Consider the following 72,089-nt stretch of genomic DNA (forward strand, 5'->3'; position numbering starts at 1 on the left):
TCATACAACAGACAAACATATAAGCTACTTACCCAGCCCTCACCGCAGCCACCCTACTCCCACCCTGAACTTAGACACCACTGCCGCAAGACCTTCTGGGTAAAGCCTGTGCCAGGCCCCTAGTGGCGACGCTACATTGCCCCCTCCCTAATGGTCAACCGACCCGGTGACCAACTCACCAGCGTCCACTGGGTGGCTCCTCGGCCAGACCGCACCCCATTACACTGCCGAGCCGCTCTTCCACCCACTGCTGGACCGGGCACCCTGCCCCTACAGCCACCTGGGCTAGCGCACTCAGACAGACCGGACATATTGGCCCACTGTACCACCAGAGCCACCCAAATGCCACAATCCCACTTCTGACACCAATGTGGCGCCGGCGAGCAGAAAGGATAGCGTCGGGGCCGCGAGTGAGCTGCCTTAGGCAGTTCATTCAGTGGTTTAGGGACAGACACCCATTCATACACACATACATTCATACAACAGACAAACATATAAGCTACTTACCCAGCCCTCACCGCAGCCACCCTACTCCCAACACCAGGATACACGGCTACGGTGAACTTAGACACCACTGCCGCAAGACCTTCTGGGTAAAGCCTGTGCCAGGCCCCTAGTGGCGACGCTACAATATATATATATCTGTGTGTGTGTGTGTGTGTGTGTGTGTGTGTGTGTGTGTGTGTGTGTGTGTGTGTGTGTGTGTGTGTGTGTATGGCTATATTGGCCTCATTGTGCAATATTGTCAAATGTCACTTTACTATTTAATAATTTAATTACTATTCAATCTTTACGCTGAAACTATACCTCATGCATAGTCATTACAGTTACCAGTTATCTATTTTATGTACTGACTACTCAGTTTTTCTGTTTGCTTTTATTTTGTACTGTTAATTATTTGTTGTATTATGCTACTGGGGCTTTAATTTCCTTCGGGATCAATAAAGTGTCTGTCTGTCTGTCTGTCTGTCTGTCTGTCTGTCTGTCTGTCTATCTATCTATCTATCTATCTATCTATCTATCTATCTATCTATCTATCTATCTATCTATCTATCATTACAGTGAAAGTTGGGATTTCACATTCCCAACTTTCACTCTGACCTTCGCACACACCTTTAGCCAACGAAAATGAGTTATTTGCACTTTAATGGTGTGTGCGTCAGAAGCAGTCAAATTAGTTTTGTTTTTTTTATGTAGCTTTTTTTTTTTGGTTAATACAGCGTCAAACGTGCCAGTCATTATTCATCTAAGTTCTCATACATTTACGTATAAAACATGAACACACTATTTAGATTTGTTTTCGAGCGCCAAAGCTGCAAATATTAGATGAATTCATACGTGCTTATGGCTCATGTTACAAACTAGGAAGTGACGCTTGAAAGTTTTTTTTGCTCGTGAACGCTGCACGGTTAAAGCTCATGAGCCTCTATCACTCTATCAAGTGCGACCTGCGGTACTGGAACACTGAGGTACTGTAATAAGCATGCTATTCCCATGTGTTTATTTAAAATGCACTGCTGCTAGAAATAGCGACATGTGTTAGCTGTTAGGTGCAAAATGTCGTAAGATGATCCAGGGCTTAACATAATGCACTGGGTGGTTCCTTTGCTGAAATAACAGTGCGTATTCAGTGCATGCTTTTCTTTACGTTGTCCAAATTGCAAGCTGCAACTAAAAGGGTGTTATGTTATACCCTAATATGATTTATGGTTCATATATGATATGAACTTACATTAATTGGTTTGTCAATAAACTAATTTATGCATGTACACAGGTTACTTTGCAATAGGCTTGCACTATATTTATTGATCTGCTACTGTTTTAGAAGTTATGATTTGACCCAAGTCTAATAAGCTCAGTACCTATTAATGAAGTGATCTGTGATTTACAGAAAGCAAAGTTTAGGGTCATAGTGGGTCCATCGCCACCCCAAACTGTTTTGCTCAAGGCAGGAATACACCTTGTACAAGGTGTACCAGCCTAAATGCCACTGTGCTGGACAGATTCTGATAACTCCAACCCACATCTTTCTCATATTTGGGGTTTAGCATTTGGCAGAACACAGACGAAAGTGAATTGATCTAACTGCTTGCTGATTTTCTAAGGGTTTTAGCTTAAAATGAGCTTAATCAAACATGACTGATTTCTCTATAAGAGAAGGGTTGTGTTTGGTACATGTCACTTGAAATGTTTGCTTAACAAATGAAAATTTGGAATGCCATATAAAATAAAGCTCCCTTCAAATATTTAATGGGTTGAATATGCTCACACATAAACATGCACATAAAAAGCATAGCATGCTATCAAGAAGCATTTGAATAAATGTTTGATGGCTTTGCACTTTATTTTAAGCCACGACAGAGACAGTATGCACACACTCTTGACACATGGCTATTAGGGCCCAGTGTCTCCTTTCTCTTGGCAACATGCTTGGTCATGCTTGTAGCTGTTGTGTAGCTGTTGTTCTGTTCTGCTATATAGCCTGAACATGTTCATACCTGTCAAGTTTTGGATTTTAAAAAAAGGGAAATTTTCCGCCGCGCGGTTCGAGCCGTCCCACCAGCCCAACCGAGGTTCAGTATCCCTTACATTTTAAGACAGGTTTACAAGAAATCTAAAATAACCACCTGTGAACCACTTACAAACTGCAATTAGATTATCAGAATCTGATAGGCCTACCTTTGTTGACACTGAAATGCTGTGGACATTCCTACGTAATTCTTATAATACAGCCTAAATGAAAACACAGTTACAAACCTTACAGAATGCATAACTCTGCCCCATCCTGCTCCTCTTTAGAAAAGTAAATTCGATGTCCCATTTCTCTAGATATTTACATGCAGTCTTTACTTTTTTGGCAGGAATGCCCTCTCTCTGCTTGCATCCATCCATCTCTCCCTGTTCCAGGTTTGTTCCCGCTGTCCGCACTAACCTCATGAGAACTGCCACTTGCAGCAGCCTGGGTGGCAGTTCTCACGAGGTTAGTGACATTTCAGTTTGGAGAGGCACAGGAATGTTTTTTTAAATTATAATTAGTGATGGGAATTCCGGCTCTTTTTAGAGAGCCGGTTCTTTTGGCTCGGCTCACTGAAAAGAGCCGGCTCTTTCGGCTCCCAAGTGGCTCCTTAGATTTTTTTGTTCCTTAAATTAATTTATTACCAAATTACATGTAAAATTAATTACTAATGTAAAAACATTGTATCAAATGTTTATTATTTAAATTGTTTTATTTATATACTCAACATGGAAGAGTGCTACAACAATAAATTATAAAATACAAAAACAAAGACCCATCTCAATTAAACAAAAAGGTCTGATTGTGTATATTATTTGTACATTTGCATCTAGAGTAAAAGAACACATCAACAAAGCATCACTCAACAAAGTATAAATGAAAATGTGCAAAAAAAAAAAAAAAAAAAAAAAAAAAAGCAGCATCCAGGTATTTGTAAGTCTTTATCGAAGATCCTGTTTCTCCTTCTGTTTTCATCTGCCCTGTTTTTTTGAAAAGATTCTCTTTGAGGGGACAGATGTTGCTACATTACACAGTCTATGTGCCATCACATGTATAAGATGTGGGTAGACTGAATACACCAGTTCAGTGGGTCTGTAAAAGGGGCTCCTCGTGTCCAAACTTTACTGTTTCCTCTCACTCATGTTCCTCACCTTTCCAGCGTGTAATGTCTGCGTATGTAAAGCGCAATGTCAAACTTCATCAAGTTTTCTCTCTCTCTCTCTCTCTCTCTCTCTCTCTCTCTCTCCTGTTCGTGTGCACACCGCTACGCATCTTGACCAATCATGTGCGGCTTTAACAGAAAAAAAAACCTGGGAAAAAAAAACGAATCGGCTCCCGATCAGGAGCCGTATCCCATCGTTCACTTTAAAGAGCCAACTCTTAGAGCCGGATCGTTCGCGACCGACCCATCACTAATTATAATATAATACGGGAAATTTACGGGAAAATACTAATACGGGAGGACGGCGGGAAAGAGGGGTAAAATACGGTAGTTTCCCGGCCAAAACGGGAGACTTGACAGGTATGCATGTTGCACTGGTAAAGTTGAAACAAGCACATGTTTCAAAGCCTCTTTGTTGTGTTCAGTCAAAACTGTTGAACCCTATTGAAAAACCTTACAAATTCAGTGCCATGCAAGCAGTTAAGTGTATTGTCCTTGTTTTAAGATTGTAAATTATGAGCCATATGTAAAGTCGAGGGAGAACCTATGTTACCAAATGAAAACAATACACCCTGAAACTCTTTTGATGATGGTAATTAACTATGTACTATCTCAAGAGACCAGACTTATTAGCAACTCTTTTATTCATTTTTTTTTTATTAACTGCTTTATCTTGGTCATTTGTCTAGTCAGATGGTACACAAGAATTAATTTAATTTGTTCAATTACTTTTTTCCACACAAGGCCAGTGTTCCAGTGCTGATGCAATATTAGCATTCTTACAGTAACCAAGCCTGGACTTTCTGCAAAGGGTGCTATATTTATTTGTCTTGTCGGTCAACATCATGTGTTTACAGCATGAAGTATGTAAATGGATCATATTAAAACTTAGCATTATAACTTCATAATATTGCTGATGATAAAAGCTAACCTATAACCTTTATGACCTGAAGTTGGGTTACAACATGATTAAATGATTGTGAAGTCAATAACAATCCTTAAATTGCAGTTAAGCTGTGATGTTTTAAATAGACACCATCCCGAGGACCATCCAAGCATTGCAACCATGGTGAAAACTAGGAAGCTATCACAAAAGCTTGAAGAGGAAGTCATTTCATTGCATGAAACGAACAATGGTTATAAGATTTCCAAGACCTTGAACAATTTACAATGTGGCATTTAGCCTAAGACAGCAGAAAAACATTTGTAAGTCTGTTGTGACTGTAAACGTGGTTGTGAAGCCCTATTAGACAAAAAATGTTGAAAACCCAACTGTACTGCATCTTCACATTTTAATTCTCAACAACCTGAATATACGACCAGTTTTAGTTGCAATATTAACCAATTAGCCAGTACAACCAAATAATTGTAATTGTACATGCAGATTATCAATACCACTGGTATGGTGAAGTTTGTTAGTTTATTGAGCATTTGCAGGCAGTTTGCATTAGGGCCGGCTATAGGGTGGGGCCTTTGCCGCTACCGTGGAAATTAGAAAGCGTTTGGTTATTATTTTGGTTACGCAGGTTATATCAGCAATACAAAGTGTTTAAAACAACGCTGTTTAAGTAGTGCAGTGGGCAGAGCGCATCTCGCATATTATTCCACCCTAGGTTCGAATCTGGCTTAGGGCGAAACTAAAGTAAAACACGCAGGGCCGGTGCTATGGGGTCGCTGGGGTGGACATTGCCCCCCCCCCCCAGATTTTTTTACTGCACCCCCTTGTCCACATAAAAACATCAAAACAGATTCATTCATCTTGGAGAAAATAAGATGGCTTTTTAATTAACATTTGTTTGTGTGGGCTAGGCCTGTATAAGTGAATGGGTGACTGTGTGATGTGATGAATTTGACTCCCAGTTTGGAGTGTATTTACATCCTGCGCCCAGCCAGATAGGCTGGTATAAGAGTAAAGCAGTTATTGTAGATGAATGTGAAAGTCGAACATAATAATGACTTTGTTTATTCAGTGATTTTTGCTGTTATGGTCACTGAAGCAAAACTAAACTTGTAGTTTGGTCTGTTGGTTTGGGGATTTATTAATCCGCATTGTTGGCTCACTGACAGTAGCGTGTTTCTGTGTGACGGAATTTCCCGCACAGACCCCAGTTCCCGCACAGTTTCTCCACTCTGAGCGCCACATGGAAGTTACAGCCTTATATGGTAGCGGAAGTGGGCGCGGCTAAATGGACGGGATCACAAGACTGGAGCTGTAACAGAAATGTGTTGTTCGCTGGTGCTTTCTGACTGCGCCTTCAAAATCCGCGCTGAGTTCCTGTTTGTTAAGCTCGAACCGAATCGTATGCACTTTTTAAAAGTCTCAGAGCTCGTCGTTTTGCAGACAGTGCGGGCTGATTTGTAAGTGAAGTCTGGAACGTTTGAGAAAGTGTAGCTCTTGAGTAATACGGGAGTGAGGTCAGCATAGCATGACTCAACCTTGGATCTGTGCATGCAGTCATTTCTGTGCAATGGCTTTAACCACCGGGCGCATGTAAACCCGACCTGTAGCCGATCGGACCGCGATCCGGACCTGATCCACAAGAACACGGTGAGATCTTAGAGTCTTTTAGTTTCTGCAAACTAGATCGTGGGTGTGTTAGGCAAAATGGTGGACACTTTAGGCAATCGGGTGCGTAGTGGGTCGATTTGTAAACAACTTGCCTCTGTTACAGTATGCTCGAGTATGCTGGAGCTAACTTGCTACGTAGTGTAACACTAACTCTACTCGTGCAGCCAGTATTGCATAGTTTAGGAATTGCACAGTCATGTTGTGCGATTTAGCATCGACCCATACAGCCTGGTCATATCGAAACTTATTATTGATCGCACTAGTTTAGTTGCATTTCCAGCTTCTGAGTTGACAACTCGGCATGACTATGGCTTCACAGCAGGCTGAGTTTACTAACACGGTCACTTTTATTAGCCTACTCGCCTTTTCAGCAGCGCATTGTTGTGCCACTTTGTTGCACCGTGCCATGGAATTAGTGAGTGGATAATCCCGTTTCTGTCACAAAGGACTTCTCGTAAATCGCTTTGAGCTGGCAGCACTAGCACCCGGTGGAGGGGGGTCCGGGAAGGGCTCATAAATAGTATTAGGGTGCAACACTGTTCCAGAATGTATCCATAGTTTGCATTAGGCTTGTTGTTTCCAATCAGATTTAAAGGGCATCAAGTAGTTTAAAGTTACAAGCTCTTCAGAAGGGGTACAGTCACAGTTGCCTATTTGGTAATACAAGAAAAGAGTCAAAAAGATGTGTAAAGTGCCAAAGATTGAATTATTCCCCCTCAAACCCATTTATGGAAATAAGGCTTATGACATCACTGTCTTTGATGACCTATGACATCACTGTGTATTATGCAAGGAAAGTGTAGGTTTTAAATGGCCAGAAGTCACTATAAGGCTGTTTTCAAACCTCGTACACAGCAAACATTTGGGCACCTTTGGTCAGTTGGTTTTTATTTTTAAAATAAAAACAGCACCACTCATATGGCACTTTCTGCAAATGTTAGTCCTACATTTCTGATTATTTGCTGAATTTACCATATTTGCAAAATGCACATGGGATATATTTTTTTTTTAACATGGTAAATTCAATAAACAAACCTTAATTATGCATTACAAAGTGCACATTAGACACTGTTACCTTATTTCAAACACATGTAATTAAACCAGTGGCATCTGAGACTTGTGTAAGACCATGCAGGTGCCTGCATAATTTGTCCAAAATATAGATCAGAAATATACCTGTTAAAATAAATACCCACTTTCTATTCAGTTATTATATATGCAATGTCTTTATTAGTTTTTAAAAGTCTAAGTTTTTGCACACATTTTAAGTTGATGTTTTTTTTGCTAGTATTTGTCATTTATATTAAGCTACTACTCATACTGTATTTACATGATCTGCTTTCTGAGTTTACATATTCCCTTTTTAACATTTATTACTTACTTATCACAACATATTCCTGTTTATTTTAATGATCACCAATAGAGTCAAATTTATCAAAACAATAACCTTAGCGCAAAATATTAACAGTGAGATAAATGCTATATGCTAGGATCTGGTTTAGTGCCCCAACAAAATGATCACAATGGAACTTATATCTAAATGAAAGCATTAAAGAAACATTTTGCATAAAATAGATTTTTAAACACCCTTGTCTCGGTGGGTAGCACTGTCGCCTCGCCAGGTGGGGCGGTCCAGGTTTTTTCTGTGTGCATGTTCTCCCCGTGTCTGCGTGGGTTTCCTCCGGGTGCTCCGTTTTCCTTCCACAGTTCAAAGACATGCAAGTGAGGTGAATTGGAGATACAAAATTGTCCATGACTGTGTTCGGTATAACCTTGTGAACTAATGAATCTTGTGTAATGAGTAACTGCTTTTTCTGTCATGAATATAACAAAAGAGTGTAAAACATGAAGTTAAAATGCTAATAAACAAACAATAAACACCCCTGTAGTTACAGAGTGACTGCAAGACAAGGAAAAAAGATTAATTTCTTAAGGGTTGTAATACTTTGTTATTTTTTAGTCTATTTTTCCTTCTAACAGGCTTCCAATGAAAAAGCCGGTTAAAAGATAAGAAGATTGTACAAATAAAATGTGATGTGGCAGGTTTGGTCATTGAGCTTCTAAAGAACTTCCTTGATATTATTTATATTTGTTACCATTGCTGTGATGCGGTAATAACACATTGTTATCCCCTGACAGGACTTGTAAGAAACCAGTAAAAAAAAAAAAAAACATATCTTGTATTGATTCAGTCATGTAAACACAAGTTTTCTTAAGGCACAATGCATTAAAAGCAGTATAGAGAATCTAGGCCATTAAAAAAAGGTTGGGATGTACATGAGGTAGGTGTGGTCTGTATATGCCCCTTGTAGTGATTGAGCCTAAAGCAGCTGCCTAGTTTGCTCATGTCTGTATATTACAATACATCCAAGAGTAAACGTTGCCTTATGAAATTTAAGGTGTGTGATTTAGTGAAAAGCCAGTGATAGAAATATTGTTGAGTTTTTCCTTTCCTTAATTCAGACCCAGTGACATCACTTCTGAAGGTTTTTTTTTTTTGCAATGAATTTTTTCTGACATTACACAGCCAGCTCTGACTATTAAACAGCAGTGAAACTTGACCTACCTTAGTTTTGACAAGGTACAGAGCATGGCATTGTGTGCACTCTCTACCTTACTGTTTTTTTTTTTTTGTTTTTTTTTTAATGTAAGACCAAATGTCTATAAAAAAAAGTAATGCATGATTAGTACTTGACTTTTTGTGTTCAGCCACCAGTACAGACGCACTACATACATTTACATTTACAAGAACCCTCAAAAATATCAGCAAGCCCCCCGGAGATTTCCTAGTTTAACCTTCTGAGACAACAAAACAAGGGACTGTTTTAAACTTAGTAGGGTCTGGTGGCAGAAAGACATTTAAGGACAAATATCATGTTTGGTAACCAGAATCATTTTACTTAACATGTTAACCACCAATTCCATCAAGTAGCATCCAGAGTTTGACAACAAAATATTTGAGTGTGGTCATAACTGAGTATTCTGTCCTAGATATATACATGCATTTCATTAAGATAAGCAGACTAATGTATTCAGAATGCATTTAGGCTGGGCACAGGGTTAATGCTAATATATAAATGAAAATGGCAGGGGGAGGCAATGTGTCACATGGTCCAGTTGCATAGTATATTGTTACCTTGGAAGTCAGAAAGGTCAGCAATAGGAATTCAAACTTTGCTGGATTAAAACTGACCATCTTTAGTCAATGGTTATTCATTAACCAACATAATAACAAAAAGAAACAAAAACAACCCCACAAAGTAGCTCAGCATTTGGATTATTGATTGTTCAGACGAAAAAAAAACATTAATTACCAGAACATAGAATAGAAGTGCAACTGAGATCTTAAAGCTGTTCCTGACAACATAAACACATCGAATGTAACATAATCAGCCAAGAAAATTTCAGCCAGGCAGTTTTATTACCTGATTTATCTGAATGTAGAGCAAAATATGACCGTACTGGCGAACTAGGTCAGCATGATTTTCATTAAACCGCTTTGCCATGATGGACCTAAAAACCCCCCTCACTCATACTTTGAGCATAAAAGAAGACACAGCTGCTGCACTAAGAGTTATGCTTGCTACTATGAATTGCCCCCTAATGTGAGTTTTTGACTTTTTATTGTCAAAAACCTGTTTACATTTACACTTATTTAATGGGACTGCTTCATATCTGCTGTAAATAAATATGTTACTTTAAAATATGGGTCTGGATTTTGCTAGACAATGTATAGTGTACATGGCCACACTGTGAAACACTTTTGTGTGAACTTGCTTTGTACTTTACTACAGCAGTATGTAGTTAGAAACGTAGACCCACACGTTTTTATTTGTGGGTGTTTTTTTTCCAACCATGTGTGCAGTGTAATGCATATATTAAGCTTTGGCAGCTAAACACCAGACCCTTGATTCTGCTGATGGTTTCCCTTTCTTAACTTAATAACTGTAAATGTCAAGACCATTTGCCCTACAGTGTATCCAAGACAGTACAGTCCTCTGAATGTCCAAACCTGACATAGATCTCCAGTTATGCTTTTACTGCTGTAAGCCTGATTGATCAGTCGTATATGCATTCATTTTGTGCTCTTTTAAAGTTACGCTTGTACAGGCTGTTTAATCATTTGGCGGGTCTGTACTTTCAGTTGTGGCAGCTTTAGAGTGAAAATGCAAATCTTGATGGGCTACATGTAAGAGCTCACTGGGATTCCCCCATTTGCCTTTTCAGTTCACTTGTTCTAGGCAAAGACAGGATTCCTGTGCTCCAACACTTACAGTAGACCAATTTTATATTAAAATATTAAGCTTTTTAAACTCACTGCTTTCATATACAGTGCCATCAGAAAGTATTCACACCCCTTCACTTTTTCCACATTTTGTTACGTTACAGATATATTTGAAAACCGATTTGAGTATAGTTTTCTTTTAAAAAATCTACATGAAATAGCCCATAATGACAAAGTGAAAACATGTTTTCAGACATTTCTGTAAATTTATTAAAAATGTAAACATTTAAACATAATAGGTATGTAAGTATTCACACCCATGGCTTAATATTTTGTTGAAGCACCTTTGGCAGCAATCACAGCCTCAAGTCTTCTTGGGTATGTCTGTACAAGCTTGGCACACCTGTTTTGGGGCATTTTCTCTCATTCTTCTTCAGATCCTCTCAAGCTCAGTCAGGTTGGATGGGCAGCGTCTGTAGACAGCCATTTTTAGGTCTTTCCAGAGATGTTCAATTGGATTCAAGTCCGGGCTCTGGCTGGGCCACTCAAGGACATTCACAGACTGCTCCTGAAGCCACTCCTTTGTTATCTTGGCTGTGTGCTTTGGGTCATTGTCGTGTTGGAAGATGAATCGTCGCCCTAGTCTGAGTTCCAGAGCACTCTGGAGCAGGTTTTCTTGAAGAATCTCTCTATATTTGGCTGCTGTCATCTTACCCTCTATGTGGATTAGTCGCCCAGTTCCTGCCACAGAAAAACATCCCCACAGCATGATGCTGCCACCACCATGCTTGACAGTAGGGATGGTGTTAGCCAGGCGATGAGCAGTGCTCGTTTTTCTCCAGACATGACGCTTGTAGTTCAGACCAGAGAATCCTTAAGGTGCTTTTTGGCAAACTCCAAGCGGGTTGCCATGTGCCTTTTAGTGAGGAGTGGCTTCCATCTGGCCACTCTACCATAAAGGCCTGATTGGTGGAGTGTGTTAGCAATGGTTGACCTACTGGATGGTTGTCTTATCTCCACAAGGGAACACTGGAGCTCTGCCTTAGTGACCATTGGGTTCTTGGTCACCTCTCTGACCAAGGCCCTTCTTCCCCTATTACTCAGTTTGGTCGGGCGGCCAGATCTAGGGAGGGTTCTAGTGGTTCCAAACTTCTTCCATTTCCGAATAATGGAAACCACAGTGCTTTTCGGGACCTTCAATGCTGCCGAAATTTTTTTGTATCCTTCCCCAGATTAGTGCCTTGACACAATCCGGTCTCGGAGGTCTAAAGACAATTTCTTTGACTTAATGGCTTGGTTTCTGCTCTGATATGCACTGTCAACTGTGAGACCTTTTATAGACAAGTGTGTGCCATTCCAAATGATGTTCAATCAACTGAATTTACCACAGGTGGTCTCCAATCAAGTTGTAGAAGCATCTCAAGGATGATCAGTGTAAACTGGATGCGCCTGAGCTCAATTTTGAGTGTCATAGCAAAGGGTGTGAATACTTATGTAGCTATTATGTTTAAATGTTTACATTTTTAAAAGATTTACAAAAATGTCTGAAAACATGTTTTCACTTTGTCATTATGGGCTATTTCGTGTAGATTTTTTTAAAAAGAAAACAATACTCAAATCGAATTTCGAATATGTCTGTAACGTAACAGAATGTGGAAAAAGTGAAGGGGTGTGAATACTTTCTGATGGCACTGTATTTTTGGATACTTTGAATATGACCAGTGGTTGATAGAAAGATCAGGTTAATTGAAAGAAATGCACATTCAATTTACTCCTTTAACTCTTTCTATTTTCTAAACAAATATAAGGTTTTTTTTATTCCTGATTGAAAACAATCTGTCCATATAAAACTCTTTTGGACCTGACCATAAAAAGCACATCCTGGCTTAAATCAGACAAAGCAAAGGTAAAAAAAATACCCATACCCACCCACCATCCATCCATCCATTAGTTTTTAAACCATCTACAATTTATTTCAAGTTACTGTAGTGAATAATGCACAGTAAGAGCACATGAACCTGAAAGTCAGAGAGAATCCTACAGGATTGCTCAAAACAGATGCAATGAGCTGTATGATAAACAGCACAGCTGTGCGTGCCTGCTTGTGTCCGTCTGTCCGTCCATCTGTTCCCAAATGCACAAAACCTAAATCTGACAATATTTTTTCAAACACCTTTGCTTTACAATGGATCTGTGCTAGACTGACCCACTTTGCTCTGGGTTAGGCTTTGTATAAGGCTGTTCCCGTTTGGGGTCACCTCAGTGGATCATTCATCTCTATCTTGCCCTGTCCTGAGCATGCTTCTTTGTCACTTTAACCACCTGCATGTCACCTCAGTCACCGCATCCATAAACCCCCTCTTTGGCCCTCCTCTCCTATTCTTGCCTGGCTCCATCCTCAGCACCCTTCTTCCTCCTCTGGACATACCCAAACCACCTCAATCTCTCCTCCCTTAATCTCTCCTCCGAAAACATCCTACCTGCACTATCGCAGTAATAAACTTGTTCCTAAACTTGTTAATCTTTGTCACTCCAGCATCTACATCTCTTACATGCTGTTAACCCAAGACAGTGCTTCTTGTGAGCATGTGGGTAATAAACCAATGTAAACAGGGTGTCTTTAGCAGAGTAGTTTATTATTGCAATACCCTCACACCTCACAACCCTAAACCCCCCATCAACTCTCAACTCCCCAGTGAGCTGAAATAGAAATTGACGATTAGAAATTTACACCTTTAAAAAACAGTCGAAAGTTGATCTTTACTGGCCACTGTTTATCTACTAAATATCAGATTTTAGGATGTCTCAATGGCCTTTATAAACCAAGCAGCAATTATTGCGGTACCATTAGATACTTGTTGTCCTCATTCTGAGACTGTAGCTGCAATGCTTGCATGATTTATGTGTTTGACATTCAAGATCAGTTGCCCTATAAATCTGTACCTCACAAATTACACTCATGACTATTTTCCAGTGCTTTGCAGAGAGGCAAATGTAGGGCTGATAAAACCACAGTATAGTTTCCATGGAGAAGTGTTTTACTGCTGACATTGTTAAGCTATGAAAGTGTAAATTGTTTTGGGACCTCAAGGCTCTCAGGCACATAAAAGATTAAAATTAATGTTGGAAGTGTTGTGTAGTTACAATATTACAATTGTAAGCATTTAAAAAGACAGTGCATAGAAGATTATTACCAACATGTTGGGTCATTAATAATAAAATAGTGTAATGTTAAGTTCTGTGTTTTATACATTAGCTTTGGGACTGCATGTTGTGTTTGAAGGTTTTCTTTTCACCTCTATCTCACTTTTTGCTCCCTCACTGATTAACTTTCTCCAAACTCCCCCATCATAAATAATATGCTGTTAGTGCACCCTTTTCCAAACGTACTGTTGATTGCATTCTCACATTTCCTGCTGTGACTCAGTGTGGTATCATTGGTGGTTTGCTGAAATGAGTGTGAATGTGAAAGTGCTACTTTTGACTTCAGTGCAGTAAAAATTTTAAGCAGCAGAACCTAAATGCAGTACTCATTAGTGCAACCTTTTAGCCTTTTATGCAATCACATTCAAGACTGCTAATCGGTAATCATTCTGTCTTTTCAGGTTGTCACGTATGATCAAGCAACACAAGGCAAGCTGCAGGAGTCTTAGTTCTGCCTCGACATCTTAGCAGCAAACAACGGTTTGGTTCAACAGAAATCAATAGACATGTTCGAGGGTCTGTCAGCTGATACTGTGTTTTCTGCTAATGGAATGCTGCAGTTTTGCATTTTAAAGCTGACCTCCATTCCAACCATGCTTAGCAGATTTGGATGACCTCAGACAAAACGTTGCAGATTTATTAGCGAACAGTAAAAAAAAAAAAAAAGGAACTCTGGGGAACTATATCACACCGGAGAGAGCTTGTGGTGTTTGGGGATTTTGATCTTGTCTTACCCCTTGACGACCCACCCCAGCCCTCTCTGTGTACTTATTCATGACAGTCATGAGTTTGCCAGCTCAACAGAAAGCCAACACAAAGAGGACAGGCAAACGCATCACTTTTTTTAACGAGCAAGGCGTTGCAATGAAAGAGGCTTCTCAACATACAGAGGGCTCCTACTATACCATGGGGGCCCCTCCCTCAGAGCAAGGCCACAATGACGCTGGAGGTGAGGAACGGTCTGCCACAGAAGCATCACATATGTATCTCAACTCTGTCATTTTCAGCCCAGAGAAAGGCACTCAGAACCGTGGCCATTACCAACAGACTATGCCCATGAAGTGGTCTCACCAGGACCAACAGCCTCAGCAGAGACCCGTGAACTGGACTCAGGGTGTCACAATGACAACTTGGGCTCAGAATTTTACTCCATACCTTGGAGCGCAGGCTGGGTTTACCAAGCAGCTTAATGAGGGCATGACGATACCACAACAGCCACCGTCCTCCATTAGGGCAGCTGAAAAGCCCCAACAGGTATCTACTACAGGTAGTGAAGCCTTTAGGGATGCCTCTAAGACCAACCGGAGTCTGGACTGGGAACAGCAGCAACAAGCTTTTCAGCAAGGTCACAAACCTGGAGTCTTTAGTTTGCAACAGAACGTGGCCACTACGACTGGGAACAGTTCTGTGCTTCAACCCTTTCAGGTAGCCTTTGGGCAGCCTAAGAATCTAAACCAAAATCTGGCCACAGGCTACTATTCGGTATACCAGGGCAACAGAACCTTGCAAAATGTGAATTACAATACTCAGTCAAATTCCCAACATCAAATCCAGCAGTTGCCACAACAGGGGCAGCAACTTCAACAGCAGCATCAGCAGCTCCAGAGACTCCAAATGCTCCAGAAGCAGCAGCAGATTCAGCAACAGCAAATTCTTAAGCAGCAGACGCAACAGCTAGCACAACAACAACATCATCAACTACTGCAGCAGTCGCAGCAGCAAGCAAAACATTTAAACCAGGTGCAAATTCAGCAGCAATTGCAGAAATCTTTACATCAGCAACAAATGCAACAGTCACAGAGTCAACAAAAATCTGAACAACAAAAGCAACAGAATCAGCAAGCTGTCGGATTTGCTTCTGGCGCTCAACAGCTACAGGCACCATCACAGACTGAACAGTCGAACTCTCAGTCGACAGGGCAATCCCAGGATCTTTCCGAACCACCATCCACGCAATCGCAGAACCTTGTCCCCCAGCGACCTGCTAGCCTTCCTCAGCCATCCATGCAGCAGCCTGGACCACGAAGGTCTCGGCGCCTTTCCAAAGAGGGTGGCGGACCACTGTCGGAGAACCCCATCCTCATGCCTGCTGAGCAACAGACTCGAGGCTCTCACAATGGAGCCTCTGAAGCAGGTGAAGCCGGTGCCAAGCAGGCCATCCGTGCTGCCCCTACAGGAGTAATTCAAAGCACACGGCGAAAGAGGAGGGTATCCCAGGAGGCCAATCTAGAGACTCTTGCTCAGAAGGCTTCGGAAATGGAGTCCTTACCCTCCCAGGTCAAGGTAAGCCTAGCAAAAACTTTGCTTTTCTTTAAATAAGCAGCTGTAAAAATTAAAGAATTGCCAAATCATTGTACCCATCAGGAATTGGTTGTATATTTTATCCCTGGGCACTGGGAATATTTTTATTAACACATTAATTACTTTGTAAAAAACATGTGATTACTAGCATGAGGAAGATGTTTAGTTGCTGATTCACAGAAACAGTTCTGAAATGCTTACTGGTTCTGCAGGTTTTACTCCTACATTGTAGCAGAATGTATAAAGAACAGGTACTGACGGCATAGCTCTCATAAACTCCTGATCCAGATCACAGCCTCTGTAAAGCCTTGTGTCCAAATACCAGTTACTGGGCTCTGCCTTCGGCCCAACAGTACTGCACTTAGTCTTTTACACTTACTTGTTGACTTACAAGCATCTGCAATTAGTTTGACTATGGTTGGAAATGTAGCGAGTGTCATTCAGATGTACAGTTCAGCATTGTGGCACTTGGTTCCTTTTTTTGAAAAATTTCCTCTTTTTTTATTCTTTTAAATCATTTGTAAAATAATTGGGTGGTGTGACTATAAACATTTCTACAGCACAGATTTCGGCTGTACCACCACACTTCATTCAGGCTGTGCTGTAAACTTACAGAACACTGCTGCTTATCTCAAATAAACTGAGATGGTTAAGTTTGTTTGTTTGTTTATTAGGATTTGAACGTCATGTTTGGTTACATTCATGACAGGAAACGGTAGTTTATCTTCACACAAAGTTCTTCAGTTCACAAGGTCATATCGAACACAGTCATGGACAATTAAGTCATATCAGTCATATCTCTAATTAACCTCACTTGCATGTTTTTGGACTGTGGGAGGAAACCGGAGCTCCCGTAGGAAACCCACGCAGACACGGGGAGAACATGCAAACTCCACACAGAAATGACCCAGACCGCCCCACCTGGGGATCGAACCCAGGACCTTCTTGCTGTGAGGCGACAGTGCTACCCACTTAGCCACCGTGCCGCCCGAGATGGTAAGATAAGAGTGATAAACTGAATAGGGTTCAGTTAGAAAAGCCAACACTGAACAATATATGCTTATATGTAGGGCTGGGTATCGCCACTAATTTCCTGGATCGATTCGATTCCGATTCACAAGGTCCCGATTCAATTCAATCTTCGATTTTCGATTCGATTTTCGATTCGATTTTCGATTCGATTTTCGATTCGATTTTCGATTCGATTTCGATTCAACACATTTAGGCATATTTGAGTTACATTAACAGGTTTTGTTTAAATATGTACAGATGTACAGAGAACGAATGTGATAATTGTACAAAGAACATTCATTATTAAAAATATTTGTTTTTACATAAATAAGTAATCCACAACAAAAAACAGTAACAAAATTTTTTTTTTTTTTTATTATTTTATATGTCTGACATGCTACAACAGTGTATTCGTAATGTAAACATACACCTGGCTGTTGCACAGCTTATGCCAAGTTCACGCTACACAACTTTCTGATTTGCCGGGTTGCTGTACAGTTCACACTGCACGACTGATGGGTGATGGGGGGGGTTTCACATCTACACCATCTATCACCAGGAGGAATCTCAGATGAGTCTGTCTGGTCACAAAAACACACGTGAGAAGTGACAAGGGGTTTAATGAAACCACGTCCTAAAATACACTCCAACAAGTAGCGAGAGATCAAAGTTTGTGCGCTGATAAGCAGCGTAATATCAAAGAGAAAAAAATAAAGGAATCTGAGTGGATTTGGCAACACGACCAACAGGGATTGTTCTGAAGTTGGAGGTTAATAAATATTTTGTTTTGTAGAGAACGATAACTATATTACGCCCCTGCTCCACTTGTTTACAACCTCTCCCGTGTGTTTCCCCTCGCTGTTTCACATTGATTAAGAGCCGGGTTGCTCCCGAGCCGGCAAATCTAGCGCAGACCAGTCGCCGAAAATCAGGGCAGAAATCGTGTAGTGTGAACCAGGCATTACTGGAGCTTCTGCCATGCTGAACTGATGTGCAGGTCAGATCTCGTTGCACGAAAAAACAGCGGCTGGTCACGCGAGATTAAAGAAGGTAACAGATTTCCGTGTACACCGTAAAAAGGGGCGTATTTAAAAGATCGATCTCGCGTTTATATGAATCGATATCGGATCATTCAAATAAAGATTGATTCGAATCGAAAAATCGATTTTATAAACCCACCCCTACTTATATGTGCTCCTCAGTGGAGTAGTCCAGTGGGTGTAGGAGAGGTCAGTATAGCCAAATTCCACTATCATGATATACCTGTACATACACTGATAAGCCATAACATTAAAACCACCTCCTTGTTTCTACACTCACTGTCGATTTTATCAGCTCCACTTACCACATAGAAGCACTTTGTAGTTCTACAATTACTGACTGTAGTCCATCTGTTTCTCTGCATGCTTTTTTAGCCTGCTTTCCCCCTGTTCTTCAATGATCAGGACCACCACAGAGCAGGTATTATTTAGGTGGTGGATCATTCTCAGCACTGCAGTGACACTGACATGGTGGTGGTGTGTTAGTGTGTGTTGTGCTGGTATGAGTGGATCAGACACAGCAGCACTGCTGCAGTTTTTAAATACCGTGTCCACTCACTGTCCACTCAATTAGACACTCCTACCTAGTTGGTCCATCTTGTAGATGTAAAGTCAGAGACGATCACTAATCTATTGCTGCTGTTTGAGTTGATCATCTTCTAGACCTTCATCAGTGGTCACAGGACGCTGCCCACGGGGTGCTGTTGGTTGGATGTTTTTAGTTGGTGGACTATTCTCAGTCCAGCAGGGACAGTGAGGTGTGTGTCTGATCAGCGCTGCTGTGTCTGATCCACTCATACCAGCACAACACACACTAACACACCACCACCATGTCAATGTCACTGCAGTGCTGAGAATGATCCACCACCCAAATAATACCTGCTCTGTGGTGGTCCTTGGAGAGTCCTGACCATTGAAGAACAGCATAAAAGGGGGCTAACAAAGCATGCAGAGAAACAGGTGGACTACAGTCAGTAATTGTAGAACTACAAAGTGCTTCTATATGGTAAGTGGAACTGATAAAATGAACAGTGAGTGTAGAAACAAGGAGGTGGTTTTAATGTTATGACTGATCATTGTATATTATAGTAACAGTAAATATCATGGTACGTTTGATTAAAAAGTCAGCTTCTTGTCTAGTGTCTTGGCATTTTAAGCTCAAACTAGTGCTCTGGCAGGTCCTTCCATCTCCACCAATATATCTCACTCTTATCAAAATGCAACTAATAGTCTGGTTTTCAATACTTCCACATCCACTGATGTGTTCCCTCTACAGGCTTTCTGTAATTGTTAGGTGTTATCCAGTTGATTCTGACCTTTTTTATGGATTTTCCTGTCTTAAATGTATATAATTGACCCTAACTGACCAGGCTGTCCTGTCAGGACATATGGAAGACATGCATCTGTGCTTATACCCAGGTGGTGAAATGAACCTCCTCTGGCTCTTGCTGTTTTTGACTAAAGACATTGAAATGTTTAATAAGTACTTAAGAATCTTGCTCAAAAATGTATCTCAATGTAATGTCATTGTTTGTCCATACCTACACTACCTCCAAAATGTGTTTCAGCTGAGTGCTGTCCTTAGACAGTTGTTTTTCTGTGTCTGCTGAAGAGAATTATGTAAGTCATTCTGGTTAAAAGCATCAGCCAAATGCTGTAAAAGAAAAGTACAGTAGTGGAAAAGGTCGTCTTGTCAGATTTTTTGAAAACTGAACCACATATTAATGCTGGAGCTGCTCTGCTTTTTATTGACACATTTTTTTGTGTTTAGTTGGAGTCTTATGTAAATAATGTTACTTACTCTGTCTGACAGTTTACATAATGGTGCGAATGATTTAACTATACCAGCATAAAAACAATAGTGTCTTAACTTTACAAAAACAGTTTTCTTGGTCCTAAGTGGTTATTGCATGTTAATTTCTTTTTAAATGTCAGTATACATGAACAGGCTGGTAAAACTGTGAGTATACTGTGAATTGTCCCAACACCATTGCTTATACTTTGTAGTTAAAAAAAAAAAAGACTAATCTCATGCTGGTGTTCAGTGGGTGCTCAAATGCAAAGTGAAATATTTAGCTTAAATTCTTAAGAGTTTTGCCAAAGCCTAAGGTACAAGTCCAAAGTATATTATCCAGAGCTGCAGGCATGTTAGCGAGTCATGTATTTATAAAAATTGTTGGCCACTCAGGTGGCGCAGCAGTAAAAACACACGCTGGAACCAGATCTGGGATCTTGAATACATCGTATCGAGTCTCAGCTCTGCCTGCCGGCTGGGCTGAGCAACCACATGAACAATGATTGGCCTGTTGTTCAGATAGGGGTGGGATATTAAAAAGCCGGATAGGGACTCTCATAACTAATGCAATTACGACCTCTGCTGGCTGATTGATGGTGCCTGCACAGAGACGGGAAAAGAGTGCTGTCAGGGTGTGTCTCTTCGTACACAGTGCTGATCCGCATTGCACTCCTCAAAGTGTATGTGACAAAATGCATATGGCTGCTGCCCATGTGTCGGAGGGGACGTACGTGGGTTAGCTTCGTTCTCCTCAGTCAGAGTGGGGATCGGCATTGGTAAAGCGGAAGCATGACGCAATCAGGCAATTGGACACGCTAAAAGGGAGAAAAAGGGGAGAAAATGCATAAACAAAAATATATTTAAAAAAATGTTGGAATATCTTGGTCAGTTTAAGTAAAATAATAACTATGTAAAAATAATATGACATTTTATTACTTTTTGTTTTATTTTAGTTTGTTTTATTTATTTATTTTTTTAACTCTGAAGTTGATCTTTTTGCTGAGGCTGTGTAGTTTGGCCTAATAATGGAACTGTTTTTTGCTGGTAACAGTCTGGATGGTCTTTGGCACATAGAATCTGACATCCGATGTTCCCAAAAACAAGCTGAAATATGGGCTCTTCTGACCACAGAACATTTTTACAGCGTTTCTGTCTGTTCCACCAGCGTTTTGCACAAAATTAATATATAGCTTGCTCTTTGCATAATACAGTTTTAGGTTGCATTTCTTGATGCAGCGACATAATGTGTACTTCCAAGCCCATATGGCTATGTCTATCACAGTAGCATTCTGGTTTCTTGCTTGCATAAAGGCAATTGTGGAACAGGATTACTTGTTACTTGTATTTTGTCTCTGTCCCAACTTTTTTTTAAATGTGTGTTGCAGGTGTGACATTCTGTTGTACTTTTATCAGTTAAACAAAAGTTTAAGCAAAGTTTAACAAATTACAGTTCTTAGTTTTCATTGCATTTTTAGAAAGTGTCCCATCTTTTCTGGAAATGGGGTTTGTACACTATGTGGCCAAAAATATGTAGACACCCATCCTAATTACAGAGTTCAGTTGTTTCATCCACACCCAATACTAACGGGTAAATACAATGAATTACATATAGTAAATGATTTGCTTTTAACTTAGTGGCAACAGTTTGATGAACACTCTTTTCTGCACCAGTTAAAACACTTGGTTTGAGTTTAATGTGAAAAAACTTGAGTCCTAACCTTAATCTAATTAATCACCTTTTGGACAAGTTGGAGCTTTGATTGTAAGCCAGTTCTTTTTGGCTAAATGGTAAAACAATCTGTAAAATGTCACTTCTTATGCCCATGATTTTGGAATGAGATGTCTGACAAGCTTAGTCTGCATGCTTTTGGTTATCAGGTATACCTGCTTGCTTTGCTTCTACAAGGAAGTGGCTGCAAATGCATAGGTACATGTAAGGACAGGCCTTCCAGTGTTTGGGAATTGGGCAATAAGTTTAGGGTAAAGGTGGCACTGTTATTACTTGCATTTGCATATGAAGGTCTAACTAAAGTATATACAGTTAAAATGGTTATGAATTCAAGTTCAAAGCAAAATAGGTACTTATTACTCAGTAGCTGAAGAGTTTGTCCCTGGTTCTGAGGAGTTACAGTAGCTTCATCTTGCATAAACCATAAAGATGGCTAGGAGCAAAATAAAAATAAATGTACAAGTTGATGCATTGCTTTGCTTTATTATATTGATGCGCTTTATTTAGAAAGATGACTTTCTCATCTTACTGACTGGAAGGTGTATGCATCAGTCTAGACATGTTTAAGTAGAAAATAATATCCATTGTCTCTGTTAATGCTGTGACTTGGTTGGCTTTGCTGGAGCATGCCAGTTGTAATCCGTTACTTCTGTATTACATAAGCCTCTTTTTAAAGAGGTCAGCAACTCAATTAACTAATAGGTCAGATGTGTGGGTACATATGCTACTGACCTGACGTGCTCCCTGTGTGGAAGTAAAATTAAAGTAAAGAACACAGGTACAGTATGCCATGATGTTCTTTTCTTTGCATATGCCATGTCAGGGCCACCATGAGACTGCCACAGTGTGCACAAACATGCTTTCACATCTATAAGTAGATCTCCTGAGCTCTACTTATAGATGTGATTTCCTTAAATGGTGTTTTGATGATGGATGTAATGTACATGATTTTCATACTAATTACATCATTTAGTAAACATATGTGTTCTGGATGGGGCTTTGTCATTCTGGAAGAGATCACTTCCATTAGAATAAAAATTTTATATCATATTGATTTGGTTGATTATTTAAAATAACTTTGATGAGTCTTTTTGTTTTGCCTTGCATATTGCACCAAGATGCCTTATAGTCATAAAAATTAGGTGCTTCCCAGAGCCATAAGCTGATGTCAGTCACTCTTATTACTGAAACCATTTAAGCATTCTTAATGACTAAAGCTTACATCATCTGTGTCCCAGTGATGAGCTGTTTCATCTTTCCAATTCAATCCAAAGTAGAGGTCAAATAGATCTAATCAAGTAGTATCATGATGTACACTTGGTTGTAAGCACAGGCACTTATTTATTTATTTACTTATTTATCAAGTCTTATGCTTTCAGTCGCTGTCTGTATGTAGAATGTTTTACAGCCAGTGCTGTAAGTGGATCAGTATAGTGCCTCAGTTAACTGGAGTTGCAATGCAAGCAATCCTTGTTGCTCCAGATATTATTAACTGTGGGATGTAATAACTACATCTCTCCATAATAATTTGTAAAATTTTCTTATCCTTTTGTAAATGTAATTTTTCTTTACAGAAAACAAGGCCTTAAGTTTCTTTTTTCCCCTCAATGCTTCTAGTTGTTGATTGTAATGCTATTTAAACTAGGATCATTTCAAAATCGGTGGTCATTCAAACTATTTTAGAGCTGCTGCATGTTCGTCTTAGGTGAACAAAAATCCTGTGAGCATGTTAAGTGAATGTAGAGAGAAATATTTAGGTCATCCTGCACAACCACAAACTCTTAGTGCTGTACTGTACCCAGACACTGTCAGCGGAAAGTTGTGTTTCTTAATCATCAATCATAATATAATAGAATGCCTTTATTTGTCATATATACAGTGTATCACAAAAGTGAGTACACCCCTCACATTTCTGCAAATATTTCATTATATCTTTTCATGGGACAACACTATAGACATGAAACTTGGATATAACTTAGAGTAGTCAGTGTACAGCTTGTATAGCAGTGTAGATTTACTGTCTTCTGAAAATAACTCAACACACAGCCATTAATGTCTAAATGGCTGGCAACATAAGTGAGTACACCCCACAGTGAACATGTCCAAATTGTGCCCAAAGTGTCAATATTTTGTGTGACCACCATTATTATCCAGCACTGCCTTAACCCTCCTGGGCATGGAATTCACCAGAGCTGCACAGGTTGCTACTGGAATCCTCTTCCACTCCTCCATGATGACATCACGGAGCTGGTGGATGTTAGACACCTTGAACTCCTCCACCTTCCACTTGAGGATGCGCCACAGGTGCTCAATTGGGTTTAGTCCATCACCTTTACCTTCAGCTTCCTCAGCAAGGCAGTTGTCATCTTGGAGGTTGTGTTTGGGGTCATTATCCTGTTGGAAAACTGCCATGAGGCCCAGTTTTCGAAGGGAGGGGATCATGCTCTGTTTCAGAATGTCACAGTACATGTTGGAATTCATGTTTCCCTCAATGAACCGCAGCTCCCCAGTGCCAGCAACACTCATGCAGCCCAAGACCATGATGCTACCACCACCATGCTTGACTGTAGGCAAGATACAGTTGTCTTGGTACTTCTCACCAGGGCGCCGCCACACATGCTGGACACCATCTGAGCCAAACAAGTTTATCTTGGTCTCGTCAGACCACAGGGCATTCCAGTAATCCATGTTCTTGGACTGCTTGTCTTCAGCAAACTGTTTGCGGGCTTTCTTGTGCGTCAGCTTCCTTCTGGGATGACGACCATGCAGACCGAGTTGATGCAGTGTGCGGTGTATGGTCTGAGCACTGACGGGCTGACCTCCCACGTCTTCAACCTCTGCAGCAATGCTGGCAGCACTCATGTGTCTATTTTTTAAAGCCAACCTCTGGATATGACGCCGAACACGTGGACTCAACTTCTTTGGTCGACCCTGGCGAAGCCTGTTCCGAGTGGAACCTGTCCTGGAAAACCGCTGTATGACCTTGGCCACCATGCTGTAGCTCAGTTTCAGGGTGTTAGCAATCTTCTTATAGCCCAGGCCATCTTTGTGGAGAGCAACAATTCTATTTCTCACATCCTCAGAGAGTTCTTTGCCATGAGGTGCCATGTTGAATATCCAGTGGCCAGTATGAGAGAATTGTACCCAAAACACCAAATTTAACAGCCCTGCTCCCCATTTACACCTGAAACCTTGACACATGACACCAGGGAGGGACAACGACACATTTGGGCACAATTTGGACATGTTCACTGTGGGGTGTACTCACTTATGTTGCCAGCTATTTAGACATTAATGGCTGTGTGTTGAGTTATTTTCAGAAGACAGTAAATCTACACTGCTATACAAGCTGTACACTGACTACTCTAAGTTATATCCAAGTTTCATGTCTATAGTGTTGTCCCATGAAAAGATATAATGAAATATTTGCAGAAATGTGAGGGGTGTACTCACTTTTGTGATACACTGTACATATACAGATTTACACTACAACGGAATATTGCATATCCCAGCTTGTTTTGAAGCTGGGGTCAGAGCTCTGGGTCAGCCATTGTACACCGCTCCTTGAGCAGAGAGGGTTAAGGGCCCAACAGTGGCTGCATGGCAGAGCTGGGATTCGAATTCTTAACCTTTCAGTTGATAGACCAGCCCAAAGCCCTATCCACTAGGCTACCACTGTCCATAAATGTTTTTGGAAAAAAAATACAATCCTATAGTTATTTCTACTACGTTTTAGTCTTTGGGCATTAAAACGAATCATCTTTTATGAATTTGTTCTCAGGACCCCCACAGGCCCTGGAGTCCTCCAGCATCTGGCCCTAAACAAGGGGATGGACAGATCGAGGGTGTCGGTGCTAAAAGGCCCAGAGATGAAAGCCTGATGCCTCTCGTAATCCCAGTGTCAGTTCCTGTGCGACCGGCAGACTCTTCTTTTTTAGACCAGGAGCAGACCTCTCTCTCGGACAGCCTGCCTCTCCGGACGAACGACCCCAGTCGCCCCGATCACAAACCCTCGGTCATCGTCACCCGTCGTCGCTCCCTACGCAACTCGGTATCTGAGAGCTCCAGCCAGGTGAGTTTGTTACTGATCAGTTGGGGGGGGGATACACCATGAAGTACTTCATGCTCGCATTTAGAATAACCCTGTTGTGTCATGTTTGCTTTTTTAATCTCTTTATTGTCATCTTAATCTTAATTTACTAACTCAACCCTCTTGTGTCAAGATTAGCAATTTGTGATGGATATTATGCAGTTTTTCTCAATATTCAGTTTTTGGACTGGGTGGTATATTTGTTTGATATTGCTAAATTAAGCTGAAATAGCACTGATGCTGCATTTTTTTTTAACTTTTAAACCTGGGCCAAGTTCCATGCGCAGTGGATGGTTACAGCAATAGTCTTTGCATACCTTGTATTTATTGAGTGAACATAAATACAGCCATAACTCACATGTGTGACTACAATATACTCAAACTTGTGTTACACTTGTAGTGTAGAACCCCAGCTATTAGCAATTCTCTATTACACCCGTGTCCCTACAGCAGGCGGAACTTGTCATAAATGTAGTAATTAAAAAAACCCACCCATTTAGAGGGTAGATTTGATTGGTCAATATTACTGTCATTTGAAATTGGTCTCTCAGTGAATTACTATTCCTTGGCCCTCTGTAAATTTATAGCTAGACCACCAATCACCAACAATAGCAGAGGTGGCAGAATTCTGATAGGGAGACAATAGAGCTTTTTTAATTTAACCCTTCACATTCCAACACAAATTGAATAGGAACGTATGAAGGATTAATTTGCTTTGGTCTGTATTTGTTGAAATTGAAATGTTGATTGTTGAATCATGAGTTGTTAAAATTAGAACTTGCTCTAATAATATTTTTAGAATATCTTAGGCCCTTTCTAAGGGCATAGAGGGTCCTGACGGTTCCCTTCTTGTTTTATGCAATCATCATGTACAGTAGATAAAGGTGAAAAACATTATTGGTTTAATGATGCACAAGTTTAAAGTTCTTCTAACCTAATCATGCCTGGACAAGATTTTACAATGTGCTGTTGAAGCAATGATAAGGAAGTAAAAAAAAAAGAGCATAGCAGTCATTTTAAAAGAGTACACTACAATTATCTTACCCTCTGCAAAACGCAAATAAACATATAAAGGTTAAACAGGAGCATTTAAACAAGTCACAACTTTAGACAGGCAAAATGATATTGGGCATCATGATATTGGGCTGCTTTATTTCAAATTGTACTGGTGCATTACAATTCACAGATTAAACATCAATGGAGTGATGTAATTAAAAAATGTAATTTCATCAACCAGAAAACAAAATCCAGATGTTTTGACCAGATAAAATTAAGTCAAAATAACTAATAAATAATGTTAAGCTACTTACATGGCCCACTTAATCTTCTGACTGTAGTCACATAAAATACAAATTAGTGATTGTAAAATTGCAAGATTTTATCAAAGACTATATACCTCACACCAGTGGTGAATTAGAAGTACAGCTATGAAGAACAACAGCTAATGTATTTTTGTGTCTATATATACATTAAATAACTATATTGCTTTCTTTTTTTAAAGAATGGTGGACCAGAGAGTGGTGGCGATGCTGATAACAAGTCGGCTAAAGGAAAACGACGGCCTCGGCCGGAGCCGCTGTTCATCCCACCGCCCAAAGTGAGCACGCTGATCGCACCACCAGTTTACTCCAGTATCACGCCCTATCAGAGCCACCTGCGATCACCTGTACGGCTCATGGATAACCCACTCACCCTACCCCCGTATACCCCTCCGCCCATCCTCAGCCCCGTGAGAGAAGGTTCAGGTCTCTACTTCTCTACCATCGTTTCTGCTGCTGCCAGCACTCAGTGCTTTCCACCGCCCGCTACGCCCAAATCAGCCACACGCAGCCTGCTCCGCTCAAGTAAGTTCTGAAAACCATCTGCATGAAGGTGTAGGTAAAAATCCCAGCAGTATTTTTTTTTTTTTTCATGCAAAGATTTTACATCAAATTTATGCAATGTGACACATTTCTCAATAACTCAACTTTCCTAAATTGTTGTGGTTAAAACTGTAGATTTAAGGTAATGTGTTAGCAAACCTGTCCATGTCATTGTTCATCCAATAATGGTTTGAATACTCATCTAAGTAAACACATTAAACACCATAACAATGAACAGTGTTAAGGTAAACATTGCAAAATAACAACAAATATATATTTTTACAAAAATTCATTAGCATTTGTAACAAAAAGAAAAACAAAGAATGGCTTGTGGAGTACAGATAGTCTACTGTGTTAGTTGTAAACAGCCAGTGTACAACAATTTCTCAAACAGCACCAGAGCAGCCATTGTGCAGGATTGTGCAAGGCTGTCACACACACACTTACCAAGTGTTTATAAGTTGAGGGAATATACATATACGTGTGCGTGTTGTACTTTTAATGAAACAGATAATTAAACATAAAGACATATTAGAAACAAGTTATAATTAATAATGCATCATAGATTTTCACTAGCTGACAGTTATTGTTTTCTTAAATATGCAACAACATTTCTGTTCATAAATGTCCATCATATCTTTACATAAATTATTGTATTTTTATGCACAATTTTTATCCATTGGCCCTGATTTCTATCAGACTGTTGTTACAACAGCATTTAATTGTAATTGCTGTGGTTGTATGGTAATGAATATAGTGATGAGCAGTGAATACAACTGATGGAGTGTTTTTGTTGTTGTGTTTAGACAGCATTGAGATTACACCTCCAGTGCTCTCTGCCATGAGTGAGGCTACACCAGTCAGCGTCGAGCCGTAAGTACTCATCACACGTACACACACGCGCACAACCTGACCCACTTTGACATCCAGAATACCAGCTGTAGTAGGCATTTGGAACAGCTTAATATCCATCCATTCCAAACTTTAACCTAGTGGTGTGGCTTTTTCATATGTCATGTGATGTCATATTACATTTTTGTAGAAAGGTTGCTTAAGTTATATATTTTTACTTTTTTAAATACTTTTTAAGTATAACCACATTCAAACCTCAGAACATAATAAATTAAAAACTCCAATCATGTAATTTAGGAATCCTGTATAAAATCCCAGCATTCTTCACCAGACTTTTCCCATTAAAATAATAAAACAGCTGTGCTAAATAGATTTTCTGCAGTGTTTTGTGTAAACGCTAGCCCTAGCACTAAATTCTTATGGGTTTTCTCAATATATTACACATTCTGTGTTACTGGTAAGCTTATATCACTCTCATCACTGCCGCAACCTCACCCTTGATTGAGGAGGGCTAAAGCTGTCACACACACCCTCCGACACACGTGTAGCTGCCAATCACTTCTTTTCACCTGCTAGCGGCAGGGTCTCTTAGAGCTCTGTATCTCAAGCTGCTCGACTGGGCAGCAGAAGTTGTGATTGCGCAAGCAACAAGGAACCGTTTTTGAGCCACTGTCCCTCCCCCTACAGACCCACAACCAATTATGTGTCTGTGTAGGCACCCGGTTGGCTAATAGCAGAGTTAAGATTTGAACTTGAGAGCTCAAGATCTCAGCACTGGTGGACTAGTGTGTTTTATCACTGCACCACCTGAGCCTCATCTGTTTTATTGTTTACGATCTATGATTTTGTATAGACGACATGACCATTGCATGAGCCTAATGATGTGGTCATCAGCTTCATGTGTCACAAAAGTTACACATTCCGGTTGGCTAGCAATTTCAAGACAGTGCTTTGGTAGCAAAACCTTAGCATAGTGAAACTAAATATACTGACACTAATATATTAAAACACCTTTAAGACAAAGTTTTAATATCAGTTTTGCCATATTGACCACTCATGTTGGCAGTGAAAGTATAATTCTGACTTGTTAGCTTGAGTGAAGTACTGGCAGTTTTGAGGGATTAATTCAGCATGCTGTTCTTGGCTGTAGTAGTGCTGTTTTGTGTTTGTGTGTAGGCAGTGGGTGGTGGGTTCTCAGCAGAAAGCTGTGATGGGATATCGTCTCTGACTGGTACCAGCTTTGTCTGTGTATCATGAGGGTGGTACACAGTGCACTTAAGACACACATTACACACATTGACATTTCTTACTGCAAATGTAAACTATAGCAAAACAGTATATGTGCACCATGTAAAACTGGAGTAAATGCACAGGTATGCACTAGGGTTGGGTGGTATGTAAATGTGTCACAGCATGCAATGCATCGAACCCTTCTGTATATGAGGGTGTGTAGTTGCAAGCCAGTCAGAGTGCCCATGGTAATTCCTGTCCACTGGCAAAAGCACCTACAATGGCCAAGTAGACTCAACTGGACATCTAAGCAATGAAGGATTGACTGGTCTGACAAATCCTGTTTTCTTTACTACACTTTACCTGTAAAAGAGATGGTAACAGGATAAGGGCCTGCTGGTAATGTCCTGGTACCACATACCTACCTATCTATCTATCTATCTATCTATCTATCTATCTATCTATCTATCTATCTATCTATCTACCTACCTACCTACCTACCTACCTACCTACCCATCTACCTACCTACCTACCTACCTACCTACCTACCTACCTCCCTCTAACATGGTATATTCTGTCATATTGCACACCTCCAGTACTTTGCAATTGTCACTATATGTGCTAACCATGGTGTGTATAATTATTAAAATAATCCAGTATAAATATAGTAATTAAACCATGAATAGACCATCAGTCACACTAAAGATTCATTTTATTTTTCATGCTCCTGGTTATTTACCCAAGGTTTTCCTAATCTCCTTATGAGTTCATTGTGACCTTTCAGTTTTTAACATTTATGTCAGTGTTTTAGAGACTCTTTTGTTAATGATCATTTGCATGTTTATAATGAGTAATTAACTGATAACCGACCAATATGTAATTGTTTAGTCAATGTGAAAAGGACATTCAAATTCTTGCCAGAGAGCCAGTGGTTCAGATATGAATAAGAAACAGAGCCCTGGATATCAAAGGGAGATAAAAATGGAATGATGGGAAATAAGATGGTGATGTAGTATAATCTGACTCAGCAAAATGATCACCTCTAGTGCACATGCACATGATCACCACAACACGTGTATGCTCAGCCACTGGTCTGATAAAAAGCTGACTGGTAACCATGTACATGTTATTTTTACATTAGTGCCTTGGGTACTTGTCCCATGCCTTTATACTAATGTAAGGCACCTGTTCTTATATTGGGAATACAGTTAATATGCTTCATTTGTATTGCATTATAATGATCAGCATAACACTTAAACCTTTCAACATAGCGCTGATATGAACAGGTTCGGTCAGGTGTTATAAAAGTGTTCCAAGTACCGGTAATTGTCTCAACAGGCCTTTTATAAAAGGTTATGTCATTACAACTCTTGCAAGAAAATTACAGTTCCATGTTCTTTGTAATAGCTGCAGTCAAACTGCCCCTATTTTGCATGGAAAAGAGAAGTGTAAGGCCATGCTACAAGTTAAATGGTATAGAACTTTCAAGCCACCAATACCACCAAAACCAAAAAGTCAAATTGTCTGTATGTAAAATTTTTGACAGATTTTGCCATGTTAAAATAGAACTCAAAAAGTTTTCTTGCAGTGCTGCAACCTTTTATTTCTTTCAACTGATAACCTACCACCATTAGTTGGCAGATAACCAACTATATAGCATCTACGTATATATCATCACTGAGGTTTATAGCAAAGTCTTTTTATTTTATTGATTTAAAAAAGTGGAAAGACCATAAATATTATGAAATATTCTTATATGACACTTTAGTTGTTCTTGTATCCAAAGCTATTGTGTGCAAACTGAGGATGGGTGCAGTACAAATCAGTGTTGTTACTCTTTAGTCATCATTGTTTAGAACTAGGAGCGAATGTAAACATCAGCTGTTGCAAATAAACTTAAATGACCTCTTTAATAATCAATCAACAGTCAGTCAACTGGTCGGTCAAATATGATAATCATTTGATTGAGATAATATTCTGAATAACATCTGTAGACACATCCTAAATTGTGTCCACATGACTCATCAAAATTTTAATACATATTTGTGGAACATGTTGTCAATCAAACAATTTAACAGCGATTTTCTGGCTCTGTCCCAAATGTATTTATTCAAAAAACTAGGATGCAGTTTGGACCAATGATGTTCCTAATGATTCTTAGTTTACTTGTTGCTAAAAGATTAATCACTGTTGGTCAGCTTTTACTTGGTCTAGTTGGCAGCTACCGTGACCTCACATGAAACATTTCTGCTTACTCTTTCTCACAGGCGCATAAATATTGGACTGCGGTACCAGGCGGAGGTGCCTGAGCTGAGGGATCGTTCGGCTGCGCAGCTCGACCCACACAAAGCTGAGCTGGTGTGGGCGCCACTGCCTGAGCTGGAATCCAAAAGACAGCAGCAAGAGAGAGGTAGCGCCGCTCACACAGCACACTTCAGGCACTTCAGCACTCTCTAGGGTCAAAGGTCTAGAGAAACTTCTGCCATGTTTTTACAGTTGCATAATTTACTATTTGTAGACTCAAAATAGACGTTAAGGATGTTTGTTGTATTAAACCTAATAACATGCGCCCTTAAAACCCAAAAATCGTCACTTGCTGTCACGTTCAGCAAGTGATGCAAGTTTCCACACTCAAAGCGCAGAGAATCAGAGCTCACCTTACACAGCTAACTAACTACCTAATGGATTAAAATGAATCTAAATAAAATCTAAATAAATCTAAAGCAGAGATTGATACCAAACCTCGTACTGATTGTATTGAAGTGCCCAATAAATTTTAATTATGATATAATAATAACATATTCTTTGCACCATATATAAAATATCAATATCAGTTATTTGCAATACATCCTTAAACTAAAAGATATGAGCAGAGGTGGAAAGAGTACTAAAATATTGTACTTAAGTAAAAGTACTATTACTTTGATGATTTTTTACTTAAGTACGAGTAAAATTACTAGTCTAAAAATCTACTCAAGTAAAAAGTAACTCATTTAAAATGTGCTCAGAGTAAACGTTACTTCGTTACTTTTTTAACAGAAGGAGGAACGTCATTTTCCAACAGAAGTTGATAGATGAATGATACAGCAGACTACACACAGCTCACCAGCCATGCAGCATATTAGCAGTTCATGTGTGGATTTAACCACTCTACACACCTAACAGACTGCAACTGCTGTTATCAATTCAAAACAGCATTATTTCTGTTTATCCTCAATAAAAGGGTTAGGCGGTTAGGGTTGCACCTATAAAAAATATAACGGGTCTTACACCGTCATAGGAACATGATCAAAATCAAAAACAAACCAGCAGAATCTCACAATCACATTTATGCTGTCCGTTTTACTTAAATAAATACTCAAAAATAATGAACATAAAAAAAACACAATATTTCATAATGCTTTGCTATTGTTGCAAAATGAAAGCCAATCGTAAACAGCAGAACCGCGACCCAGATCAGTCACACAGCAACAGAAACTCATAACCACTTATCTGCTTACCTGATCTATATCCATGTGTTGTTCCATTAGGGATATAATCCACTTTATATAAGACCATCTTGTATCCAGAATATATAAAATCATACCCAACTGTTTTATCCACCTAACTAATGAAAACTATATTTATTCTCTCGGCTTTCCCGGTAAAAAGCTTAAATTGGTGATTCGTTTACTAAACTGTCATTTATAGAACAACCAGTGAAGAAAAAGATTGAAATTCCGCCCAGAATGTTAATTCTGAAGCTCTGATTGCTTTATACATCTGAATCTCTTCACTAAATGAACCGATTCATGGAGTTGTTTATGCACAACATCATAATGAAACAGAGTGAGTCGTTTCTGACTCGTTAACTCAGTGATTCAGTTCGCAAGCCCTACTCTAAAGCACACAAATGCGTAAATGCTCAGCGGGCCGGATCAAACAGCCTAACGGGCCGGTTTAATGTCGAGTTTTTCATTGTTTTCTTTTTTTTTTTTTACTCAGTAACGGATGTTATTTAAAATGTAGCGAATTACAATTCTTAATACAAAACATACTTAACTAAAAGTAAAATTACAGGTTGTAAAATCTACTTTAAAACGTACAAGTACACAAAAAAATTACAGTAACGTGAGTAAATGTAATTCCTTACTTTCCACCTCTGGATATGAGCTTTGTCCTCAATCACATTTCAATCACATAATGCCGTTGCGTGATGTGAAATTCGGTCCGCATATATGTTAAATGCATATATGTTTTTTTAAGTTTCACATCCTTAAAGAACATATATTTCTTTTATAATTAATATTATTTGTTAGAATTTCCATCAGTCTCCATCAATTTCCATTTGTTGTTCCATTTGTCCACATGTTACCTGCACTTTATTTGTTACTGGAGTACATGTGGTTACTCCCTGAATTGTTAATATTGATTTTGTATTTGTGTGTGTCTGTGTGTGTGTCTGTGTGTGTGTCTGTGTGTGTGTCTGTGTGTGTGTCTGTGTGTGTGTCTGTGTGTGTGTGTGTGTGTGTGTGTGTGTGTGTGTGTGTACTGCAGTGGATGACCTCATGCACCTGGCCTGCTCCAGTGCACTGTCTGGCGGAGGGACCAACCAGGAGCTGGCCATGCACTGCCTCCATGAGTGCAAGGGTGACATCATGGTGAGTAACAGATGATGTAATGTTACACCAGATAGGTGTAAGTAAACTGTCCTACTTTATCAGCATTGCAGATGAATTACAGTTGATAGGATACCAACATTTTAGTAGCCAAAACCATTACTGACAGACGACTATGAAGGAGGTTGGACTGTGTAGATCAGCAGTGAGAGTTGGGAGAGCTCTCAAGCCAAAAAAAAAAACCTAATGAAAAGCCATGAGCGAACATCAAAAAAGTCTGAAAGGGCCAGATTCATGATTTGGATTATTTGAGTAAATCTGTTGCAGCTCCTGCTCATATCCAGGGTGTGTAGTGTTCACTCCCCTTAATTCTACTCACTGCTGGTGCTGAAGTTTTTTACGATGTTAAAAGGCTTATGGTAGTGATCAGCTGGCATGAAAAGAGAGCTCCTCTCCTGAACAGTCATGGACTGAAGGCTCATGCACAGAGAGGCAAACTACAACTCCGTATTCCAAAAAAAACCCAGAAGAATATTTTATTTGTTGATGGACAGTTTTCATTGGATGAACCAGCAGTTTTTTTTTTTCACAAATTTGTTGGGCTCATCTGTCACTGTCTGATTGCCTGCAGGTTGCTATGACACCAAAGACCACCATCCCACATACTGTTGGGGTTAAAGCTGAGAACTGTTCTGTTTTGCGTTCCTTCTTTGATTGTGTATTAGTTGAAATGACTTACAATGTTTGCGAGTTGTGCTGTGGTGGCAGGGTGAGTTAGTGTTTATTACTTGTTGTGTTTTGGCGCAGTGCTGCTGTTACTGCAGACCATCATCAGATTTTACATGTTTATATAGGGAGAAGTGCCTAAATGTCTACTGGTGGTAGTTTGGATCAACCTGGGTTTAAAGATAACAGACCATTGCAAACTGAGGGGTAGTAATTTTGCCCCACCAACAAATTAGTAATGCATCAGTGTTTTATTATTGTTTGATAATGGTTTTGATTATTGTTGATTCATGCACTTAATGAAGAGATGGTTTTTTGGGGTTTTAAAACAAGGCACTTGGTATGGGACATCTCTGTAAACATCCATGGTGAAACTGGGCGCCGGTCCAAAAAACCTTCTTGACACTTGTCCTTTTCTTTTGAAAGATGGTGGTGCTGAACTGTACTAGCATAAGGTGCTTTTAATATTGGCTTTGACTATCAGGTAGGCTCGGCTTAGTCCGTCTCTATCTTGAATCTGCTGTGGGTCAGTGAGGGGAACATAGGAGTAAAGGGACATGAGAGAACTTGGCAACTAATTGGGCAGCTGCAAGCATCAAGTGCCATGTGCAGTAAAGCATGCAGATGGCATTGAGCGCCAGTCACCAACTACCTCTAAGAGCAACAGTGCAGGTTAATTCCAAAAAACAACCATAAATGCTTACAACTGCTGACATGTAATTCCTCGTGTTGAGTCAGAGATTGAATTCCATTGTTTAAAATTCATGCTGGAAAATACTGGAATCAGAAGCACTAACAAATACCCAGTGCTTTATTTTTGAAAAGAACTGCTCATTTGTGCAGTATTTGCTCATCCTCTTATGCTAGCTATATATTTTTTAATTAAAATGTCAAGCATTTAAATGTCAAGTATTTATGTAATGAACAGATGGTTTTGATTTCATCAGTATACCAATAGTTCTCAGATTTTTTCAAGGAAATGCCAAACTGGTATAAATGACAGATATCTGGTATAAATACACAGATACTTGAGTGCTATAACTATACAATCACAAAAATTAAATGCTACATTTGTATTTTTTGATGCAGTAATGTAGTCATATTTGGGTCATGTTTGGTTTTTGACTCATTTTAAGTCGTTCCATTTCAGGCTCGTAATGTTTTACTGACTAAGGAACATCCTGAGGGTGGGTTGGACTTCTAACATTGTCCTTAAGGTGGATTAAAAGAACAATATTATAATCAATTTCTTAATGTTTAATTATTGATGTGTCTTACATTTTCATGACCTGATTTAATAATGTACTAAAGCGATTACATTACATTCCTCATTTCTCAAGATAGGTCTATGAGGTTGCAGTGGCTCCCACTGTGGCCCTGTGACATGCAGTGGTGTATAAAGTATAAAAGTACAAGTATCTTACCAGAAATTACTGATAAAAGTACTTGAGTAAAAGTCTTGAAGTATCTGATGTTTAAGGTACTCAACAGTAATTCTCTGATATTACTTTACTCAAGTAATACTCTAAGAGGTGACTTACTTCTATCAAAGTAAATTTCAGGTAAGATACTAGTACTTTTATACTTTATACAGCACTGGTGACATGTTGGTTGACTTGTATCCACGCAGACATTGTTTACCAGTGAATTCCAGGCTGTATATCAAATGTCATCCAATTTCCTACTTAGTGTGTAATAATGCATTACAAAGTGTCATTATTAGACAAACTTTTTGGTACAGTAGTGTGTGATTTAAGATACAGACGCTTTGAATGCTGTTGTAACTCAAGGGGTCAGCTTTCAGGAGGCAAAGATTGACCTATAGAACTCAAGCATAGAACTCAAGTTCCTACTCACCTTTAAGCCAAAACCACTTTACAGAATCTCCAGACTGTAATCTCTTCAGAGTAAAAGTCTGGTCAACGCAAACTACCCCTAAGTTTTAGGTCAACATACAGTTCCACTACAGGTCCTGATACTGCTACATGCAAAACTAGTAGGGCATACTTTTTAATCCAAATGTCCTGATTTGAGAAAAGATATGTTCTCAGTGAACACGACCATCTGTGCTCAAGAGCAGACAGAAATGATTCTTTTTATTGAAGCCATGCTGAATTTGCATCTTGAGAAATAAAGCGTCAGATCGCTGTGGAGAAGCAGGGTGCAAGAGAGATAAAAAAGAGAAAAATATTAGCCAATGACTGCTGCTGTTTGGTTAAACGCCTCCTGCACAATGCTCTTGTCCATGTTTCCAAGGAGATGGAGGGTATCTGGCAGCGCTTTACTGTTTTTTACTTAGTTTCTCTTTCTGTGTATCACTTTCTGTTCGTTTTCCCTCTCTTTCTGTTTTCCTTTTCCTCTCTATCCTTTTCTCTATCTCTCTATAGAGCTGGCTGAAATCTCACCCACCGTTATTCTTGTAGTGCTGGCTCTGGTTTTTACTGCAAACTTGGCATTTTTTGGGTGGTCGAGGGGAAAGGGGGTATGGGAGTTTGAAGCTTAATAAAAACATTAAACACGCTAGAACATTTTTAGTGTTTTTATTACTAGTAATACAAATACTGCTTGTTGTTTGTTAATGGGCTAGATTAATTTCAAATGTATTGTTAGGCCTGTTACAATTAAAGTTTTATTAATAAATGTCATATAAATAATTCTAGCAAGTCTGGGCAAAATCTGTTCAGCTCATTAAAGTGTGTATTTAGTTGAGCCAATAATGACCTTTAACATGTGTTTTACATTCTGCAATGACAAGGTAATTTGATGTCGGTTATTTAATTCATGTACAGGCGGCATAGTTGCTTGGTGGGCAGCGCTGTTGCCTCACAGCAAGAAGGTCCTGGGTTTGATTCCCAGGTGAAGCGGTCTGGGTCCTTTCTGTGTGGAGTTTGCATGTTCTCTTCGTGCCTGTGTGGGTTTACTTTGGGTGCCCTGGTGTCCTCCCGCAGTTTAAAGACATGTGGTCAGGTTAATTGGAAATACAAAATTGCTTTAGTTGTGTGTGTGTGTGTGTGTGTGTGTGTGTGTGTGTGTGTGTGTGTGTGTGTGTGTGTGTGTGTGTGTGTGTGTGTGTGTGCCCTGTGATGGACTGCTGTCCTGTCCAGGATGTTTCCTACCTTTCGCCCAGTAAATGGACCCTAAATTGGATAAAGAGGTGGTATAACAGTCAATGAATAAATAAACGAATTTCATGAATGAACGGATTTATGGACAGATTTGTGTTGGGGTCTAGAAAATGAGGATTCTTTTATTTGAATTAATCTCTTACTATAAATAAAGACTACAGGCACCAATTTAACATCCATTACATTTTCTGCCTTTCTGAAGCCAGTGAATGAATTACTCTTCTTATTCCTCTCTTTTAGGCAGCCTTGGCCCTTCTGCTGTTGAAAAACCCAATCTTTCCCAAATCACATCCCCTGGCAGACTACCACTACTCTGGTAAGTACCTACACCGCCCTGTTGTCATCATTTAGTCATCATTCACTTTCTTTTGTTTTTTGCTGCTTTTGTTTCTCCTCCCTCCTCCTTTAGACTGCTAGTTTTTTTTTTCTGGACTGTATTTATATCCACCCAAGTTGTGAGCTTTGCAGTGCTGGTAATGTTCATAATGCTTTCTATATGTTAGTTCTAAACCAGACCAGCTGAGATCTGTGGGAGGCCAACAGGAGCTGGGATTACTGGTTAAAGAATGGGGGTGGGTCGCGTAGCCACTTACACACTCGAGAAGTGGGTAAGGGGGTGGGATAGAGAAGGGCGAAAAAGAGAGCAGGCAGCATGCTTGTGGCGTGTGGTTAATCCCTGATGAAAACAGGGGCACCATTGTTTATCTGCCAGTGTGTCCTGGCTGTATGCTGGGTGTGTGTCTGTGTAAATTTGGGAGTCTGTAAGATGCTTGTTAAGCACATAGACTCTACAGTAAATGTCTGACTCGTGACCTGGTTTATCTCCCTCTTAGGCTCAGACAGCTGGACACCCGAGGAGAGGCGTGTTTTCAACAAAGGCATCGCTACTCACAAGAAGGATTTCTTCATGGTGCAGAAAATGGTATAACCTTATGACATGCCTGATTTTATTAAACCTGTTGATTTTTTTTATGTTAATTAATAAACTGCTTTATATTGTGCAAAATAAATGCACAGAAGAATGCATCCACATGTTAAGCCTGATTGTCCAGTGTGTGATGCATTTTGGGGAGCTTAAATTAGCGACCAAAACTGGAATGTACAGTCATCGATTAGTATCAAAGACTTTTACGTTTTACAGTGTGTTTAAAATCGTCCATTGTTTCTCAAGGACTATGTCAAAGCCCAACAAACGACATAGCCAATGAAAGCACTAGGGAAGTATTCTTTGTATAAAGAAAATACTTAACTCTACACGCAACTATTTTTTGCTCCTGCCATTTTTTACACTATGACGCAAATGCAGATGCGCACAACTATAGAAACATTCTGATTGGATGTAATCAGACATGTGTTTACATGGCTGTTATTCCTCTATTTAATGTTTTTAAGTAATAACACATCTTGTTCAATCAGACTGAAATTGCATTTGTTACGGCGTGAATTGGACACGTTTATTCTTTGAGATTGAGGTGTATACATGGACGTATTCTACTCCGATTAAATTATTAGTCTGATTATTAAAGGATTATCAGACTGCATGTAAATGTGGCTAGTTACCACTATGCATCACTTACCCTGACAAGCACTGATTACTCACTGATGGGGGAAGGAAAATTGACTCATCATCAAACAGATGCTTTTTAGCACCTGTCTGTGGTGGGTTCTCACACAGAGCAGTATAGTTGACAAAGAGAAACACTTTGACTTAACCCCTACTCATCCCACTTGTGTTGGCACCAAGGCCAATCCAGGAGATTACCTATTGCAAAGGCAGCGATGAGAAACCCTGTCTGACCTTTTCTACTTCCGACATGGCCAATTGTGTCTGCTGGACATCCAACCTGGTACCGTGCCTGCCATCAAGGCTGCACACATCTAAATTTTAAAGTATCCAAGCTCAAAATACCCAGTATCTGCTAATACCCAATACTGGTCCGCTTCAGGCTTTGTTCATTTACATATCACAGACCTGGGTTCAATCCTCAGAATTCCATATGTCTGCGAGTGAGTTCTGTCCAGGTATTTCCTCCAACCTTGCAATAACCTGCAGGAGATCATTGCTAAAATTCAAACTTGGGAGCTTGAATACTCTGCAGTGGTGTGCTAGGGTGTTAGACCACCACACCACCAAGTACCCCAATGCTGGAGAGTTCTTAACCAATTCCAGCAATAGACTTTGGTGTGTCCTCACCAAATCTGGTTTATAATACTGGAATCTAAACCATCTGTTTACCAACTAAAATTAGATTCAGTTTTTGTAGCCTAGCGGTTAAGGTACTGGACTAGTAATCAGAAGGTTGCTGGTTCAATCCCCACCACTGCCAGGTTGCCACTGTTGGGCCCTTCAGCAAGGCCCTTAACCCTCAATTGCTCAGACTGTATACTGTCACAACTGTAAGTCGCTTTGGATAAAAGCATCTGCTAAATGACAAAAATTTAAATGTATTTTCCCTGGTTAGGAGAGTTTTACCTCATCAAAAGCTAAAAGTATGAAACAAGAGTATGCAAATCGGAAATACCCCCGGTCCTACAACTACAACCCACCTTTTCTGCTAAACAGGCTTTCACATGCTTTCCTTTGTATGCAGGTGCATTTGCATATTAAAATAGTATCTTGTTATAAAATATAAGCTTAGCACTTCAAATGTTCAAGATTCATTCACTAAGCTTTAGCTGAAAAGAATGATTCAGAATGAGACATTACAGTACCCCATTTGCACTTCAGACAAGTCATTCCAGTCAGTTCATTTTTTTCCTGAAAGGTTGAATCATAAATATGATTTGCATGTTGTAAACACATCTAAGGTCTTGTCTCCAGAGTTCAGTGTACATAGTGTTTGTGGTTGAATTATAGGTGAACTCCAAGACTGTAGCTCAGTGTGTGGAGTTCTACTACACCTACAAGAAGCAGGTGAAGATCGGCAGGAATGGCACTCTCATGTACGGTGAAATGGAGCTTCCTGAAACCCAGCCCACAGAGGAGGAGGTGGACTGTAAAGTAAGCAAGCGTGTGTGTGTGTGTGTGTGTATCTACACAAGTGTGTGTGTGTGTAGAATCTCATACAGACAAGTGTGAAGAAGTGGTGTTTGTAATTCTGTCTCTCCTGGTCCGCAGAGTTCACAGAGATTTGAATTGCGAAAAGAAGAGAACAAGGACAGGAAGTGGGAAGAGTCAGTTGACAGGAAGCGAGAGAGCAGCCCTGAGAGAGTGTCACAATCTTTACATGCCAGTGAAAATGTGAGTAGGAATCCTTACGTGACAGGATGTGTGCAGATATTAAAGCAAGTGGAGGTGTAACCCAGTATTTAGGGAGGACTTAATACATACAATATTGTATACCAAATATGCATTGTCATTTAGAACACAGCCCAAGTCTGGAGCCTTACTGTTTAAACATAATCACCCAGCTCTAGATTCATTTACTATTGCTTATACAGTTTATGTAAGTTTTTATCCATTGAAATGACGCTGTAACTGTATCTTACACATGATGCCCTCTTGTGGCCTCCAGCAGAACAGCAGCATGCCAATAGGTTGAAGTATGACCCTAATCCTACTGTAGATTGAATACACTTGTTCAGTGATTTTTTCTTCTTCTGTGGCTGACTGTAATCTCCCCTCCTTTAGGTCAGTTCTGTCGTTCATGTGAGGAATCAGGTGGATGAAAGGCAGAATCACCCCGTGTTGACGACCAGCCATACTGTCAGCCAAAACTTCAGCCATACAGCCAGCCATGCCCCCACGACCCTTCCCCACAAACCCCGTCCCGAAAGCACGACACGGAAGAGCGGGGCTGGGACGAAAGGGTCCGCAGGACAGGAAGGGGAATTTCCATGCAAAAAGTGTGGAAGGTAAGAGATAAACCAGAAGATCTGGACAGTGCAAATCATGGTTTTTAAAAGCAGCATTGCTGCATGCAGAAAAAAAAGTTGGGACATGAACAATGTAAATTAAGACTGGGAATTAAGTTTGTAGAATGATTTAAATTACCTGTATTAGAAAATTGGTAACAGGCAATGCCGTCAAGTTGCAACTAATGAAAGACTAATGAGAATCATTAACGAGCAAGGATGGGTTGAGGCTAGACATCCTCTTATGCGCACCTTTACACACCTTGACAACACACATCCAGGGTTTTTCAGATTTATTGTCATTCACATCTGTATGTTATGTTTTTTGCTGACTTAGAAGTGGCATAAAGACTAGTCTGATAATGCACCAAATTTTTTAATAGTTTCTAAACACTTAAGTTCACTGACAAAATAGTTACAAGCCGTTAATAGATCCAAGCCTTCAAATGAAGACAATGGTTAAAACTAAATGTTGCCATTTAGTAACATATGTAGAGTAAATGTTCTTGACCAGCTTTTTTTTTATTTTATTAGTTATTAGATTTTAGTATTTAATGTAAACTAATAATATAATATTTCTAATATAAATATTTGTAAATTTTAAATGAGATTAGTTAATTATGATAAGATGTAAATAATAAATGTTACTGTAAATAAAAAATAAATGCCATCCAGTTTTACAGGCATTTGCTGACTATCGTTTACCATATTTCCTTGTTCCCATTTCATGTTTGTCAACATAACATTTTTTGTTGGGGTGGCACTGTGGCTCGGTGGCTTGGTGGGTAGCACTGTCACCTCACAGTAAGAAGGTCCTGGGTTCGATCCCTAGGTGTTTGGCAACATATTGTAATATTCCAAATTATACTTGCTAAATCATCCTTATGAAATGCCAGATATGTATATAAGCTTTATTTTATAAATTCAGGGTCTGGCTATAATCCCAGTAACCATCTAGTCTAGTCTTGTCCCTCCTATTATTCCTGTTTAAGGTATTTTCTCAGGCTAACAGCATGCTTAGCTTTTCATGACATCATATGTTTGTGTGTGTGGCTGATGTTTTAATATACTGATAGTCCTGGGTTTGGAAAAGCATGATAGAATACACTGAGCATAAAGAGTGTTAGTATCTCATTGATGTCTTGGATTGACCTGGGCATAAAGTAGGATTACATCCTGCACAGGTCTCCAGTTTATTGCAGGGCAGCACGCACTCACACATTCACTGGCCCACACCTAGGTCCTGCAGGTTATTGTGAGGTGGGACGGAACTAAAATACCTGGATGAAACTTACACTCACAGGCACATGAAATTCTGAGGATTGAACCCAGGTCTGCAGGATTATAAACAGCTTCTGCTGATATTTAAATGAACAAAGTCTGAAGCGGATCAGTATTGGGTATTAGCAGATATTACCAGAGTGGATGCTTTAAAATGTAGCTGTGTGCAGCCTTGATGGTGGGCACAGTACACGTGTTTTATCCAAAAATCACGTTTACATTCTGCTAGTAATCGGCTTCAATAGAAAGCAACAAATGCAACATCAGATTTTAAAAAGAATCTCATCTGGCTCACTGCAATGAGGGGCACTGTTATTATCAACAATCTCCTAGCAACTAAAAATCTCGTGTTAAACACCACGGCCTTCACCGAATCTGCCTAGTGACTGGATCTTTTGGGTCTTTCTGCACGTGCAGAGATGGAATACTCCCACTCACCATTGATCACTGTTGCTCATTTGTGTGTTGCTGGTGCATCTGCTCTCACTCTCAAAAGATCAAACTGTTGCACAGACTTTCCGCTCTTCACACTTTGTGGTCATAATCTGTGAACTTGTTCTGTTTATGACACTTCTGGTTGCATGAAAACTTTTCCTCAGAATGTAGTTTTGTTTGGAGATGCACAAGATGGAACTCAGTTTCCTTCTGTAGATTTGTATTGGTAGTGTGTGTGGGATTGCTGCTGAGAATATTTTTTATACATTGTGCCATACTGGTTAATTACAAAAATCTATAACCATAACTGTTAAACCGTCTTGAGAAAAAATAAACTGGGTGTTAAATGTACACACAAACATCAAGAACACACAGAAAAACAGTGAACCCGCCAATGCAGGTAAAAAGAAGCGGTTGGCAACTTCACACGTGTTGGAAGATGCGTGTGTTTAGTGAGTTCCTTTTCGGTCTGCATCAGTAGAGCAGAGATACAACTGGGTAATTGGATATGACTAGATTGTATGAATCCATTTTCCCTGTTTTCTCCCAATCTCAGTGATGGTGGGTTTGTGCATTAAACCAGGGTTTTTTAAGGCCCAAAAAATTGGTCGCAGACAAAAATAATACTAATTAAATAAACAAGGCACTACGAGATTACTATTATGAACCGGCGGCACACGAGACTGGCGGAGGACGCACCAGTCATCTGTGATCGAGCCGTGGCTCACTAAGGGGAGGGGGGCGTGGCGGAAGCAGTGCTTAGCATACTTGTTCGCACCGCGCTTCATCAAGGGGAGGGGGCGTGGCAGAAGCAGCGCAAGGTATGCGCGACTGAGTGCCGTTCCACCGTGGGGGGGGACGTCGCGCTTGGCTTATGCCTAAAAAGGTTGAAAACCCCTGCGCTAGCACACCAGCGCCGAGATTCTAAACACCCCAGTTCTAATCTCGGCTCTGCTACCGGTCGGCTGGACGCCATCTAAGTAAATGTTGTTCTTTCATAATCTTAAATAATATAGCTGTGCTGGTTGGAAGCTTTAACTTTAGACATCCACCATGAATGACATCTTAATATGTATCCATTACTGGCACAGTCAAGCTGCTACATAGTTGAGTCTACATCTTGTCTGTCTCCTCTAACTCAGATGTGTTCTGTGTGTTCTGTAGAGTGTTTTTCAAGGTAAAGAGCCGGAGTGCCCACATGAAAAGCCATGCTGAGCAGGAGAAGAAAGCGGCGGCTCTCAGGCAGCGGGAGGCCGAGGAGCGAGCAGCGGCGGCTGCAGCGGCGTTAATGGCTGCCCAGCAGAACGGAGCACGGGGGGAGCAATTGCGGCGGGCCAGCAGTGAGGACTCCTCAGATGAGGAGGACTCTTCAGGTGACGATGACTGGAACTAGCAAAGGCTCTTCAGGGTGGTGCGGTGGGTGATTCAGACCTGGTCTGATACAATGTTGTGATGAGGGCATTGCAGAGCTGGAGGATTTGGACTTATTCTGCATATAGAGAAATATCTTCAGGGACTAATGTATGTGGGTGTGAGTGTTTGTATTTTAAAGGTTTACCTCAGCATCCTCAGTTTAATTTTTATACATAACATCTGTAATGTATAGGTAATTGCCATGCACAAAAAGTCAATGTTTCCATACACTAGAAAAAGCCTAGTAACATAGAAGCTTACTTATAATGGAAGTCTGTGGGCAGATTTTTTTTGTGCATTTTCCCCGATTTTCCTCCCAATCTAGTCATATCCATTACCCGATTGCATTATGCCTCCTCTCTACTGATGTTGATCTCCACCCTGATTGAAGAGATCAAGACTGACACACGCTCCCTCCGACACGTGTGCAGTAGCCGACTGCATCTTTTCACCTGCATGATGCGAGTTCATATGTGGACAGCTTTGTGTACGAAGAGCCACACCCTGATCAACGTATTATCCCTCGTCTCTGTGCAGGCGCCATCAATCAGTCAGCAGAGGTCATAATTGCACTAGTTATGAGGTCCTGTCCAGGAGCCCCCAGAACAACAGCCAATCGTTGTTTATGTAGGCGCCCAGCCTGCCGAATGGCAGAGCTGAGTTTCGAACTGACGAGTTAACTGCTGTGGTACAGGAGATTTTGAAGAACATTTGTACATATGGGCTATTAATCTGACCAAAGCATTATTTAGACAGCATGTTTTCTGGACATGCATCTCATTTACATTTTTGGCATTCAGCAGATGATTTTATCCAAAGCCACTTACAGTCTACAGTCTAAGCAATTGAGGGTTAAGGTCCTTGCTCAAGGGCCCAACAGTGGCAACCTGGCAGTGGTGGGGTTTGAACCAGCAACCTTCTGTTTACTAGTCCAGTACTTTAACCACTAGGCTACAACTGCCCCTAAATATTCCCACAGTAGGAGATCTGAAAGTATTTGGAGATTTACCTTGAATGATACCTCTCAGGTGGCTCAATGGTGGTCTTTTACACTAGACACCCATCGCTAGGCTTTCAGGACATGAGCCATCGATATCAGCAGTACTATTGGCTGGCCGAGCATCCACCCGATTGACATGATTGTCTATGTCTGGGGTAGTGGTGGTGGTCAAAGCCAAACTCTAAACAGCGAGCAGAATGCTTTTTGTTGTAGGGCTTGAGGTGCAGGTTTAATGATGTACTGATTTGTCCTTAGGGAAATGTACTACATTTTCTGTAGGAAGATATCACAAAATTAATGTGGTTATGGAAAATTAAAAGCTTAAGTAAGTAAAGTTTCCAAACATATTTCTGCATTATTGTGCATTATAAATTCACATCAGCAGCTTTATAACCTGTGCATAACCTTGACTTGAGTTGACCGCTAGATGTCTGGATTCATGTTTTTTTCACTTAGGGTTGCCAGACCAGAGACTGTATATACCAGAGGTATTCAAAGTCAATAAGGTCTTCGTCCACAAAACTTTGTCAGTCCTTTAGCTAACAGTACCTGTGGTAAGCAGGTTGTTCACCCTATAGTAGCCCATTGTGTTTTCTGTTTATTTGCTAAATTCATCATCTGCCCTTAGACTGCCATTATACAGTGAGAGAAACAAGTATTCAAATACTTGCTGTTTTTTAATACTTGCTTTTATTTAATATAATCCCAGTGCATAGATCCACTTCAGATTAACAATATTACTTGGCTTCATACTTTTAAATATGAACATAAACATGTTCCTTAAGCATAAAAAATATTTGAGGGCGATATTGAAACACCACAAATGATTAATATTTGTACTGTGTTGCAAAGTTGTCGTTGAAAGTTACACAAATGTCAAAATGCTTATAATTTTTAAAAGGATTCAAGTCACAACATTGACTAGCCATGCAAGCTTCTTTATCCTGTTAATTTGAATATAATATACAACAATGTCCCAGTACTGTTTGCAGAGCAGCAGGATGTCCCCACACCAATTGATTACTGTTCAGTGTTACTGTTGTTCTTGCTGCTTTCAGGTCATTAAGCGACTGCTGGCTTTTCTCTTACTGTTGTCATCAGTCTTACACCTGTTTGGGGACATGCTTCTGTAAACTTTCCACTTGTGGATTATTCAACCATCTGTATTGACAGGAATGTTTGAGGTGTTTGTTATGGTTCCTTAACTTTTTAAGTATTCAAGTCTTCTTTAAACATTGAATCACTTAGAACTTCAGGCTTCTGTACCTGAACCTTGATTGCTACTTGTTGCATGAAACCATGTGCATAACTTTTACATATGCATTTTTATGTAGTGACTGAATAATTCTCCCATCCTCAAATCTATTGTTATGTAGGCCTATGAATGCATATCATTAATCATATCATTAAACATGGCCAGTGATAGCTCAGTGGTTAAGGTACTGGACTAGTAAACAGAAGGTTGCCAGTTCAAGCCCCGCCACCATTAAGTTGCCACTGTTGGGTCCCTGAGCAAGGCCTTTAACCCTCAATTGCTCATTGTGTTCCGCTCACTGTGTAAGTCGCTTTGGATAAAAGCGTCTGCTAAATGCTGAAAATGTAAATATCAGTATACATTAGTTTCCGTGATTACATTATTATTATAGTTAACAGACGAGTGTAAATCTAAACTGGATATATGCACTGGGGGTATGTAAAATAAAACTCTTAGTGTGCTTTTTTTCTAAATTCCGAATTCTTATTTTTTGTAAACGTTGTTTTATAGTCAGCCATACTCAGCAGTTGCAGTGAATTGAGGTGAGGTTAAAAATGCTGTTGTATTACTTGAAAGTGAGTGTGAATCCTAGACCTGTTCAGGTTTTCTTAATCAGAAATAGGGCTATACAGAGTACTGTGTGTTTGTGTGTGCGAGTGTGCGGAGTAAGGGATGGTACCACACTGTCCTTCAGCACTTTCAGATCCCTGATCTGGGTAAAGAATTCGTCTACTTCTCCACGACAGACAGATAAAGACTTGCTTTACTTCTTTATCCACCACCATTACTCAACGTGACTCCAGCTGCCATGGCTCAGTGCTGTGGACATTGCAGGACATATAAGCTGGCGGAGAGAGGAGGACCTCTGCGTCAGGATTTTACTAAAGAGAAGTCGGACTTCCAGTTGACTGCCAAAAGCCTGCACAGCTGTACTTGTGCACTTGTTTTTTTTATTTCTAGTGCTGTAACTTTGAGGTTTTTTTGTTACGTTTTGTTATGGTCACCTCGCTGGTGCCTTGGATGTTTGACACTTTTAATCTCGACAATCAATTTTACAAAGCTTCTTTTTTATATCCTACAAACTATCATTGTTCTTGATATATTCATTATTGTTATAATTATTATCTTTAGTGTTGTACGGTTTTATTATTGTTATTATTATATTGTTATTTTGGGTTGGGTAATATTTGATTTGAAGTTCTTTTAGCATTTAGCTATTAGTTTTTTTGCTACCTGTGTTTGCAGTTTCTGTGAGGTGTCAGGCAGGAAAGGACATAAACCAGTGGTGAAAGTGCAATAGAACTGTTCGAAATCTTAATGCAAATATGTTTCCAAACTTTGCTCTTATATGCTTTTTCAGATTCCAGCCGAACTGAATTCTAATACAGCCTTTGTTGAACAAATGATTTAAACACAGACAGACAGGTGACTAAAAAAAGCAACTGGAGCAGCTTTGATGAACCATAAACTCTTTAAGTGTCTGAAATGGTACTGGAGGTCAGAACACCATTCTTTCAGTAGATATTCCCTCAATCTGTGTTTTAATAATGGTGGTGGAGGACACGGTCTAAGGCTTGGATTTTACTTGCTTTTCAGTACTGGCATGCAGTTTGTCCACATCCTTAGTTTTATAAATGAAAGGCAACCCTTTAATCCAAAGTCTCTGACTTGTATATTTGCAGGTTCAGTGAGATCTGATGGCTGTCAAAGTTTGTAATTGACAAATGTCCTACTTACAGTGGAAACTATACAGTGGCTGTTTGAGCCTGTGGATATCATCTTGCTGGATGAGACCACATCTATCAGAAATTAAATGTTCCATCATATTGATCAGACAGAATAGTTTTAGATTGATTTGTACTACCCTCTAAAGTGACAATCTGAACCCAAACAGCCACCAGATATAGAGGTATAGAGGTACCTGTACCAGTTAGTTGGTATAGGATGTCTCCACTGACCTTATTACTTTTTAGTTGTTTCCATATAAAAAGTGCCTAGAGTCTTTTTTTAAAGTCACTAAATTTTTACACCAATCAAACCACTTCATGCCCTGTTGATCACTGGAACACTGTGATCCTAGAAGAGACCACCTCCATCAGGATAGAAATGTTCCATCACAATGAACAAGCCATTAGTCAAAAAAAAATTGAAGTATGCTTTTCCAAGTGGCCTTGAATTGTGCTAGCACGTTGTCCCCCGGAGTATAACGGAGCCACCTGACTCCTCAGGGTAGAGATTAAGCATTGAGGGCTGTACTGTTCTCCTGATGTATGCCACGAATGTGCTTGTTTTTGTGACTGAAGCTCCAGCCATCCGTGCCTCAAAAAGAACCCATTATGAAAGTCACCAAGACCTTTTCCTCTTGCCAGTTTAGCCACAGAGCATGAATGTTAATAGCTTAATTGTGGCATGATTTACATCCATCTCCATTTAGGTGTCTCCTTATTACATCACCTGTCTGTATTCAATCTGAACAAATCTGTATGTGTGCTTAAAGCATAAAGTGTATGGGCCAGTTTATAGCTCTATGCCATCATACTCCCAATTTTTGCTTTGCCCCCCCTCACCTAAAATTATAAGACACAATGGAGAGACCTCGGCCGAGAGCAACATTTTCAGTTACTGCTCATCACACCTCAGTTTGCTATGCACTCTGTGATTGTTTGCTTGTGTATGTGTGTTTTGCTAGTGGCCCTGTAGGTGTATGTAAGCATGTGTATTTGCACACGTGTGTGTGCATGTACATGTGTATTTAGGCATGTACGGGTGTTAACATCAATAATAAAAACTGTCTCAAACTCGGCACCAAGTGAGAAAATGAAGCTTCCAGAGTTATTTAGATTGCTGTATTTGTAGACAACTTGTAAAGCGAATGAGCTCTTTTGTAAGTGCTGTCAGGGGGCGTTGTGGTAAAATGGTGTAGCCAAGATTTTTTTTAATGTTTATGAGTAAATTTAAAAGAATTTAATGCAGGACTTGCCACGGAACCGCTCTTGCTTTTCTTTCAGCCAAGGGAAATGCTTGTATAGATAATATATGTGTATATATGTATAAACACATGTATGTGTGAAAATGAAACAAAATGTATACTTTCTATGCTATTTTCATAGGGGCTCGTACACTAATGGTGACCATAGAAAGAAATCTTAAGTGCTTTTTACTACAGTATAACTTATTTGTGTTAAATTTGGTTATGACGTCTTGTTTTGAAATAATAAATATGATTTTAAATGAATAATGTTGTTAAGTCCTATTTATTTTGCTATAGGAAATAGGGATCTTGACTGAATAACACTTTGTTAAAAATTTAGTACTGTGTTCAATTGCGCCTAACAAGCTTTCCAGTTTGAAGCGGTAAATTCAACCTGTGTTGTCAAAAAGGAAGTAATTTGGCTTACTGCAACAAAATAGACAACATGGACATTAGATTTAAGAATCAGAGAAATTATATTTTTCTTCATCTGACAAAAAAGAAAATGTACACCGATCAGCCATAACATTAAAACCACCTCCTTGTTTCTACACTCACTGTCCATTTTACCAGCTTCACTGAGCATATAGAAGCACTTTGTAGTTCTACAATTACTGACTGTAGTCCATCTGTTTCTCTACATGCTTTCGCCTTGTTCTTCAATGGTCAGGACCCCCCATAGGACCACCACAGAGCAGGTATTATTTAGGCGGTGGATGATTCTCAGCACTGCAGTGACACTGACGTGGTGGTGTGTTAGTGTGTGTTGTGCTGGTATGAGTGGATCAGACACAGCAGCACTGCTGGAGTTTTTAAATACCGTGTCCACTCACTGTCCACTCTATTAGACACTCCTACCTAGTTGGTCCACCTTGTAGATGTGAAGTCAGAGACGATCGCTCATCTATTGCTGCTGTATGAGTTGGTCATCTTCTAGACCTTTATTAGTGGTCACAGGGCGCTGTTGGCTGGATGTTTTTGGTTGATGGTGTATTCTCAGTCCAGCAGTGACAGTGAGGTGTTGAAAAACTCCATCAGTGCTGCTGTGTCTTATCCATTCATACCAGCACAACACACACTAACACACCACCACCATGTCAGTGTCACTGCAGTGCTGAGTGATCCACCACCTAAATAATACCTGCTCTGTGGGGGTCCTTACCATTAAAGAACAGCATGAACGGGGGCTAACAGCATGCAGAGAAACAGATGGACTACAGTCAGTAATTGTAGAACTACAAAGTGCTCCTATATGATAAGTGGAGCTGATAAAATGAACAGTGAGTGTAGAAACAAGGAGGTGGTTTTAATGTTATGGCTGATCGGTGTATACACTAAATAAAAGAAACAGACTTTTTACATAATAAACTATTTACATGTGATAAATGCTGTGCAATGCCCCCAACCTCAACAAAAAAAAAAAAGTTTCTTTTAAGTAGTTACCATAATGTTGTGCTGTCTCTGTGTGCTCACTTCATATTTACAATATACTTCATACAATATACAGTCAGCATCAGAGAGTGGTTGGGTGAGGGTCTGCAAAGGTGGAGGAACTTACAGTTAAAATGATTTAACTGTAAATGTTTTAAAGTTGAAATATTTTGAAATAGTTGTACATAATACATGTACATAAACCTTTGTGTGCCAATTACAATGTACAAAAGAACATATTAAACACTGAAAATGTACCATTAAGTGAACGAGGGATAGTAAACAGGGTTCCACAAGATGTCAGTATTGTCAAAGAGTATTGCATAGGCTGGGCACGTGTCTATGTACGTATCTGAATTACTTACAATTTCGGGCGGCATGGTGGCTCAGTGGGTAGCACTGTCGCCTCACAGCAAGACGGTTCTAGGTTCAATCCCGGGGTGGGGCGGTCTGGGTCCTTTCTGTGTGGAGTTTGCATGTTCCGCTACAGTGTTTTTCCCCGTGTCTGTTTCCTCCCACAGTCCATAGACATGCAAGTGAGGTAAATTGGAGATACAAAATTATCCATGACTGTGTTTGACCATGGGCGGCTTGTTCCTTAGGGCGATCGGGCGACGCATCACCAAAGGGCGAAAGGGAAGAAATTTTTCTATCACATTCAACCAGTGTTAAACTAGCTGTGACTGTTCTGGAGAGTCTGTCTTGCCTCTGAATATCGTAGTCCAATCAGCGTCGAGTTGTGTTCCGTACAGTACCGCCCCTTTTGGGCTGATTGAAAATCGCCCAGATTGCTCAGACAGACTCATATTAAGGCACTTTTTTTTCTAACTGTAGGCACTGCAATACAATCTGTATGGGTTCCGGGAGGGCTAGCACTTACGTGCTTGCGTCACACGTAACCTAGTGTAGCGATAATTGGAGCAGCTAGCGATCTCGTCAACATGACTACTATTACCTCAGGATCTGCTGCACCTAAAATAAAATGCTATCTGATGAAGACTGAATTAAATTGTTAGTGTGAAGGCTTTACTTAATTTTATGATTAATGGTAAATCTGGTCTCTCTTCATGTTTAAAGTTATTTGTGAGGGCAAACTGACAGATGACTTAAGATGTTAATTATTTAAGCCTTAATTTACCTATTGAACGGGTCACCTTGGCCATAATCGCAACAATCCCCCCCCCCCCCACCCCCGAGAGATTTGGCAGGAGCCGCCACTGTGTTTGACAATAAAATTTGATAAACTGATGAATCTTGTGTAACCAGTGACTACCGTTTCTGTCATAAATTTTTGGCTTTAATTATCCACTTACAGCGAAACGTACGTGTCAGAAGTAATTGCTTTGTGTAACATGGAATTAATTTGCTGTGTGCTAATCATTTATTTTATTTTTGTATGACAAATTTACCATTTTGGGAAATGAGAATGGCAGTTGAGGCTTGAAAGAATTGAAAGAATAATTTCAGTTGGAATTCCCCTGCATTTCTTCTGCTACAGTGCTTCATGTTGGGATGTGAAATGCAGCTGATTTTAATACCCAGAATAGTTTCAGTGTGACTCTTTCTTTGATGTCGGGTTTCGAAGGTGTTACAGCATGATGAAAGTTAAAACCTGCTTACTGTGAAAACATATTTTGTAAAATGAAATGAAAACATGCATTCCAATTTTTTAATCCTCTGGAACATTTATTGAACTAACAAATTAAACTTTCCAATGTTTCCACTGGCCAACTTAATCGTATTTAGTAAATTAATTAAATTAAATTAATAAAAGTAAAGATTTGATGCCTGCAGCACACTCAAAGATGGGACAAAGTAGTTTACCACTATTTTTCATTGCCTTCTCTATTTATTACACTATTTAGTCATGTGGGAACTGACAACACTCATTTTGGAAGTGGAATTTATGCTCATTTGTGCTTGATACTTTAGACTTCAGTCTTATTTTTAGTTTTTCCCTTATTTGCCCCTATTTGTCTTGTTTTTCTTGATTTTGTTGCAGGGATCAAAATGCCACAACATATTTTTTTTTGTATAAAAATGAAAGCAAAAAATTATTTATTGCTTCAATTGCATTCTAAAAATGTCCCATTTTTTTGACATGGGGTTTGTATTTCTTTGGAAAAACATTATTAACCAAAAATAGACATTGAGTCTGTCGTATGTACTGTCACTGTGACAGAGTAAACTAATATTGTATGTACTATTATGTACATCATTATGTATGTCAGTCTATTCTTTATGGACTAGATAGGAAAGCTCAACTGTTGGCTCCAAGGAACTGGAACCTGACACTTGGATTTACTCAAAATTAATTGATAATTATTTAATAATCTTGGCAACAAATATATGTTAATTGATCTAAAGCAAATATCACAGGGGTCTCATTCAAAGGTGCTTTAGATTAATACTGTTGGGAATGTAACACATTTAATGTACTGTTAATATGATGTCATACAAAAGCATTCCTAGTTGAGGTTGGTGACATATATTTAGATTCATTTTTGCCCTGATCCACATAGTCAAAAGTATGTGGACATTCCTTTTTATTACTGAGTTCATGTGTTCTACAAACACCAATTTCTAAGTAATAAATAAAATCAGTTATATTAAAATAAATTCATTACAAGAGATTAAATTAGAAGTGCTGGAATTTTGTTTGTGTTGTAATCAGTATGTAAATCACCTATAATGTCAAACTTCTTGATTGAAATAATTAGTTAGACAGTGCCTTTCAATGTGGCTTTCATGCAGTATTACATTTGATAGATCTGATGCCAAGTAAACAATGAAATTTAATTTCATTTCAAATGGAATTTTAATGTGCATTCCTGGTCTAATATCACTAATGAGAGACCTTTATATTAGGGAAAATATGTTTTCACTTAATAGGAACATTACAGGCACTTGTGGTCTGGGCATAATCTTTCAGTTCTCAAAAGGGGTAGCAATGTGAAACAGCAGGAAGATGTGTAGCTTGTTGATGAGGTGTGGACCTCAGATTCAGACTGGATTCTGGACAGGAATGACACTGAGACTAGAGCCAGAATAAGCAGTCTTGAATCAGTGAAAAACAAATGAATGTAGTTTAATCATTTATTTACAGACACAGAAACCAGGCCAACAACATTAATAAAATGAATGAGCCAAAGAAAGGACAGACTATGAATCTAGGCTTTGCTTCTCTTATTTACTTTGGGAATTAATATTAAATACTTTGGCACCTGTGTAAATCATACGGATTTGCTCATGACTATCAAGTTTGCAGTGGAATTTAAAATTAATTATTAACCAAATGATCTAAACATTTCAACGTGGAAAAAGAAATACAGCACAGAAATTCAAAAAAACTTTAGGAATGTATTATTGGCCCTCTGATTATTTGCAGGCTGGTGAAATCAAATTTGATGAGACAATGACAACTATAACAACTATGGTCTGTATATAGCATGCAATATTTTGAATCCAGCAGTGGCAGTAGAATGGGTCAAACTAAAACACCTAGGGACTTACAAGACTGTAACAGGATGCCAGTTCTCAACCATATTTGCCTTGCTAGAAATGCCCCACCTAGCCAGAAGTGTTGTTTTTGTAAATAAATGACTAGGAGTGAAAACAGACCAGTTGTAAAAGCTTCCAAGCTCACTAAAAAAATGTGGGGTGCCAAAGTGAGTGTCTTATAACAGTTGTCCAGAGATATATACACTACTGCATTCCTACCTACCTCATGGAGAAATGTCAGCACAGGAACTGTTTAGTCAGAACTTAATAGATTATATTTGTATGGCTAAGCAGTCACTTATTATCCTAAAATTTCCACAAAAAGGAATATTTTAAGAATAATTGTGATATACACTGATCAGCCATAACATTTGAACCACCTCCTTGTTTCTACACTCACTGTTCTTTTAATCAGCTTCACTTATCATATACAGTGGGGCCAAAAAGTATTTAGTCAGTCACTGATTGTGCAAGTTCTCCTACTTAGAAAGTTTTTAAATACCGTGTCCACTCACTGTCCACTCTATTAGACACTCCTACCTAGTTGGTCCACCTTGTAGATGTAAAGCTGTTTGAGTTGGTCATCTTTTAGACCTTCATCATTGGTCACAGTGACAGTGAGGTGTTGAAAAACTCCATCAGCGCTGCTGTGTCTTATCCACTCATACCAGCACAACACACACTAACACACCACCACCATGTCAGTGTCACTGCAGTGCTGAGAATGATTCACCACCTAAATAATACCTACTCTGTGGTGGTACTGTGGGGTCCTGACCATTAAAGAACAGCATGAAAGGGGGCTAACAATGCATGCAGAGAAACAGATGGACTACAGTCAGTAATTGTAGAACTACAAAGTGCTTCTATATGGTAAGTGGAGCTGATAAAATGGACAGTGAGTGTAGAAACAAGGAGGTGGTTTTAATGTTGTGGCTGTTCAGTGTAAAGCACACTGCTATTGGACTCTTGAACTAGGAAAACATTCTTTTAGTTATAATTCATGCTGCTCGATCTGGCAGTTTAACAGATGATGCAGGGAGAATGCTACAGTAAGCTAGCATGGTAAACCTAGAGACAGTTTCAGAGAAGGTTGAAGGATATGATGACACTGTAGACAGTTTTGTACTTCTAATCTAGTAAAAACAGGGTGAAGGCGCTCGCTTTTCTGTTTCAGCATGACTATTTTGTAGTGCAGAATGGAAATGATCTGTCTGGTTTGGTGTGGAATAACTTCAATGACTTGCACTAACCTCAACCACATCCAGTATTTTCTTGTTAAAACATTACTGCCTGAAATTGTGGTAAAATGAATTGTTCCAAAAATAATGTGAATGTGAAATAATGTTTTCCTTGATTAAAGGCTGTTATAGCTGCAAATGGGGTTTTGGATACTATTGTAAACTACTATTGTAAACCTGTGTACAATAATTCACCTGAGTTGATGCTTCTTGAGGTCCTTAGACAGGAACTGCAGAGGAATAACCAGCTCTATAAGCCAGAGCCAGAACTCCTTAACTTCATCTCCTGCTTGTAATAACAGCTCATACTGTAATTAAAGTAATTGTGTGGTAGAGCAATCTGGCATCTCCTGTTTGCATAGTTAATTTTATCTCTTTTTTCACTAGATACTTTAACAAAGAGCCTACAGGGACTGGCCTGCAAAACTGAAACACCACTGTGCAATTAACCCAGAGTTCTTGCATTATCGCAGCAGGCTTCATGCTTTTCAATAAAAGTCTAAATGCATTCAGAATCAGCCAGAAACACAATGGCATCTTACATTCCAAAAATCAAGCCAAGCCTAAAATAACTCCCTGCAGCTCATTTGCAAAGGCGCGCTACACTAGAACTCAGTGCTTCCAAAGATCACGTACAGTACAGTAACGTCATCGCTGTAAATATGATAAGTGAAAGATGAAGGGTCAAAAAAACAGATGACAGAAATGAAATATGTAGATTCTACCCCCATTTTATCCGCAGTGAATTTCAGTTGCCCTAACAATTTAGTTTTATTGAGGGGATAATTCTTTTATAGTATAATTAGTCCCTTGGTGGTAGTTTTACAGTACAGTTTTGTAAATGTCTTGGCAGACAATATAAAATCAAAAGAGGATGTAATACTTACACAGGCAGTTCCCAGGACCTTGAAATTGTGAAGCTACCATGCTTCCAGCTGTGCTAATGTGCTGCCCAAAAAGTCATACAAACATTTACATTTTCAGCATTTAGCACACATTTTTATCCAAAGCAACTTACAGTTGTGACAGTATACAATCTAAGAAATTAAGGGTTAAGGGCCTTGCTCAAGGGCCCAACAGTGAGATCCTAGCAAAGGTGGGGCTTTAACCGGCAACCTTCTGATTACTAGTCCAGTATCTGTAACCATTAGGCTACAGCTGCTCTAGAAAGTAGAAAGTAACTTCCACATTTATTGAAAAGAATTCATTTGCTAATTCGTCTTTAGTCATTTCCTTCCAGTTCAGGATTACGGTGCGTTCCCAGCCCATTCTAAAGGCATTGGGAGGGGAATATTGACCTGCCGCCAATTGACTACACTTGTAGTACTCATCCTACATGCTGTGCACTTTACCGTTTTTGTAAATATTCCACACGCTGCTAACTTACATATCTGTATATTGCCTGTATATATAGTCTTATAGTTTGTATATTTTTGTGTTTAATGTTTAATGTATACATTGCTTGTATACTGTATTAATTCTAGAGAGATACCATCAGCCAGAACCAAATTCCTTGTGTGTATCCACATACTTGGCCAATAAGTTTGATTCTGATACACCAAGTCAACCATCACAAAACATCACTTGCTTACTTACACCTAGGTGAGTTACCAGAGTAGTTGTCCACACAGCAGTAACCAGAGGTGTGGGATCAAACACACAAGTTCCTGGAGCTGTGACTTTACCTGTTGCTCCATCATGCCAGCAAAAATTATCTTGAATAAATGTACATAAATTCACTCATCCATTCTTTTTTGTAAACACTTTATCTTACAGGTACCGCAGGTTCCAGGAACACTAGAGCCAGTGCAGTAGATGATTTGTTATGCTAATCCTCACACATACTCAGTTGTTCACACGCAGGAGCTACATAAAATAGCAAATTCATGTAAGGTTTTGCAAAGCAGGATAAAACAAATGGGGACTCAACATTAAGCAATTAGAGGTAGGATTGAACCCAGGTCATTGGAGATGTCTGACACCTTCACAACCTAAAGGCCACCAACATCATGTCCATGATTTTTTTTAATCTAACTTTAATCTAACTGATATCAGGATAATAAACAGCTTATTCTTGATTCATTTTATTTTAGAAATTGCTTTATTCTGGTCAGTGTTATATTGCATCTGTAAACACTGCAAATGGGAAATATCTAGGGGGAAATTGGTAAGGTTGATGCAAGTCAGAGTACCCCCAAGGAAGCTCAAGTGGGCATGAAAACACACCGACAGTAACCCAGATCACTGGAGCTGCTCTAAATAAGTGTATGATAAGATAAATGAGATTAATAAGCTGTTCTGAAGATTAAATTGCAACATTGAAGATAAATGATTCTAGAAAGATAAGTTCCGTTTATCCAATAGTGCTGACAGATGTTCATTGTATATTGTTTTAACAGAGACCATGGAAACAGGATAAATCAAAAGGCCAAACAGCAAACAAATTAAGCCAAAGCACCTCCAGTACCACCAACATCACATTTAACTAACAAACAATTAGAACTGAAAATAGGGATTCAGACCACACCATAGTATAAACATGTCGACAAAACACATGTGGCAAAACACTCTCCAGAACAGAGTATCCAAACATTTTGTACAAATCCAATTCTGGTATCAAAGCTCTTTTTTACAATGTCCTTTTACTTGTGTAGGGTTGCCAACCCTCCGACATTGACCCAAAGTCTTATTAGCTTGACTAGGATAAACACTCACCCTGTTACCTTAAGCTTTAAATTGTTGTGACCAATTTTGGGTTTGGTCAGGTGGTATTACATGTACGATAAGAGTACTCACTATTAATTTTTTTCTATTTGCTAGGTCAGGGTACAGAGAAATGCACCCTTGACACAGTGCCTTTCTATCCAAGAGTAGCCAATCAACCTCTGCATGTTTTGGGTGGTGCTGGAAAACTAAAGGAAACTCATGAAAAGAAAACTCCTCATGGACAGTAACCATAAGTGAGGGTCAAACACATATTCTTAGAATCCATGTAGCTATTAGGCACCAGCACCACTAGCTACATCACTATGCAAATCAATAAAATGACTAAAGTATCTTTGGTTTTCTGACAAGTGACCCCCCTCTTTTACCAAGTTGGCAACCATAGCTAATAATGCAGTGTAATGCTGCATTGTTACAATATCACTATTGCTTACATGACACTGAAAATACAAGTTAAGCACAAACGTTACACTTTTTATTTCGGAATTACATTGTCTACATATGTTTCCTTTGGGTACTCTTCCACCTTACTTACTTCCACCTTTTAAAAACATGCAAAACATTGAGTACCTGCCCTAAATTGCACCTAGGTGTGTGTAAATGTAAATGACTCACACGATAAGATATCTCCATGTCCAGGTGTGTTCTTGCTTTGAATTTAGTGGGAAAGGCCTGGGCCCACAACAATTCTGACCATAATAAAGCATCGCTTTTTATACAAAGCAAAATGATTTAAGCATAATAAAAAGCATAAGCATCAGCTTATCCTGGATACACTGTACACAATGCAATAATCCATGGCACCAGACTATCACACAGGACTCACTTCTATTTACACTATGAATGAATATTTATTAAAATGAACAATGCACATGAACAAGCAAACATTGTTTGATAGGTTAATTTAAACATCATATGGCACAGAAAGTAATCCTGCTTTTATTAGGGTCAAAATGATTAGTAATTTTTTTTTACTAAACTCTTAATCTAGGCCAGGGTCTTGGTGGATCCCCCCCTTCCCCGAAATCACTACTTTCAGGGCAAGAACACACCTTGGACATGACACAATGCATAAAAGAGCATTCCATTGGTCTTCTGCATGTTTTTGGGCAGTAGGAGAAAACAATTCCCAATAAGAGATTTATTTATTTATTAGGATTTTAACATAATGTTTTACACACTTGGTTACATTCATAACAGAAACAATAGTTACTCGTTACACAAGATTCATCAGTTTACAAGTTCAATGTCAAACACAGTGATGGACAATTTTGTATCTCTAATTCACCTCACTAACATGTGTTTGGACTGTGGGAGGAAACCGGAGCTCCTGGAGGAAACCCACGCAGACACGGGGAGAACATGCAGACTCCACACAGAAAGGTCCCGGACCGCCCCACCTGGGGATCAAACCCAGGACCTTCTTGCTGCGACACTGCTACCCACTGAGCCACCGTTCCCCTCCCCAATGAAAGAACTGTATGCAGTAATCTTATAGATTTAAATACTGTAAAAACTAAGTAAGTAAGTAAGTTAAAAAAAAACCCAACTTAAATGGAACTAAAAAACAGCTATCTGTAGAGACCAATGACTAATACTGAGACCCAGACAACAGAAAAATGTCTATGGTTCGAAATTCAAAGTCAAAGTTTGGATTCCATTTCAACATTAGTATAAACATCCTTTCTGGTCAGCTAAATTGTAAATGAAACTAAATATGAGCAAGATAAAGCTAGACTACTTCTCTTTGTACATGAAACCCCATCCATTGTTACTCTTTAATTTACCAAACAAAATGGAAAATTCATGAAACTGCCACAGATTGGTTTCACATCCCAAATCCTAGTCTGCTAGATTAGTGGTAAATTACTACATTTAGGTCATGGCGACTTTTTACCTGTTTGTTATGGATACTCAGATACCAAAAATCATCTGAATCAACTGAATGAAAAAGTGGCCTTTAGTTTGCTCAGTTAAACACCAGCACTGACACTGCCTATTTATTTGCCGTAAAAGATTTTAATTAAACACACTGAACTCATGATAGTAGAAAAGGTCAATTATTGAAAAAGTGTGTGTGTGTGTCTGTGTGTGTGTGTGGGGGGGGGGGGGGGGGGGGGGGTGTCTGAAGTTAAGGGCAGTGATAGCTTAGTGGTGCAGGTACTTGAAGTGGTGAAGTTGCTGGTTCAAGACTGATAGTCTGACACCACTGATTGCCAACTAACTGTCAACAAACTAACAGTTCTATGTTAAGTTTAATAAAACAAGCTGTTATTTATATGTTCATTTTTACTAACCATTTCTACTTGGTCAGGGTCACGGTGGCTCAGTGCCACCTGGAACCCCCGGCCTCACGGCAGTGTTAGCTCAGTGCATAAGGTAGCTCAGTGGATAAGGCACCAGACTAGTGATCATATGGTTGCTGGTTCAAGCCCTACATATGCTTGGTTGCCCCTTAACCCTCAATTACTTGCATCGTATACTGTCACAACTGCATGTCGCTTTGGATAAAAGCATCTGCTAAATGCTGTAAATGTAAATAGCAGGAATACATCCTGAACAGGGCACAATCCATCCACGAGAGCAACAAACACACACATTCACTCACTCATTTATACGTAGGGCAAACTGGAACAACTAGTCAACCTTATGCATGTTTTGGGAAAAGAAGGACGAAACCAGAGTTTCTACTCAGTAAATTAAAATACAGGATTTTTTTAAAGATTGAATTCATTTATGTAATTTGACATCTGAATCTGAATGACATCCTAAACTCATAAATAAGCATATTTTGATTTTATGTTTAACTGTATTTTATATACAATGGGGTCTGTTTTTATCATTTTCCTACATTGCCCAGAAGGCCATTCAGCTACACTTTAATTGTGGCAGCTGTGCCATTGAGCTGCATTGCATTCTGGGAGTTTAGTGTAGTTTTTTGTTATCTCCTCTGTTTCTTTGTTAGGTTGCTTGTTAGTATGACTTTTCACATGGCTGGAAATTGGTAAGAAAATGTCATTACTCTTGTTTTACTGGTGTAAACATTGAAACCTGACCATAGTTCTATCTAATTATTACTTATCTAATTATTAAGTTCAGGTGTTTTAGCCACACCCATTTGAGCGTTACTGCATCACAAGTCATACAACATGAGTGCTCTGTAAATTTCATTCTTATTTAATACTGCTAAAACAAAAGCCTGATGAATGGCTAAATTAAAGTGACCCACAGCAAAATTGCCAGCATTGAATAATCACCACCATTTATTTCATTTTCATCAACTGCTTTATGGTTGTCAGGGTTGTGGTGGGTCTGGACTCATTGAGCAGAAGGAATCAACATAACCTGGATCCTTCAGCCACCACCCTTCCCCAGAAAGAGCCAATCAGGTCTGTGTTAACACCTAGCTAGTCAATATAGCACTGCTTAGATTTGAATATGGATCACAGTAGTATAAGGTTACTTGAATACACTGCTGTGCCACATAATAATCACCTACAGTTTTTTAGTAATGTCTTGCAGGGCACAAATAAATGGAGTAAAACTGAACAATGTAAAAATAACATGCCTCGATCGTTTATGATCAGTGCTCAGCTGTATATTGGAGAGCACATACAGCACTTATAAAGTAAAATGTAAGGTGGTTGTAATGTAAGTTTTTCAAGGTCCATTTTACATGCCAGAATGGGTTTAAGTAGTTAAAATAAAAGTGTCATTTTAAAACTATCGTAAAAGGCTGCTTTCTAAAGTGCTCTGTGTTTTTTATAGCTAGCAGATTTTTAAATGTTTTATGTCCAGGACTCCGTGTCCGTAACCTTTTAAGAACTGATCTTTTTTTAACAGTTCATTGTTGTTTTTGGGTAGATTTTAAAAGCTTCCTTTCGCAGATTTACAGTGAGTTTCTGCTTTTTATTGTCTTTTACTGAAGTGAGTTTGAGTAATATCCTCTAATAAAAACATTAAAAGGCGAGTATTTTTCTCTTGTAAACTCATCGAGTGCCCCTAAAAACCAAAAACTTGTGTAAATGTTATGTTCGAACTCCTTGGATGGCTGATTCTGATAATATAGTTTGGTTTTTGGTCGTCACAGTACACTAAGATTTCTCTATTAAAACACAGACTTGCTAAATACTTTTGACAAGAAACAATTTAAGGAAGAAAAACATTTAATTTGATCCCAAATATGACACACATGCTCAACAATTATAAACTAATAGATCTGATATTACACTTTAAATGGAGTATGACAAAATTTCCAGAAACAGTTTTGTTCCTGTGAATAATGCAAAAGTTATGTGTTAATTATATATATATATATATATATATATATATACCGTATATATATATATATAATTTAAAATATACACCGATCAGCCATAGCATTAAAACCACCTCCTTGTTTCTACACTCACTGTCCATTTTATCAGCTCCACTTACCATATAGAAGGACTTTGTACTTCTACAATTACAGACTATTGTCCATCTGTTTCTCTACATACTTTTTTAACCTGCTTTCACCCTGTTCTTCAATGGTCAGGACCCCCACAGTACCACCACAGAGTAGGTATTATTTGGGTGGTGGGTCATTCTCAGCACTGCAGTGACACTGACATGGTGGTGGTGTGTTAGTGTGTGTTGTGCTGGTATGAGTGGATCAGACACTGCAGCGCTGCTGGACTTTTTAAATACCGTGTCCACTCACTGTCCACTCTATTAGACACTCCTACCTAGTTGGTCCACCTTGTAGATGTAAAGTCAGAGAAGATCACACATCTATTGCTGCTGTTCGAGTTCTAAACTTCTAGACCTTCATCAGTGGTCACAGGACGCTGCCCATGGGTCGCTGTTGGCTGGATATATTTTTGGTTGGTGGACTATTCTCAGTCCAGCAGTGATAGTGAGGTGTTTAAAAATTCCAGCAGCGCTGCTGTGTCTGATCCACTCATACCAGCACAACACACACTAACACACCACCACCATGGCAGTTTCACTGCAGTGCTGAGAATGACCCACCACCCAATAATACCTGCTCTGTGGTGGTCCTGGGAGAGTCCTGACCATTGAAGAACAGCATGAAAGGGGGCTAACAAAGCATGCAAAGAAATAGAGTGAGTGTAGAAACAAGGTGGCGGTTTTAATGTTATGGCTGATTGGTGTATATTCCTGGTGATGTAAATGGAACTTGCATACTGAAATCCAATTTTGTTTGATGGCTGTCAGCAAACTGTCTTCCAGTTTCCAGCCGGTAAATGCAGGGAGTGACGGAATTGAGAAGTTCCAAAAACTCAAGCACTGACTAGTTTGCCAATTCTTAACTGAATTATAACAATATTAAACATATGCTAACAATTTTTGTCTAACATTTGTCTACCCAAAATTAATTATTATGAATATATAAAAATGTTGAACTACTATTAAATAAATCACAGAATAAAATTTAATGATGCAACTCAACACATTAATAGTAAAATTACAGCCAAGCAGACCTGTTGCTATTATGAATCCTTGGTAAATCCTTGATAAACTGTACTACCTAGATCTAGCATACGAACCACCCCCACATGTGGTCCACTAATTTTACATTCTATTTAGTAAATTTTTTGTGGTTTAGGACACAGCCCAATATTATAGCATGGCAGCAGGGCATTTACCATTTGCATATTTGCAAGTATTGTAAGATTTTAAATAAAAGTAAAGTTGTAGGGATTATTATAAGAGTTGATATTAACATTAGGAGCATTTTATAGGCTGAAATTTGTTTATGATTATAAAATGTGGAAACCTGAAACTGTTGATTCAGGTTGATTTAAATCTTATCAGAGCTAAAACAAATTATACAGGAGCAGCAATATAGTGGACGTAAACCAGTTCTGAAATCAGGCAGTGGTGGCTTGACGGTTAGTTAAGGTGCTGGACTACTGATCAGAAGATATAGGGTTCACCATCAACCATTAGTTGCTTTAAATGTTTCCTGTCTCGTTTGTAAGATGCTTACAAAAAGGTGCCTGCAAAATGTCCTGCCTAAATGTATGTTTTATTATATTATTTGTATTGCTTAATAGACTCTCTAGATTTTATAAAAAGTATAGTGAAGATTTTGGGCTGTGATGTATGGTTTCACTACTGAATTAAATCCTGTGGTAAACATATCCTTCCTGTGTACAAAGATAACACCGGAAGGGTAGACACAAAAAAAACCCAGCTGCATAAAAAGATCATAGTGATTACACAATCATTCAGGGTCAACATTTCATCTCTCACTCACCAGCACTATAAAACAAATTTAAATATTAATATAATTTAAACAGATGCTTTCAATCTCTGGCACACGGTGAACAGATTATGTTACAATAAAGGATCTGTGTGCAGAGGGTGAAGGCGTGAGAGAGAAAGACACAGGGTGAGTGTTGGCGGGGCCTCTGTTGGGTCTTGTTTGGGTCTGTTACTATAGTAATGACCAGCCTTTGAAGGCGGGAGAAAGTAAGTGCCAGCGCGTATGTGGAAGAGAGGGCAGTCAAGGTCAGATGGGTGTGGCAGAACAGGGGAATGCTGGGTTTGCTGAGACACCCAGGACTCAGTTAAAGACTCCATAAATGACTCAATGTTCTCAAAATGAGTGTGGGAGCGGTACGGATTTAGGCAATCCATCTGTGGTAAAGGAATGTTACCATATAAGGAGGTTCTAGCAGTAATTGTGGCACTTAATAGTATTGAAAGCATAACAATGAGGTATCTGGATGCAACAGAATTCTTCAATTAAGTGGAAACCATGAACTGTAATTGAAATAGTGGGTCTTTCATTTTAAATTGACAATGCCGTCTAATAGCTTTTGTGATCATGAGGTTTTATAATGAAGGTGATATTGCAGTATGCAGCACTAATTTCCCTCAGGGGAGCAGGATGGTATAGCTCTAAAAGTGGGTCCTGCACACCAAAATGGGTGTTTATGTCTCACGTCTGGTTTCCTCTGGGTACATCAGTTTTTCCCACCTTCCAAAACATGCCTGTGTGTGTGTGTGTGTGTGTGTGTCTGTGTGTGTGTGTGTGTTAGAAAAAGTAGCCTGCATATTTCTTTTGAGGGATAATAAATTATTCTCCTACCTTTGTAGCTCTGCAGCTGTCCATTCCAGTATTGTGTAATATTTTAAGAATATGTTTGGCAGCATTAATATCTACGATTTCAAATCTCCTGGCAGTTACAACTACAATCAAATGTTTGCCATTTGTGATGTCTTTTACATTGCTGTGGAGGATTTTTGGCTCACTCTTTTTTGCTACATTGGATGATTTACTAGCTTGAACTGCTCGTTTAAGGTCAAGTCAGGACTCGGCCACTTTAAAACCTTAATTTATTTTCTTTTGGGCCATTTACAGGTAGACTTGCATATGTGCATTGTCCTGCTGTACGACCCAACTGCGTTTAAGCTTTAGGTCACAAACTGATGGCAGATATTCTCCTTTCTGATAGAGAACATAATTCACTGTTCCAATAATTAAGTCATCCAGAAGCAAAGCAGTCCAGTCACACTCCCACCACCATGTTTGACTTTTACTATGATGTTTTTATGGTCAAATGCACTTTAACTTTACTTTTGATGTTGAAGGATCACGTCTTTCCACATTTCCAACGAAGTTCCACCTTTGACTCATCAGTCCCCAGAATATCTGTTTATTTTTTGGCAAATATGAGACAAGCCTTTGGTTTCTTTTTGAAAGTGGTTTGTGCATTACACCACTCCCGTGGGTGCTGTTTTTGCCCAGTGTCTTTCTCATTTTGTGGAATTGTGTACATTAACCTTAAGTGAGTGAGTCAAATGAGGCCTGCACTTCTTTAGATGTTTGTCTGAGTTCTTTTGGAGGAGTTTTTGGGAAATTTTTGGTTGACCACTGTTGTAAGTTTTCTTTATTTGTGGAAGATGGCTTTGTGGTTTAATGGCGTCCCAGAGCTTTAGCAATGGTTTTGTAACCCTTTTTTGACTTGTAGGTTGCAATGAATCTCTTTAGAATGTGACGTGCTGCTTTTTGAGAACTTTTAGTCTTCTTGACATTATCAGACAGGTTCAGTAGCGAAGGGGGCAATTACTTTTTCACACAGGGCCAAGTGGGCTGAATAGCATTTTGTATTTGCTTGGGTTATCTTAGTCTAATATTAAACATAGTTTAATGATCTGAAACATAAACGTGTGACAAAAATAAGACATCACAGCAGTGTACATTTCCAGGGGTCAGTTTGAGATTATACCTTATACAGTATATTATTTGTACATATATAGACATGTGGGAAGAGACCTGGAGAAAAAGAAATCCTCCAACCTCTCAGAAACATGTCAGAATTGGCTTGTGGACTGTTTATTGCCTTTAGGTGTTAATGATTAAGTGACTGTGTGATATCCTTGTGTGATGATGCAATGGACTGGGTGTTCCCAGGCTCCTAAGATTGCATTTACACCACGTGACTGCAAAAGGTACACATTCCAACCATTGAAAAACAACCTGTAGCTGAAGTAAAAAAAAGAAGCAAAACCACAGACTTGTGACTTTGTGCACAAGAATAATAAGCAACAGAAATGTGTATGTGCAGAAATGTAAAAGAATGTAAATAAAACAGACACATGAGATACCTCTTTATATTTTTTAATTACAAAACTTAATTCAAATAGTGCTTCAGAATTATTCCAAAACTTCATTCCATTGTGCTATATCAAGTTACAGTACATCCTCCTACTAGGGTGGTTTTCTAGACATGTATCAAGCCTAGACCTGAGCCAAAATGTATTGCTAATGATAATTCACCAGTAAATAACCTTTTTAGTCTAGGTTTAGGTTTAATCTTTGTCAAGGAAACCAGTCATCAGTGGTGATAGTACAACCGTGGTGTGGTCATGTTTTTGGTGTAGTTATATAAAGATAAAAAGATGCTAGCTGAATGCTGTGGTACATTCCTCAGGTTTAATGAAGGATGACACCTGCAAACAAAAAGCAAAGCCATGATTAATGGTAATTAATAAAACACAACTAATAATCAGACAGTTTTTGTTATGTATTGAACCACTTTTTGTGGATGTTTTTACTCAGTTTAGGTAAGAGTACGAGCTAGCATGTAATTCCTCTGACTCGTGTAAATCCAGTCAACATTGGTTTGCATGGAAATTGTTTGACTAAACAAGGTTCATGTGATGTCAAGATCTAGTAATTACTATTGTTTAGCTGTAATGTCACTACTACTGGTGCTGGCTTTTCACCACAGATAGTATTAGTGGCAGTGGTGTAACTAGGAACTCATGGGCCCCAGTGCAAAAAAATGTTTTGAGCCCCCTCAACAAATTTTATATATATATATATATATATATATATATATATATATATATATATATATATATATATATATATATATATATATATATATATATATATATATATATATATATAGCCATTAAATGACACCAATCATTTGCTGTCATATGCTGGTATTTTCAATGCACAGTTTTATTTATTTGTAGTGCCCCCACCCCCCGGTAGTTACACCCCTTTTAGGGTTAAGGTTAGGACTAGAAAGGAATTTCCTGTTACTTAGACAGCAAAGATCTTATCTAGAAGACACTGATCTCTATGACTTGAGAATGGGCTAAAACTTTTCTTTTACACCACTTATAACCTGAATTATATTGTAAATGAGATTATTGTATATGTAAATGAGAAAAGAGTATTGGAAAGAAATATCCACGTCAATCTTACCTCTGTTAGGATTTATTTGAATGTGTGGCTCTCAGAACCTCCACGTCCAAAACCTGAAAGAAGAAACATAAGACACATATAGATAAAGAAGTAACACATAACTAAAATTAATTCATGCTTTGTTGGCAACAAAATGTGTTCTGCTGGCCTAAAAGAGTGAAAACTTGAATGATGTATGTTCAAAATCTTGTTTTTCTTTTATTTAAAAGTAACAGTATCCTGTATTTGACATCATAATTCAATTCATAATTCAACCTGCTATTGTTTGTTATCCAATCAGTAATATTGATGGGTTACCATGAAAACATTTAAAATACAGTTATGTAAGAGGCAGCCTGTTTCTATGAGAAACACCCAACAAGTGATGTAAGCATCACAAGATGACTAACTGCCTTTGATAAGAAGCTTTAAAAGCACTCAATAAAACATGTGGAACATTTAATGGTTGAGAAGGGAGTATCCCACCTATTTTTCCTAGATAATCTTAGTTGATAAACAACCCTGACTGGATGATACTAGGCTACAGTATAACTCAGTGTGACAAAGATTAATGTTGACTTACCTTTGGGCCCGAAGAGTGCAGAATAGCACGGGTTGTTACAGTATGGCTTTCCATCATGCTGCGAAAGAAACACTCCAGTTATTAATGGACATGGGCGAGAGCTGATATTCGCACCATTTCCAGAAACAAAGATACTGCTACTGTATCTCCAAACAATGTTTTGCAGAATTTACACTTCATGAATCTGTATGGATATTATTTTGTTTATGTGATCATATAGTAGTAATTTGATGTTTACCTCTGCGTGAGAGCCTGCAGACAGAGTCTTATTGCACTTCTCACACTTCAGGCAGGGTCTGTGCCAGTCCTTTCCCAGAGATGATACTCGCTCCGCTGAAATATATAGAGAAAATAGGTTGTGTTTTAATCCATACCATGCTAATTTCTGTGTATATTTGCCTTTTCATGAGAATGTGAGTTTAGTAACTGAGTGTTTGCTCTCTGATGTTGTTGATCTGCCTATTTCCTAATTATTGAGCAGCAGTTGAAAAAGGAACTTTCTGACTGCATTTGTTCAGGAGAAATCTCAAACCACCCCCTACTTTCCATACTGGGAGCTGTAATGTGATATTGTAGATTTCTTGAACAGATTGGCAATAAATAAATCTGTTGGAATGGAGTTTAAAGAAACGATCATTTAGATATTATTTATTTTAGTGCTTTGTTTCCTTTAGGTACTTATTACTTCTTTCCAAAACCATTTTTAGGCTTTAGGCTTTTCATCTTTAATAGTTCACAAATGTAGGGAATCAGTTCCACTCAGTGCTTTTCTCTGTCTTAGATAAGTCATGGCAAGGAGAACATTATGTCTGTAGGCTTCTGCAGTAAGAGACAGATTTAACCAAGTCTTTATCTGCTGGACAGTGCCTGATCAGCCTGAAAGTCATGGATCTTAAGACTTTTTATTAAGATTTAGGTGCAGAAAGGATGGGGTGTCCATTAAAAAAAATTTTTTTAATAGAAATGATTATCAGAGCTTTCTTTTAGGGTTTACTTATGTGCTTCAAAGCCCTTGTTTTAATAAAGAGGTTTTTGAGTTGCAGAGCACAACATCTGTTGGCCTATAGTTTAGAGTCAAGCCTAAAAATTTCATAGTTGTAAATGGCTCATGGTCCCAAAAAGCATTATTGTTCCACCTCAAAAGTGATGGCATTTCCAAGAGCTTCCCAAGAGCTAGCTGTTTGGAAATTAATAATTAAAAACTAGCTAATTATAGGCAGTTAGTTAAAAAGCATGTTGAAAACATGATGCTCTGTAGCTGTATTCTTAGCTGTAGTTTTGGTACATAGTGCATACATCCCAGGCTAGTAGCAACTTGTTTGCACAAGTTTGAGTTGATGCAAAAAAATGTGCATGTTTTCATTGGCCACTCTGCTCCCTACTGCTGGTTGTGTTGTGTACCAATGATTTGTTTTACTGGGTAGGAATTGGTGACTAAAATTCAGGAGAAAAAATTTCCATAAAGCATTAGTGATATCACATTCAGCTGAAATGAGCTAAGAGATAAATTACTGATGTTGAAGCTATTTTGGTCTATTATTTGTTTGGATTTTCATTTTTAATACCTCCCACATCCTGATCTGGGTTGCATTGGGCCTGAGGCCATCGCAGGGCAGCACATGCTGTTTTATTTCACTTTAATTCCGGGGCTGTTTACAGTAACCATTCCACAATTTGAATGTTATTTTAAGTTACAAGTAAACCAGCAGCAATGAGGAACTTCTTCCTCAGACACATCCGTGTTTTGTCATAAGTGCATGTTTTATTTGCTTGATATGATGTCCATCTGTGATGGACTTCCTAGAAGTTCTGTTCAGTATATCTGAGCCTTTCTGATTCCCAGTGACGCACAACAGGATGCTGGAGAGCTCATCTAAGTCACACACACACACAAAACTGGCCATGGAAAATTCCTATATTAAAAATGAAAGACACAAAGTAAAATGACAGCATGACGGCTATGGGGGGATGTCAATCGTCTGCTGCTTTTTAATTTGGACCTTTTTTTTAAATATAGAACAGAACGTAGGTGTCATTCTAAAATGACTTCAACTCTTTGTAAAACTAAAGCATCTTTTGTTTAGTGATCGGTGACAGTCTTTCAGAGGTGCAAACATAGATAAAATTTGTAATTGTCCTGAAGCCGCTCTGTCTTTTTGCACTTGCTTGCTGCCCTGTTTATTTTTACAACTGACCACTGTAATCAGAAATAGCCTAAATGAAAGCTCAGATCTCTGTGAGACAGGGATTGTTCTCTAAAGCTGCCTCTCCTACAGTGCTGCTGTAGCAGTGGGAGGGAAGCCGAGGGAGGGTTGCTGGATTCCTCCGTGTTTTTCTCCCTCTCAAAGCTGACAATGTTAATCTTCCATCAATGAGGCTGCAGTGGAATAATTGCTTCCATCTGAACATTAGTGGCCTATTGAGCGTAACGAGACCAGGCATTAACACAGTGAAAGTGAATTCTGAGAGACATAAAAAAGAAAGACGAATTAAAGATGTGCATTTTAAATTGTGTAAAGAAATGTTTTTGATTAATCCTATGCAGGCAGACCTACTTATTTAACTTACGTAAAATTAATGAAAACGTTGCATCGTTTTGTTTTAACGTTGTGATGACACGACTGTTTAATTTACTCTGTGGTAAAGAGTC

At 39.1% G+C, this 72,089-nt stretch overlaps 2 protein-coding genes across 2 annotated transcripts in view; one reads left to right on the top strand and one right to left on the bottom strand.

The window, feature by feature from the left end:
- Positions 1–14,315: 14,315 nt before the first annotated feature.
- On the top strand, positions 14,316–45,129 carry mideasb (mitotic deacetylase associated SANT domain protein b). Its single transcript, XM_063007207.1, has 12 exons — positions 14,316–15,958; positions 25,333–25,623; positions 27,143–27,485; positions 28,310–28,376; positions 31,853–31,995; positions 34,122–34,225; positions 38,275–38,350; positions 38,868–38,956; positions 40,892–41,035; positions 41,153–41,275; positions 41,666–41,889; positions 44,770–45,129. Exons 1-12 carry the CDS (start codon positions 14,450–14,452, stop codon positions 44,996–44,998), a joined length of 3,342 nt encoding a protein of 1,113 aa, XP_062863277.1. The 5' UTR covers positions 14,316–14,449; the 3' UTR covers positions 44,999–45,129.
- Positions 45,130–67,760: 22,631 nt separating this feature from the next.
- crip1 (cysteine-rich protein 1) overlaps positions 67,761–72,089 on the bottom strand; it is a 7,830-nt gene continuing 3,501 nt past the window's right edge. Inside the window, exons 2-5 of the mRNA XM_063006984.1 lie at positions 69,678–69,772; positions 69,440–69,497; positions 68,878–68,930; positions 67,761–68,108 (exon numbers count right to left, since the gene is read on the bottom strand). Of these exons, the coding sequence (XP_062863054.1) occupies positions 68,890–68,930; positions 69,440–69,497; positions 69,678–69,772 (194 nt within the window). The 3' untranslated portion in view covers positions 67,761–68,108; positions 68,878–68,889. The remainder of the gene's footprint in view (positions 68,109–68,877; positions 68,931–69,439; positions 69,498–69,677; positions 69,773–72,089) is intronic.

Source organism: Trichomycterus rosablanca, chromosome 13, assembly GCF_030014385.1.
Source record: "Trichomycterus rosablanca isolate fTriRos1 chromosome 13, fTriRos1.hap1, whole genome shotgun sequence".
NCBI lineage: Eukaryota > Metazoa > Chordata > Actinopteri > Siluriformes > Trichomycteridae > Trichomycterus > Trichomycterus rosablanca.

Excerpts from the sequence above, each read along its gene's own strand:
- mideasb (XM_063007207.1), top strand. The coding sequence starts at position 14,450 with ATGACAGTCATGAGTTTGCCAGCTCAACAGAAAGCCAACACAAAGAGG. Across the intron at positions 41,036-41,152 it reads AGGAGGAGGTGGACTGTAAA|AGTTCACAGAGATTTGAATT; the intron begins GTAAGCAAGCGT and ends CCTGGTCCGCAG. Across the intron at positions 41,890-44,769 it reads CCATGCAAAAAGTGTGGAAG|AGTGTTTTTCAAGGTAAAGA; the intron begins GTAAGAGATAAA and ends TGTGTTCTGTAG.